Source organism: Equus caballus, chromosome 15 (genome assembly GCF_041296265.1).
Source record: "Equus caballus isolate H_3958 breed thoroughbred chromosome 15, TB-T2T, whole genome shotgun sequence".
Classification (NCBI taxonomy): Eukaryota; Metazoa; Chordata; class Mammalia; order Perissodactyla; family Equidae; genus Equus; species Equus caballus.
In genome coordinates this window covers 28,092,607-28,164,020 of record NC_091698.1, presented here as the reverse complement: position 1 = coordinate 28,164,020, position 71,414 = coordinate 28,092,607, and the positions used below count along the sequence as shown (strand labels likewise).

At 48.3% G+C, this 71,414-nt stretch overlaps 1 protein-coding gene and 1 long non-coding RNA gene across 2 annotated transcripts; both read right to left on the bottom strand.

Annotated features, from left to right (window-relative positions):
* Window positions 1-34,471: 34,471 nt before the first annotated feature.
* LOC100630878 (myelin and lymphocyte protein) lies at window positions 34,472-59,376 on the bottom strand. Its single transcript, XM_003362930.5, has 4 exons — window positions 58,574-59,376; window positions 40,517-40,684; window positions 39,238-39,363; window positions 34,472-35,061 (listed from the first exon to the last, which is right to left on the bottom strand). Exons 1-4 carry the CDS (start codon window positions 58,631-58,633, stop codon window positions 34,939-34,941), a joined length of 477 nt encoding a protein of 158 aa, XP_003362978.1. The 5' UTR covers window positions 58,634-59,376; the 3' UTR covers window positions 34,472-34,938.
* Window positions 59,377-61,804: 2,428 nt separating this feature from the next.
* Window positions 61,805-65,174, bottom strand: LOC111768193 (uncharacterized). The gene is made up of 2 exons (XR_011426290.1): window positions 64,802-65,174; window positions 61,805-64,664 (listed from the first exon to the last, which is right to left on the bottom strand). It is a non-coding gene; the product is annotated as an uncharacterized lncRNA (long non-coding RNA).
* Between the last annotated feature and the right edge of the window lie 6,240 nt (window positions 65,175-71,414).

Here is a 71,414-nt window from a genome sequence, read left to right as displayed (position 1 = left end):
TTACTGCATTTAACATAAAAACATCAAATTACTGTTCCGCATGATTTGTTGATAACACATTCTACAACCTTAACCTCTGGGAGAGCTCAAAGCTGCCCCCTCCACCTCACCTGCCCCTACGACATCCACACCCCAGGGAGCTCTGAAGTGAGTCTTGGCCCAAGTAGACAAGACTTCTAGGGTGGGAGTGAAGTGGCTCTGACAGAATAAGACTAGAAAATTTTGTTCTTCTATGTTTTTTCCAACCTCTCTTTCCTCCTCATGACTGTGGTGTGGTAAAAGGAATCTTCCAGTTAGGAGGCCCCCCTGCTCCTGGAAGGCTGAGCAGGAACCAGGAAGCCAGTGGAAAGGGGGCGCAGGGCGGGCTGCTCAGGCCTGACTCCAGTCCCCCAGCGCTCAGGGAAGGACCCCAGACTGGTGTCTGGGCGTCACTGGATGGTGGAGGAGGAAACTGGAGGGAATCATGTGTTGGGATTCTGGCCACATGCCAAATACTGTGTAGAAGAATACTGATATTTCACAGCTAATCATGACACATGAGACTGTGCACAGAAGCCCACTGGGAAGGGGACTTTTGAAATGGCAGGGGGAATATATTCCACAAGCTTGAGTCCTTGGTAGAGAAAAACCCTGTTTCTAGATTTTACTAGGTTTATTCTGATGGTCAGGTTCAAGTGAAGTCAATGATTCTAAGAACTTCTCCTAACCCATAAGAAAACTAATAAGCCTTACCCTCTTTAAGAAGTCATGTCATTCATGAAGCTTTTCTAGAGTCATTGAAATAAATTTAAAGGCAAGTGATGATTAACAGGCTTAATTGTCCTTCCTTTAGAGTTGTCATTGTTCCTTGAGAAATGTCTGTGCTTCTCTGACTTTGAGATCCATTTCCAGGGACCTACCCAGGTGGTAAATCCCTGGGAGAGGACTCCTGTCTAAGCATGAACTCTACTCGTCCCTGAGCACCGAGCCATCACAGGGCTCTCCCTCTCACTCACTCCACTCCAGCCACATTGGCCTCCTTTCAATTTCAGTCCTTCCAACACAGCCCTGTTTTCTTGCCTTGGGTCTTCAGACATGTGGTCTCTCCATCCTGAAAGGATCGTCCCCACCCACCTCCCCCATACCTCTAACTCCTCTCTCGGGTCTTACGTGAAATACTACTTGCCCAGGGAAGGCTCCCCTCATCCTACACATTAATTCAAGTCTTCCTACTGCATGCTTTCATTGTGTATGTTCCTTCAGAACACTTATCTTTCTAAAAAAATTGACGCAAAGTGATCTATCATATCCATAATTTAGCGCCTTGCTTTTCTTGGTTAGAATTACACCCAGGGATCTTCCTGTAACAGCAGGAAGAGATTCCCCCTTATTCTTTGTACTGATTTGCTTAATGTTCCATTGTGTAAATAAATTTAATTTTTATAACCTTTTCCTTATTGCTGAATATTTGTGTCATTTACAAGTTTTTACTATTTATAAAAAATGGTGAGTTTCTTCTATGTGTAATTTGTTGTACTTTTGCAAGTATATCAATAGGGGAAATTTCCTGCTGAAATTGCTGCCTCAAAGTTCTGTGCATTTTACACGTTGATGAGTATTGGCAGATTGCCCTCCCAGATGTCGCATCAGTTTATCTTCATCTGTAGCATCATATCCTTGGGGCCCGGGATACGATCAAACTTTACTGACTGTCAATATGATGTGGGAAACATATCTCCTAGTTCTGATTTGCATTTCTTTAATTATACAAGTTTGTACACCATTTCACATGTTTATTGGCTGCAATCATTTCCCTTTAGAGATCTGTTAGTTCATGTGTTTTACCCATTTTTCTCTTGGGCGATTGTTCTTCCTTATTGATGGTATAAGCTCTTTGTAAGGTAAGGACATTTGCCCTTTGTCTTTCATATTTGACTTAGTTTTAAATTTTTTTCTACACAAAGTTTTAAATTCACAGAAATTGTAACCCTCTATATAGCAAGTGTATCAGTCTTTCATCACTTCTGGGTTAGTGTCTTGCATAGAAAGCTTTCATTTGAAGATTATAAATAAGTTCACCCATATTTTCCTTCAGGACTTACACGATTTAATTTGTTTTGTTTAAACTGGGAGCTGGAATCCTCAGCCCCTTTTGTCCCAGGTTCTCAGGTGTCTTGTGTATCTCATGGAGCAGTATCCTCTTATGTTACTTTCCTGTGTATAATTTAAACATAAAACACATTCTTCAAAATAAACATTTAATGGTGATAGCAAATAATGGAAGCATTTCTGTTAACTTGTGATAAACCTCATTTCATGGGTTAAGCATTCACAAACTCAGAAACCATCAATTTTATTTCCTGGTTAATTGAATTCTGAATTGCGTGTGAAAGTTCCTGTGAAATTGTGGTTTTACTCTATAATGGTGTATGTTTTTTCCCAATCTTTCTGGTTATTTTAATCTATTTTCAAAAATGTTCAAAACCATCTGCCTTATTAATTTAGAGCATGGTTAGTTTTTTTATTGAGCATACTTCACTTTATCTAGAGATTTATAAAGGTAATCTAACCTGGGATTTCATAGATGCTTCCAAATCTAATGTTTCCCAAATGCCCCAACACAGAGAAGCAGAGCTCCGTAGCCTCCTGCTCTATCATTCGTTTCGCACAGCAGCTTTTCTGTTCTTTGCCCACATGTCCAAGAAATTTGTATATATTATTTGTTTAATCCTTACAACATCTCATTTTAATAAGTGTCATCATGGACGTTTAGTAAGTGGTCAGGGGTCACCCGGCTGGGAGGCAATGAAGCCAGAATGGGAACCAGGGTCTCCTGCACCCAGAGCCTGAAGTGGTGTGAAAGCCAGCAGGGTGACAGACGCGTCTTCTTCCCATTTCTAGGCTACAGCCTCTGTTGCCACCGGGCCATCATCACCATCTGCCCGCTCACTGGCATCAAAGACATGTACGCCAAGGTCTCGGGGTTCATGAACATGCTCAACCTCACCCGGGGCCTCTTCCATGGGCTCTCCCACCAGGTAACCCTTCCCTGGGGGCTGAAACAGAACTTGTAGTTTGTGCCTCACTTGTGTGCGTTGGGACCATGACGTCCTGGGGTCCTCCTGGAGTGGCTCTCCCGGGGCCCCCTGAGGACTCAGGCATTCTCTGCTGTCTGTGGCTGCACTGGGTTAGTTAATCCAACTGAAGAGTCAGTTCATGAAGTCTAGCCTTTAGCAAATGCCTCATGGGTGTTCTGAAGTTTCAAAATTCAGTACTTTTAAGGCCAGTAATTAGAGTCTGTGTTTTGTTGTGAAAAGATCACATAGTTTTTCTAGAACTCCAACAATGTAGACATATAAAGTGAAAAGAAAAGGTCTGTTTCCTAATTTCATCCTTCCGGTTGGGACTGGGGTGACCTGGGGCGTCCCCTCTCAGGAGAGCCGTCGCCAGGAGCAGCTCAGTCAGTCCTCACGTCACCTGCACGGGTCGTTCAGACGGACACCTGAGTAAGTAGCCATGAGCATTAACGTGCTGGGGTATATCTCTGCGTGGATGGAGGCCTGGACCACTGCCCAGCCGGCCCCTCAGCATGGGCTCAGCTCACAGTCAGTCCACTCCACAGCGGAGAGGAAGGCCTGTGACTGCACGGCCCCCTCCTCCTGGGCCGCCCTCCGACTGCTCAGCACGGGTGGCCCGTCCCTTGAAAGGATGAGTGGACCTTAGAGCTGATGAGCAGAAAGACGACCAGGTTCATGAGACTCTGTCTGCTGACCTCCATTTGGTGAGGAATTTGACAGACTTCCTGACACTTAGTGTGTTGGCTGTTTCTGAATAAAATGATCCATGGAATAAGTTTCCATGTCTCTCTCTAAAATAGGAAAATTATTTAAAAGAAAAAGGAAGCTTTGCTTAAAGATCTTTTTTGAACAACTTTCTGTGTGTGTGTATATTTTGGTACTACCTAAAACATCCTTCTAAAGCACTTCTGAATCCAAACTCATTGCCGGAGGTTTAATTGTTTGATGTAACTAAGGTATTGGTTCTAGATAGGTTATATTTATGATCACGTATTATGTGATATTTTGTTTTGCATTAGCACTTTGAATGTTCTGATGTAATTGCCATGTATCATCTCTTCTAAAATGCCATCAGCTACAAAATAGTTGCATTAGTTAATATGCCACTCAGAAAAAAAATGCCACCAATATAAGCAACATGCCATTGATTGTAAGACACATCAATATAAATTCTTTTATTTTTTTTATGAAACAGCTCATCTGTTTTCAAATTTCAAACGTATATAGAGTTAGAATTGTACAAGGTGGCCATAAAATCGGGAAACATGAAATTGAACATATCAGGTATTTTAACATTCTATCAATAAACCATCTCCTACATTTATTTGCCTGTTTCCAGACTTTGTGGCTCCCTTCTCTGTTGACTCCCCACGGCCTTCTCACCAAGTATCAACAGTTAACAGCTCGTGGCCAGTCTTGTTTCTCAATACCACCCTCAGCCAGCCCCCATTGTTTTGAAGCAAATCTCAGACATCATTTTATTTGATCCATAAATATTTCAGTATGTATCTCTAAAAGACAAGAATTAAAAAATACCCCACAATACTCTTATTGTATCTAAAAAATTAACAGTAACCCAGTATACCATCAAATATCTAGTCAGTGTTCACAGAAATGTATCCATTTGTCAGATTTTAAAAATACTTTTTACGTGATTTGTTTGAATCAGGTTGCAGGAAGGGTCAATACATTGTAGGTCTTTGCATGTCTTCTAAGTCACTTGTAGTCTGTGACTCTTCTTTTTCTTGCAACTCTTTTGTTGCAGAAACCAGGTTGTTTGTCTGTAGTTTCCTAGTCTGGTGCTGACTCAGTTCCTGTGGGTCCTCACCGTCTTCTCTCTCTGCGTGTCCTGTAATTGGCAGCTAGAGCTGGCAGTGTGGGGCACAGCATGGCACAGAATTACAAGGGTTTGGAAGGCAGGAGGCCAAGGCCCTTCCGCCATCCCAGGTGGGGGTGGGGGTTGGGGCTGAGGTGATTCACCCACGACAGGTCACCAGAGTTTGCCCACAAAACGTATTGCCCAGAATTACCTGAAATGGTAATTTAAGTCCCCCAAGCGGTCTGGTGTTTCCACTGCTGACTTCCCTCTGGCTGATGGAAGCTCCCGCTCTAAGTTAGAGACGCACCTCAGAGAGCTAACCTGCCGTTCTCACTCGGGTCTTGCGCAGGAAACCCACCAACAGCTGGCTGATAAGAAGAGCCTCCACGTGGTAGAATTCCGGGAGGAATGCGGCCCTCTGCCCATCGTGGTTGCCTCCCCCCAGGGGCCCTTGAGAAAGGATCCGGAGCCAGAAGATGAGGTTCCAGACGTCAGACTGGACTGGGAAGAAGTGAAGGCTGCACAGGGAATGAAGTGCTCAGTGTGGTCTGGTTTAAAGAGAGCCGTCACCTGAGTGCCCCTCTGGCCTTGTGAGGCTGCAGCGTCTGAAGCTGTCCAGCCCCTGGAAGACGTTGAGCCCTTCACCCCTTGGAATTTCACCTTTGGATTTAAAGGAAAGGCCAACCTTATTTACAAATAATAAATAATTACAGCTTTAGGGGCCGCCCCGTGGCTGAGTGGTTGGGTTCGCACACTCCGCTTTGGTGGCCCAGGGTTTTGCTGGTTCGGATCGTGGGTGTGGACATGGCACTGCTCATCAGGCCATGCTGAGGCGGCGTCCCACACAGCAGAGCCAGAAGGACCTACAACTAGAATATACAACTACCTATTGGGGGTCTTTGGGGAGAAGAAGAAGAAGGAAAAAAAAGATTGGCAACAGATGTTAGCTCAGGTGCCAATCTTTAAAAAAAAATTACAGCTTTAATTTATTGAGCACATGTATATTCCCGTCACTGTGATAGGAACTTCAAATACACATCTCAGTTCAAGGTGGCTTTAAATATTCATTTAAACCAAGAAAAATAAATGTATCAGGGAGACAGGGTTTATAGTCTGACCTAATCAAAAATAATATGCAATCAAGTTATAGTTACTTGACTCTGGAAGTTTTTTTTATTAAGCTTGTTTGTATGGACATGTTGGTGGTTGTTCTAGGTATCACATTATACAGACACCACTTACCACCAGGCTGCTGGGGGTGACTTTTCACCAGTTCAAGTCAAGTGTGGAAATCTTACCCCCCTTTACCCTCCCCTGCTTCTATAATATTCGAATATCCTCTACCTGCCTTGAGAACCACATTAGACAATGTTACACTTTTTGCTTCAATCATCAAACATAATATAGAAAACTCGAGAAGAAAAAAAACCCTATTGTATTTACCTAGATTTTTGCTCTTCCAATTGTTCTTCCTTCTTTCCTGATATTCCAAGAGTCCTTCTTTCATTGTTTTGAGTTGGGAAAATCCAGTTCTCCTGTGTTTCTCCTTTACTGTCACACCACCACCACACTCACAACACTTCTGATACCCGACATGGGGGGTTTTCCCAGAGCAAGCAATTCTCTGCAACACCAGCTGGATGTCCTACAACTTAACTCAGTTCTGACACAATCTTCCCGGAGACGGCATCAGATCCCACAGGTGAAGGGCTCAGTCCCACAAGACCACCCCCACCACCCTTCAGATTCCAATCGCAAGTCCAGTTGTCACCTGTGCTGATTTGCTATAAAATCAGAGGTTCCCACGACTCCCTCATTGGTTTAGATTAATTCACTAGAAAAAGTCTTAATTTGCTAAAAAAAAAACAAAAGTTTACATGCTGTTTACCAGTTTATTATGAAAGGACATGATAGAGGATACAATGAACATCCAGGTGGAAGGACGCACAGGGCAGGGTGTGGGGGGAGGGGCGGAGCTTCCACGCCCTCTCCAACTGCTGTTCTCCCAGCACCTCCACCTGGTCACCAACCCGGGAGCTCTCAGAACCTGTACTTTCAGGATTTTATGGCGGCTGCATCACACAGGCGTGACTGATCATTAACTCCATTTCCAGCCCGTCTGCCCTTCCTGGAGAATGGGAGGTGGGGCTGAACATGCCAAGCTTCTCATCACGGCTTGGTCTTTCTGCTGAGCAGCCCCCACCCAGGAGCCCACCCAGAGTCACCTCATTAGAACAAAAGACTCTGCTATCACCCAGGAAATTCCAGGGGATTTAGGAACTCTGCCAGGAACCTGGATCAAAGACCAAATATTAGAACAAGAGATGCTCCTAGTGCTCTTGTCACTTAGGAAATTACAAGGGTTTTAGGAACTCTGTGCCAGGAGCCAGGGGCAGAGACCAATATATACATTTTCTATCATCTCACACGTTTCCTTTCTGCTTTGAGAACTTCTTTAAGGGTATGTCTATTGACAGTGAATTCTATTTTCCTTCATCTGAGAAGGTATTTTCCTTTCCTTCCTAAAGAATAATTTCATGAGGTAGAGAATTCAAGGTTGATAATTCTTTTCTTTCAGCACTTGAAAAATGTGCCACTTCCTTCTGGCCTCCACGTTTTTTGATGACAAATTTGCTTTCATTTGAATTGTTTTCCCCTTACAGACAAGGTATTGTTTTTCTCTCTCTGCTTTCGTGAGTTTTCCTTTGTGTTTAGTTTTCTGAAGTCTGATTATGACGCGTCTTGGTTATTCAGTTTATTCTATTTGGGGCTTGCTCAGCTTCTTGAATCTGTCGGTTTATTAATCTTTTGCCAAACTTAGGAAGTTTTAATTATTTCTTCTTTTACTTTTTCCTAACAATTAAGCAGTTTTTAGTATATTCACAGAGCTGTGCAGCCATTATCACACCAATTTAAGAACATTTCATCACCCAACAAGATGCTTTGTACCCATTAGCAGTCGCTCCTCATTACCCCTCTCCCCAGCCCATAGTAACCACTGATCTACTCTCTGTGGTTTTGGCTATTCTGGACATTTCACTTAGGTGGAATCATACAATGTATGGTCTTTTGTGACTGGCTTCTTTCACTTAGCATAATGTTTTCAAGGTTCATCCATGTAGTAGCATGCATCACTACTTCATTTTAGTTCCAAATAATACTTCATTGTATGGATATACTACATTTTCATTTATCCCTACATCACTTAGACATTTGGGTTGATTCTACTTTTTGACTATTATGAATAATGTTGCTATGAACATTTGTGTACAAGTTTTTGCATGGGCTTATGTTTTCTTCTGAATATATACCTAGGAGCAGAATTGCTGGGTCATGTGATAATTCCATGCTTAACTTTTTGAGGAACTGCCAAACTGTTTTCCAGGTGTCTGCACCATTTTACATTCCCACCGGTGGTGTATAAGTTTTCCTCCACATCTTCCTCAACATTTGTTCTGTCTTTCGGTGACAGCTGTGCTAGCAGGTGTGAAGTGGTACCTCAGTGTGGTTCTGAGTTGCAGTTCCCTGATGGCTGAGGGTATTGACCATCTTTTCTTGTGCTTATTGGCCATTTGCTTATGTTCTTTGGAGAAATGTCTATTCAGATCCTTTGGCCATTTAAAAAATTGGGTTATTTGTGTTTTTAGTGAGTATAATAGTTCTTTATAGATTCTAGATACCAGCCCCCTATGAGATGTATGACTTGCAAAAATTTTCTCCCATTTTGTGGGATATGTTATTATTTTCTTATTTCTTTCAATATTTTTTCACTTCACCCACAACCTCCTTCTGGGACATAGATGACACAAATGTCGGATCTTTTGTTGTAGTTCCACACATCCCTGAGGCTCTGTTTATTTTTTCTAGTCTGTTTCCTCTGTATTGTTCAGATTGGGTAATTTCTATAGTTTCGTCTTCAGCTTCAGGGTCACTGACTATTTTCTCTCTCCTCTCTATTCTGCTCTTGAGCCCATCCATTCAGGGTTTTTATTTTGGCAGGTGTATATTTCAGTTCTAAAATTTCCATTTGCTGCTTCTGTTTTCGTCTATTTCTTTGCCGAGATTTTCTTTTTTTTTTTTTTATTGTTTCAAGAACGTTTGTAATTGTTCACTGAAGCATTTTTTTGGTGGCTCGTTTAAAACTTTTATCATACAGTTCCAACATCTGTGTCATCTCAGTGTTGGCGTCCTTTGACTGTCTTTTCTCATTCAAATTGAAAATTTTATGACTCTTGGTCTGATGAGTGATTTTGGCTGTATCCTGGACATTTTCAGTATATGTTATGAAATCCTGGGTGTTATTAAATCTGTTAGCAGGCCGCCTCTTCACTGCTCCAGGGTGGACTGGGGGTGCTGCCTCCTTTCTGCCAAGTGGGGCTGGAAGTCCAGGTTCCCTACTCAGGCTCCCCTCTTGGCTTCCCTTCTGCCTGGAAGGAGGAGGAGCACCCCAGTGACATACGGGACGGGGGAAGGCCTTGTGAGGCTGGACAGTGCTGAATGTTCTCAGCCTCTGACATCATCACAGGAGGATTCTTATTCTGTGATATTTGATTTGAGTAAGGAAGGTGGTTATTGTCTAAAACTTTTCTGTCTTTTTCTTTTGTTTCCCTTGCCTGAGTAGACACAGTATTGGAAAAGATGCTGCTAAGACCAATGTCAAAGAGCGTACTGCCTATATTTTCTTCCAGGAGTTTTATGGTCTCAGAACTTACATTCAAGTCCTTACCACTTTGAGTTAGTTTTGTGTACGGCGTAAGATAATGGTCTACTTTCATTCTTTTGCACGTGGCTGTCTGGTTTTCCCATTTATTGAAGAGACTTTCCTTTCTCCACAGTATGTTCTTGGCTCTCTTGTTGAAGATTAGCTTGTCCATAAATGTGCCAATTTACTTCTTGGCTTTCAATTCTGTTCCATTGATCTGTGTGTCTGTTTTTGTGCCAGTACCATGCTGTTTTGATTGCTATAGCTGTGTAGTATATTTTGAAGTCAAGGATTGAGATACTTCCAGCTTTGTTCCTTTTTCTCAGGATTGCTTGGCTATTCAGGGTCTTTTGTTGTTCCATATAAATTTTAGGATTCTTTGTTCCATTGCCATGAAGAATGACATTGGGATTCCAATTGGGATTGCACTGAATCTGTAGGTTGCTTATGTAATATGGACACTTTAACTATGTTTGTTCTTCCAATCTATGAGCATGAAATATCTTTCCATTTCTCTCTATCTTCTTCGATTTATTTCAATAATGTCTTATAGTTTTTAATGTATAGGTCTTTCACTTTCTTGGTTAAATTTATTCCTAGATATTTTATTCTTTTTGTTGTGATTGTAAATGGGATTATATTCTTGATTTCTCTTTCTGCTACTTCATTATTACTGTATAGAAATGCAACTGATTTTTGTATGTTGATTTTGTACCCTGCACCATTGCTGTAATTGTTGATTATTTTTAATAGTTTTCTGGTAGATTCTTCAGGGATTTGTACTTATAGAATCATGTCATCCACAAACAGTGAGAGTTTTACTTCCTCTTTTACAATTTGGATCCCTGTTATTTCTTTTTCTTGCCTAATTGCTCTGGCCAAAACTTCCAGTACTATGTTGTGAGAGCAAACACTCTTGTCTTGTTCCTGTTCTCAGAGGGATGGCTTTCTGTTTTTCACCATTAAGTATGATGTTGGCTTAGAGTTTGCTATATAGGGACTTTATTATATTGAGGTTCTTTCCTTCTATACCCATTTTATTGAGAGTTTTTCTTATAAATGGATGTTGAATCTTGTCAAATGCTTTCTCTGCATCTATTGAGATGATCATGTGATTTTTGTTCTTCATTTTGTTAATTTGGTGTATCACGTTGATTGATTTGTGAATGTTGAACCATCCCTGTGTCCCTGGAATAAATCCCACTTGACCATGGTGTATGATCCTTTTAATGTATTGTTGTATTTGATTTGCTAATGTTTTGTTGAGGATTTTTGCATCTATGTTCATCAGTAATATTGGCCTGTAATTTTGCTCCTTTGCATTATCCTTGTCTGTTTTTAATATTGGGGTAATGTTGGCCTCATAGAATGAGTTAGGAAGCATTCTACCTTCTTCAATTTTTCAGAATAGTTTGAGAAGGATAGGTATTAAATCTGCTTTGAACGTTTGGTGGAATTCTCCAGAGAAGCCATCTGGTCCTGGACTTTTTTTTTTTGGAAGGTTTTTTATTACTCTTTCAATCTTTTTGTGATTGGTCTATTCAGATTCTCTATTTATTCTTGATTCAGTTTTGGGAGGTTGTATGAATCTAAGAATTTATCCATTTTTTTCTAGGTTTTCCAATTTGTGGGCATACAGTTTTTCATAGTATTCTCTTGTAATCCTTTGTATTTCTGTAGTATCTGTTGTAATTTCTCCTCTTTTATATCTAATTTCATTTATTTGAGGCTTCTCTCTTCTTTTCTTGGTGAATCTGGCTAAGGATTTGTCAATTTTGTTTATCTTCTCAAAGAACAAGCTCTTAGTTTTGCTAATCCTTTCTACTATGTTTTAGTCTCTGTTTCATTTATTTCTGCTCTGATTTTTTATTATTTCCCTCCTTCTGCTGACTTTGGGCTTTGTTTGTTCTTCTTTTTCTAGTTCTGTTAGGTGTAGTTTAAGATTACTCACTTGAAATTTTTCTCATTTGTTGAGATGGACCTGTATTGGTATGAATTTCCTTCTTATGACTGCTTTTCTGCATCCCATAAGAGTTGGTATGTTGTATTTGCATTTTCATTTGTCTCCAGGTATTTTTTTTATTCAGTTCATAATAGTTTACATCAATGTGAGATTTCAATTGTACATTATTTCTTGACTGTCACCACATAAGTGCTCCCTTTCACCCCCTGTGTCCCCCTACCCTGCTTCCCTTGGTAGCCAATGAACTATTTTCTTTATCCACGTACTTGTTTATATTCCACATATGAGTGAAATCATCTGATGTTTGTCTTTCTCAGACTGCCTTATTTCGTTTAGCATAATTCCCTCCAGGTCCTTCCATGTTACTGCAAATGGGATGAATTTGTCTTTTTTTCTGGCTGAGTAGTAGTCCATTGTATATATATACCACATCTTCTTTATCCAATCATCGGTCGATGGGCAATTAGGTTGCTTCCAAGTCTTGGCTATTGTAAATAGTGCTGCAATGAACATAGGGGTGCGTATGTTACTTTGGATTGTTGACTTCAAATTGTTTGGGTAGATACCCAGTAGTAGGATAGCTGGGTCATATTGTAGGTCTATTTTTAGTTTTTTGAGGAATCTCCATACTGTTTTCCATAGTGGCTGCACCAGTTTGCATTCCCACCAGCAGTATATGAGGCTTCCCTTCTCTCCACACCCTCTCCAACATTTGCTATTTTTAGTCTTAGTGATTACAGCCATTTTAACAGGCGTAAGGTGGTATCTTAGTGTACTTTTGATTTGCGTTTCCCTGATGATTAGTGATATTGAACACCTTTTCACGTGCCTGTTGGCCATCTGTATTTCTTCTTTGGAAAAATGTCTGTTCATCTGCTCTTCCCACTTTTTGATTGGGTTGCTTTCTTTCTTATTGTTCAGCTGTGTGAGTTCCTTATATATTATGGAGATTGGAGATTAACTACTTGTCAGATATATGATTTGCAAATATTTTCTCCCAATTGGTGAGTTGTCTCTTTGTTTTGATCCTAGATTCTTTTGCATTGCAGAAGCTCTATAGTCTGATGAATTCCCACTTGTTTATTTTTTCTTTTGTTTCCCTAGTCTGTGCCTCCAGGTATTTTTTAATTTCTCCAATGATCCAGTGGTTAATCAGTAGCATGTTGCTTAGTCTCCACATATTTCTGACTTTCCCAGTTTTTTTCTTTTTAGTTGATTCCTAGTTTCATAGCATTATGGTCAGAAAAGATGCTTGATATGATTTCAATCTTCTTAAATTTATTGAGGCTTGCTTTCTTTCCCACCATATGTCTATCTTTGAGAATGTTCCATGTGCACTTGAGAATATGTATTCTGTTGATTTTCAATGGAATGCTCTATATCTATATAATATCTATAAAGTCCATCTGATCAAATGTTTCATTTAAATTTACTGTTTCCTTGTTGACTTTTTGTCTGGATGATCTGTCCATTGATTTAAGTGGGATGTTGAGGCCCCCTACTATTATTGTGTTGCTGTTAATTTCTCCCTTTAGGTAGGTTAATAGTTGCTTTACGTATTTTGGTGCCCCTGTGATAAGTGCATATATATTAATAAGTGTTATGTCCTCTTGGTGGAATGTCCCTTTTATCATTCATACTGCCCGTCTTTGTCTCTCATTGTCTTTTTTAACTTGAAGTCTACTTTGTCTGATATAAGTATGGCAACATCTGATTTACTTTGTTTGCCATGAGCTTTGAGTATCATCTTTCATCCCATCACTCTGAGCTTATGTTCATCTTTTGATCTGAGATGTCTTTCCTGGAAGTACCAATTGTTGGGTCTTGTTTTTTAATCCATCCAGCTACTCTAGGTCTTTCTACTGGAGAACTCATTCCATTTACATTTAGAGTGATTATTGATATATGAGGGCTTAATACTGTCATTTTATCTCTTCTTTTCTGGTTGTTCTATGTTTTCATTGTTTCTCTTCCTTTGTATTTCTGACCACCTTTTAATTTTGGTGGTTTTCTGAGGAGATTTTCTCACTTTTCTCTCTTTTTGTGAATTGTGGCTCTGCTCTCTGCTCTGATTTTTTGTTTAGTGGTTACCATGAGGTTTGTATAAAAGAACTTTTAGATGAAGTAGTCCATTTTCTCATAGCCTCTTATCTCTGTTAACCTAAGCAGTTTCCATCTGTCTCCTCTTCCCCTTCTGAGCTATTGCTGTTACAAATTATTCTGTTTTTAATGTTTGAGTTTGTGACTAAGTTGAAGTGTTTATAGTTAGATGCTTTCTTTCCCTTTATCTATTGTTATAATTGAGTATTTGCCTCCATGTTCTGATAGAGAACTGTAGTTTTCTGATTATGTCTGTCTATCTCCTTGCTCAAAGCTTTGTAGATCTTTACCTTTTTGTTTCCGGTGTGAGGGCATCTTTAATTATTTCTTGTAGGGAAGTTCTAGTGGTGATGAACTCCCTTAGCTTTTGTTTATCTGGGAAATCTTTTTTTTCTCCATTATATCAGAAGGAAAGTTTCACTGGATAGAGTATTTTTGGCTGAAAGTTTTTTCTTTCAGTATTTTGAACATATTGTTCCATTCTCTCCTAGCCTGGAGGGTTTCTGCTGAGAAATCCACTGAAAGCCTGTTACAGGTTAATTTGTAGGTTGTTTTCTTCTGTTTTGATGCTCCTGATATGTTTTCTTTGTCATTTGCTTTTGCCAGTTTTACTATTATATGCCTTGGAGAAGGTCTTTTAGCATTGAGGTAATTAAGGGTTCTATTAGCTTCATGTATTTGTAAATCCAGTTTTTCCCCAGGTTTGGGATTTTCTCAGCTATTATTTCTTTGAACAAGCTCTCTGCTCCTTTCTCCCTCTCTTCTCCCTCTGGCATACCTATAATCCTTATGTTCCTTTTCCTAATTGCGTCAGATAATTCTTGAAGAATTCCTTCATTTTTAAAAAAATCTTAGTTCTGTCTCCTCCTCCACTTGAGGCATTTCTATATTTTTATCCTTTAAATCCCTCCATAACATCAGCTCTGTTTCTTAAGGATTCTAGATTATTTTTTATTCCATTGATTGTGTTTTTCATATCCAGAATTTCTGCTTGACTTTTTTAATAGTTTTGACCTCTTTGGTGAAGAGATTCATTTTATTCCTGAGCTCATTGAACTGTCTTTCTATGTTCTTTTGTAATTCATTGAGTTTCTTTATGACAGCTATTTTGAAATCTGTGTTATTTAGATTATAAATTTCTGTGCCTTCAGGGTTGATTTATGGAGGATTGTCATTTTCCTTTTGATCTGAATTGCTGCTGCAGTTTCTCATGGTGTTTGATGAACTAATTTTTTGTCAGTGTATTTTTGGTAGTATCAGGTCACAGATTCCGCCTGCTACCACTAGGGAGAAGCGAGAGCAGTTTCTGGTCCCACCCAGTCTGCTGGAAGTTGTAGGGGTACTATGGGTGCTTGTGCTGGCCTGAAGAGCATTCAGGCACTTGTGTAGACTGTGCTTGGTGGGAAGGGCTTCCTCACGGGAACTGAGCCAGAGCCACCCCTTGGGGCCACAGGGGTGCAGTGGGCTCCCCTACTACCAGGAAAGTGACAACGAGTGGGCTAAGGGCTGCTGCTGCCTCTTCCTACAGCCACCACAGGGTGCATTCCCACTTTTGGGGAGCTTGTGCCAGGCTGGAAAGCATTCATGTGTGTGCACAGGGCTGTCTGGGAGGGCATGGAGTGCTCACATATCTCTACCACTTCCCGGAAGGCAAGTCAATCCACCCTCGGATGTATAGCTGCATGTGTCTTTCAGGCACCCTGTTGTGCTGTGTGGGCTTCCTCCACTGGTCAATGAATGTCCATTTATTTGTAGATCAAAAGGGAGAGAGATAAAAGGAACATCTCACTCTGTTATGTTGCTGACATCACTCCCTATTTTGGTCTCATCTTATCCCTGGAGATCAATTCAATTCATGTCCAGTAAACATAAACCAGGAGACTCTCTCTTTAAAAATATTGGACATAAAACTTAAAAACCAAGATAAGATTTTCATCTTACAAAAGCAGCTACTGCTACGGTAGCTGGTGCTGACCCCAGACCTACGGGGACTCAACTCACGAAGACTCATGTCAACAAACCCTCTAAAAGCACATCATCCTCATGGCAAAAGAGAGAGGCTCAGCACATGTCTTCTCTGCCTCCTGAGGCCAGAACTGGGAGAAGTCTCTTGGGACAGATGCCAGGGGGTGGGTCCCATCAGCGTGGCCAAGGTTATTCCTTGAAGGCAAACAGAAGCCCAGGAGCAGGGTTCTCTGTGGCCCTCAGGAAACCCTTCGATGCCTCTGTCCTTTGAAAGGGGCATTGAACCTCACTCAGGCCCTTTGCTAATGCTGGGGCCATAGCCGTCTTCAGAGGAGACTTCACAGTTGCAACCTTCCTTATGTCCCCTTGGTGACCAGCTGTCCCGCCACCAGCCGCCTCCTCCTGCCTGATGCTGTCCTGCCCTTTCCAGAGGCCCATAGAGATCTGAGTGGGGCTGCCCTGCTGGGTCCCAGCCTTCTCCTAGGGAGCAAGTCTCCCCCTCCAGCCCCCAGCTGTCCTCACCCACCGCCCTGAGGGCCTTATCCCTGTTTACCCCAAGCCCATAGTGTGACCAGGCCACAACAGCCCCCACCCTCTGCTCCATATTGTGACCAGGCCACAACAGCCCCCACCCTCTGCTCCCAGGGTTGGGGAGGGCCTCTCTCCTTCCAGAGCCATACTGGCAGCCCTCAGACTGGCAGCCCCACCCCAAAGCTGGCAGCCTCCACAGAGCAAGAAACCGCTCCCCCCACCGGGTCTGTCCGGCCCCTCGTTCCCTCTGCTGAAATCAACATGACCTGGAGGAACTCCTTGTTGTGACCCTGACGGCAGGGATGACAGCTGCCAGAGGGACTGCATCAAAGTGCCAGAGCAGCAAAGGCCTTCACAGGATTGGGGCTGCAGGCCCTCTGAGCACCAGGGAAGAACTTCTGAGAATGGAAACAGGAGCAGAGTCCTAAGCATTCTGTCAGGCAGGTTCTAGCAAAACAGGACAATGGTTGACAGGAGCCAGAACAAAAGGACCCTGAAGTTTCCTCCAGAAAGTAGGAGTGATTATTTCTCAGAAACTCTGCATTGACTCAGGACCAAATAGGGTTTCCAGCTGGGTGAATGGGGCTTGGGGAAAAGGCTGTGAGAACAAGAGTTCGAGAGAGTTCAGAACACAGGCTTTACCTCACACCCATGCCTCCGGTGTCCTGTGTGCTCTGGAGATGGCGGCACTGTCAGGGCTTCTTGTGTCCTGGGATTCACAGGAACAAAGTCTGATCTCTCAGCAGGGAGCCTGTGGGACTTTCAGTGGCCATCTGATTGAGCCTGCAAATCAGACACTCCCCAGGTCCACCTAAATCCATAGCTTGCTCACACCTGGGGAAGGGCCATGAAGTTGCTTAGGGAAGGAGGGCTTGCTCATGGTGTCTTCATGGGCCTTACAGAAGCCTTTGAGACCATTAACACATAGAGCCTCCACTCAAAGTTGGCCAGGCTGAGAAATCCCCTAAGGATCCAAGAGTCAGCCTGAAAGGTGGGGGCAGGATGGGGGAGTCCACTTGGATCTGTTCCGTGATCATACAGCCCACTCCATACCCGAGCCTCCTCTCTAATGGAGCCCTCACTGTCAGATGAGGATGACTCAAGTCCTAGAAAGCATCCGGGCCAGTTAGTCACTGGAGTGAGGTGGGAGTGGGGAGTGACTGACTGCACAGTGGCCAGGGCAGCAGCCACCCAACTGCTCATTAACTCAAAGGCCACTGTTGGCTCCAGGGAGGCCCCCTCCCAGGACTTCTCAGCCTTTCCCTGGATGAAGGTCTCTGTTTAAAATTTAAAACAAAAAAATAAAAGATAAAAATCATGGATTAGGTCCCTACCCAAGACATATATAATGGTAGGTGCACTTCTAGTAACTGTTGATCGAGAAAAAGAAAACCTACAGAGAGCTGCTCTGAGGTCATAGTGTTTTTAAATGATGTTCTATTGCGGGCATCACAAACACATCTACACAGATTGGAAAAATAGCACTGACGAGTGCATGGGTGCTTGGCCACAGATGGACGCTCAGGTCCAGTCCCCAGGGCCTCAGGGTGGGAGCCTCAGGTGTATGAAGTCCGAGTCCCCTGACTCCCCAGGGGAATGGGTTGGGCAGTGTGCAACAGACACACACCCTTGCTTCCAGCTGGAACGGGCACAGAGGACCCGGCTGTACGGTCTGTGGGGTCCATGTGATCTCTGAGACCTTCTGTGTACCCCTAGATCTCAGTGGTGATGAGACTGAAGCCAGGAGCTTCCAGTAACTTCTGAGTCAGTGGTTCCCAAACTTGGCGGTCCTTAGAACCCTCTAAACAGCTTCTTAAAGATGCAGATTCTTGTGTCCACCCCAGGACAACTGGATCAGAATCTCCAGGGCTTGGGCCCAGGGCTGTATTTTTTAAAACTCCCCAAGTCCAGGCAGCACCGGAAAAGAAAAAGACATCAATCCCACATATGCATCCAGACGCCCAAATCCCGAATTAATGATGGCACACGTAAAGAACATCCCACCACTACTATGTTGGATGCTAGTGAAATGAGAAATGATTCCCCTTTCTGGGTGAAGCTTTACTTTGATTCCTTTGGTCTCAGGGAGATAAAGTTTCAAGACACCAAGAGATGGAGACCAGCTAAAGGGCTGCTCATACTCAGCCACCTCTATACCAAAGGTGCAATTTTTCCCAAGCCTGAATGTCCTGGATTCCAGAGCTTGTGGCTCACTTGGTCCCAGGCATGGACACAGAGGGGTTTGACTGTAACCCATAGCCAGGCCCTGAGAGCATGACCAGGTGGGGGGGGGGCATATTCTGAGTACTGGCTTCTATCCTTTAAAGCAGTCTGGATCACAGCCTGGCTCAGCCCTCTCCCCCTTCAGGACCTGAAGTGTGCAACTCTTCACCGAACAATACGCAAGATATTTGCACCCCTATGTTCATCACAGCATTATTCACGATGGCCAAGGCTTGGAAACAAGCTCGGGGCCCATCAACATATGAATGGATAAAGAAGATGTGATATATATATACAATGGAATATTTCTCAGCCATAAAAATGATGAAATCTTTCCATTTGAGACAATATGGATGGACCTTGAGGGTATTATGCTAAGTGAAATAAGTTAGATGGAAAAAGCGAAAAGCCATATGGTGTAAGATAAAGCAACAACAACAGCAACAAACAAATACATCAATACAGAGATTAGATTGGTGGTTACCAGAAGGGAAGGGGGAAGGGAAGGGTGAAAGGAGTAAAAGGGCACAGGAGTACAGTGACAGATGGCAGTTATCTTTGGGTGATGAACACCATGTAGTCTACACAGAAACCAAAATACAATGATGTACACCTAAAATTTATATGATGTTACAAACCAACATTACCCCAACAAAAATAAATAAATAAAAATAAAACAAAATGAAAAAAAGCAAGCCCAATCTCTGAAGACTGATCAGACAGGGAAGGTGTGCAGACCTACATGATGCTGCTCCCTGAGCTTATCTTCCAGGAAGGGGGCTCATAGATGCTGGTGAAACTTGCCTGAGACCATGGGCCCTGAGTTATTCTCTCTGTCTGCTCCCCTGAGAAGGAGAAATCATAGGTGATGGAGTCAGAGTGTGCATAAAGCTGCCAGAACAGTGGCTGCAGGATTGGTTCAACAATAGTCAATCAATGTATTCAGTAGAGCAGCAGTTTAAAAGGGGAAAACCTTGGGATCTCTCCAAGAGAGGGCAGAAAAACTGATCAAAGTCACATCCACTCTTGATAAAATCTCTTGGCAAACTAGGAGTAGAAGGGAACTTCCTTCCTGTGATAAACAGTACTGACCAGAGTAAACCTGGAATTTAATGGTGAAACCTTAGCAACATTCCTTCCATTCCAGGACAGAACAGGACATGCATGCCTGCTCCTCCAGCATTCGGTTCTGTCCTGGGGGTTGACCCAGCAAAGTAAGACAAGAGGGGGAACAGGAAGGAACAAAGCAGACTTCCTTTACAGGGGACATGATTGTCCACCTAGATAGTCCAAGAAGATCAATGGACAGACTCTTAGAGTGAGCACAAGGGAGGGTCAAGGTGGTCAGATGCAGGTGACCTTATGGGAAATCATCAGGTGACCAGTGCTCCAGACCAGTCAGTTAGAAAAAGTAGCACAACTCTTTTCCAGCCATGATAGCAAGACAAATTATAAAGAACATAGGAACACACATAACAAAAAACGTGCAAGATTTTTAAGGGGAAAACAATAAATCTTTAGTGAAGGATGAAAACATCTTGATCAAATGGAGACACGTGACGTTCATGGATGGGAGCACTCAGTAGGCAGTTGGGTACATGGATCTGGAGCTTGGGAGACAGGTAGGTGATAAATGGACTTGTGGGTCACTGGTATGGGTCCCAATGATTTCTCCAAGGAGGAATGTGGACATAGGGGGAAGAGAAAATGGCCCCAGATGGAGTGCTGAAGGTCACCAAGACAGAGAACTAGGTGGGAGACCAGGACAGTGTGAAGTCAGTGAAGCGCAGGAAGGGAGCAGTGTCAGGGAGGGAGGCCCGATGGCATCAGATGCTGGTGAGAGGTCAGGAAGACAATGGTGGATTGGGGCTCACTGTACTCGGTAAAGAGAAGTTAATTAGTGACCTGGAAAGGAGCAGTATTTTGCAGAATAGTGGGATCAGAAACCAGATTGCAGTGGATTGAAAATAAAAAAGGAGTTCTTTGAGGGAGGTAAATATGGTAGATTAAACATACATGTCTAATTTAGTGCTTTCTTGAAACTACATTCAAAAGATAGTAAAGGTTGTTTTTAAAAAGCATAAACCTACAAGACAGGAATAATGGGAGGAAAAAGACAATATGTTGAAAGTTGACCAGACGGAGGACTGTAACTGGTTTTCCAGACTAAAATCCCCCTGGATACTGAAGAGGCAACAGGGAAAGTCTAGAATCAACCCAGTCTGTAATACAGAATCCTCAAAAGGCTCAGGAATTGTGGACACCACAGAGATCTAGAGGTGGGGCTGAAGAAGGAGTTTGAAATAAGAATGGTTGGAAGATGTTTAAAAAGGAGTAAGATCCCCCACATTCTTCCTCCACCCTGTATAGCTGGGAGATTTCTCTGGAGATAGTGAATCAAGTCCCGCTCCCCAAGCCAGGCCCCAGCTCCAACCCTCTCTGTGGACTGAGGGACGCCTGAGGCTGGACCAGGTGAGGAGGCGCAGGGCACACCACTTACACAGGGGCGTCCAAGAACGTCCCTGCTGGATGCTCTCCTCCTGGGCTCCCACAAGGCAGGCTGCCAGCCTTTCCCCGTCAGGCTGCTCTGGGGAATCTGACCAGACGAGAGGACAGACTCACAGAGAGTGATATTAGAGATTCCTTCAGTGAACAGCCAGTCCGATTGCCCTACAGTGATGCTCCAGGAAAGCCCTGCCTCGCACTCAGGATACCAAGCAGCCTTTAGACCCCACTTCAAATATGCGTGTCACACAGAGAAAACTCCAGGTCCAGATTAATTAAACCAAACATTTAAAGAATAAAATAATACCAATCCTACACAAACACAGAAAATAGAAAAGGAGGGAAAATTTTCCAACTCATTTTATGGGGCCAGCATTACCCTAATACCAAAACTAGGTGAATACATAACAAGACAAGAAAACTAAAGACCAATACCCTATGAACAACACGATGACAATCTTTGGCAAAATTTCAGAAAGTTGAATCCAGGAAAATGTATTTTTATATAAAGATGGTAGAAATACTCCATGACTAAGTAGAATTCTTTCTAGGAATACAAAGTTGGTTTAACATTAAAAAATCAAGTGATGTAATTCACTGTATTATCAGAATAAAGAAAACCCATGTGATCATCACAACAGATATGGAAAAAGCCTTTATCAGAATCTGGCAAAATTCAACAACTGTTCTTGGTAAAATCTCTCAGAAAATTAAAAATACAAGGAAATTTCTTCAGCCTGATAAAGACCATCTGTGAAAAACTTGCAACAATTATCATATTTAATGGTGAAAGACAGAATGCTTTCTCTGTGAGATTGGAAACAAAGCAAAAATCTCCACTCTCACCACATCTATTCAAGTGGTCCTAGCCAGTGCAATAAGGCAAGAAAAAGAAATAAAGGACATCCAGATTGAAAGGAAAAAATGAAACCATTTTTATTCACAGATGATTTGATTGTATACATATAAAATCCTAAGGAATCTATGAAAAACTACTAGAACTAATAAGTGAGTTTAACAAGATCATACAAGATCAATACACAAAAATCAATTATATTTCTATATAGCACCAAACATTTAAAAATTAAAACCCATACCATTTGCAATAGTATAAAAAAGGAAGAAATTTAACAATATGTGCAAGATATGTATCTAGAAAACAAAACATTGGTAAGAGAAATTAAAGAGATTAAATAAAGAGATATACCACATTTAAAGATTAGAAAACTCAATATTGTTAAGACGTCAGTTCTCTCCAGATAGATCTATAGATTCAGTGCAATCCTGATCATAGACCCATCAGGCATTTTTGCTGAAATTGACAAAAAATTTGTATGGAAATGTAAAGGACCTGGACTAGTGAAAAAAACTTTGCAGAAGAAGAAAAAAGAGGCTTACAATGCCTGATTTCAAGACTTATTATAAAAGCACAATAATGAAAAACAGTGTGGTATTGGCAAAAGGGTAGACACAGAGATCAATGGTACACATAGGAGATCCAGAAATAGACCTACATACACTTGGTCAACTGATTTTTGACAAAGTCTCCAAGGTAATTCTATGAAGAGAAGGATAGTCTTTTCAACACGCAGTGCTGGAACCCTTGGATATTCATATAAAAAAATAAATCTTGACCTTACTTTAGGCTACATACCAAAATTTTAAAAAAACAGGTCATAACCCTAAATATAAAAATCAGTGTTTGTGGTGACTTCATAGAACATTACTGCAAATAATGAGAATCAAATATATATCTGATACACATGCACACACACACACACAAATGTATAGAGAGAGAGCTCAATAGAAAATATGCAAAAGATTTCAACACACACTTCACAAAAGAAGGTATACAAATGGCCAATAAGGACATGAAAAGTTTTCTGACATCATTAATTATTAGGGGAAGTGCATATTAAAATTTCCGTGGGATACCCCTACACACCCACGAGAATGGCTAAAATTTTAAAAGGCTGACAATATCAAGTATTAGTGAGGATGTGGAGGAACTGGAACTCTCATACATTTCTGTGGGAGTGTAAAATGGTAGAACTAGGTTAGAAAACAAAATGGTTTCCCTATAAACTTAAATACTCACTGACCACAGGACCCAGCCATTCAACATCTAGGTTTTTACCAAAGAGTAAAGAAAACAGATGTCCACACAAAGACAAAGCTTTATTCATAATATCTCAAGCTGAATCAACCCAAATGTCCATTTACAGATGAATGGATAAACAAACGATGACATATTCATACAATGGGATACTAGGAGAAAAGAGCAATAAGAGGAATGAACTGCTGAGAACTCAGCACCAGGGATGAATTCCATACACATCATGCTGAGAAGAAGAAGCCAGGAACAAAAGAGTACATTCTGTCAGCTTCCTTTTATATGAACCTTTAGAAATAACAAATTTTATCTTTAGTGACAAAAAGCAGATTACCAGTTGCCTGGGACTGATGGGTGGAAGCGGTAGGGACTGACTGGAAGGGGCCCAAGGGACCTTTGCAAAGTGATGAAAATGTTCTATATTTTGATCATGGTGGTTGTTACATGGGTGTATATATTGGCCAAACTTATCAAAACATATGTGCAAAATGGAGGCGTTTTATTATATGTGAATTATACCTCAAAAAGGTTGGTTTAAAAATATAAGACAACAGGGGCTGGCCCCGTGGCCGAGTGGTTAAGTTCGCGCGCTCTGCTGCAGGCAGCCCAGTGTTTCGTTGGTTCGAATCCTGGGCACGGACATGGCACTGCTCATCAAACCACACTGAGGCAGCATCCCACATGCCACAACTAGAAGAACCCACAACGAAGAATACACAACTATGTACCGGGGGGCTTTGGGGAGAAAAAGGAAAAATAAAATCTTTAAAAAAAAATTAAAATTAAAAAAAAATAAATAAATAAGACAACAACTGAAGATTAACAAGCATCTCAAGAGTGTCCCTAATATGAAGTAGAGAGCCACACAAACAGAAAAGGCAACTTAGAAGACAAAGAGATTATAAAGGGAGAAGAAAGCATCCACAGAATTATTAATATCCTCAGAGAACAAAAGAGGATAACAGATCCATGAAGCAAGAGAAGGTCACCTCCAAAAGGAAAATCCGAGCACAAAAGAGAGCTCTTGAAAATTAAAAAAAAGCAAAAGTCAAAATTAAAAATGCAATAGAAAGGTTGAATGATAAATGTGAGGTTCCTCCCAGAAACTAGAGCAAAATGACCGAGATGGAAAATGGAAAAGCAAAGAAGCTTAGAGAACTAGCTCAGAAATTCTAATAGCCAAATAGGAGAGACTCTGAAAAAGTACAGAAAAAAAGAAAGGGGAGGAAATCACAAAAAAAAAGCAACTCTAGAATCTTCACAACAGAGCAATGCTTCCTACACATATCGAAGGGAAATTATTTTTAACCCAAATTCTATACCCAGCTAAACTATTAATTGAGTGTAAAGATAGAATGAAACGTTTTCACACAGGAATAATCTAAAAAGCAATCACCTCAATTCCCCTTACACTATTTCCTAGGAAGTTACTAGAGCACGTGCTCTCCTGAATGAAGCCACGAACCAAACAAGGGGCAAGGACTGTAGGGACTACAGGAAACCACAGAGCAATAAGAGAGAGACAGACGATGGAGCACGAAGGGGATGTTGAGGGGATGGCTGGACACCAGGTGTCGAGGGCGACCTACGCAGACTGGAAGGCGGTGGGAGAGACTTCTTCAGGAAGAGGAAACTGATAGAACATGTGACGCATCTGACAATCTTGAGAGAGACTGAGGAAACCGCCACAGTATTTGGGTTGAATTAGTGACAAGTAGAAAAAATAAACTCCTCCCCCTTAAAAATAAACACAAAACAAAAAACCACTGACAATTATTAACCATAAGGAAAATAAAACAACAACAAACCTAAAGAAAGGAAAGGCGCCATGGCACACTGGCGGCTCATCTCCAAGCGGGCGTGGAGCCGACTTGAAAGTCTGGCTGTGAGGGAGAAGAGCAGGATTCATGGAGGGGCTTCCCTTTGGTTTGATTTGATTTGAGTTATTGTTGATTTCTTGTGTTTGGGTTTTACTACCTCTTTGTTGATCTGTTTTGGTTGGAGTTGGTGTTGGGTTGTCTCAAGGAGGCAGGCATTTGAGAACATGCTGTGGTGGGAGCCCCAGCGGGGAGCAGGGCAGCCACTGAGGACTGGGGCTGGGGGAGTGTTGGAAGGAGCCCGGGGTCCAGGAGTGTGGAGAGCAGCGGCCTCGGGCAGGGGGAGGGCTCCAGGTGACCAGGAGGACGGAGGTAGGTTTGTATGGAGGGAGGGACGAGCGGGAAGAGGAGCCCAGGAAGGACAAGGCATGAGGTCTTCTTCTTCATCTCCTTCTTCTTCTCCTTCTTCTTTAGGAGCAGAATGTGAGGTCACTGGCTGTGCTGGAGGGGGTGACCAACAGGGGCTTGAGGGGAGACGTGAGTCTCAAATCAGGTGATGGCTGGGCCTCCACTGCTGGCTAAGGGCCTGCTGAAGTGGGAGGCAGGGAGGGCGGTGGCAGACGCACCAGCTCTGCAAGTCACAGTGTTCTCAGTACCCTGGGTGGGAGGACAGAGAGAGAGAGAGCCATCTCTCCTTGACCAGGGAGGAAGGAAGGGTCCAGGTGCCAACCCTCTGGATAGGTGACAGGAGAGTGGTCTTGCCATTGTCTTGGTCCTAATCCTGATATGGAGCTCCCAAGGGAGCCAGAAATCAGGCCACAAACACCCATCTGCTGGTGTGGTGGTACCCAGGAAAGGAAGGGGTCTCTATCCATCCTGGCGCTGTCACCTATCCCAGCCACCCGCCACCTCACAGGCCCTGACAGCCTCTGCAGCCACATCTGCTCTTCCTCACAGCTGTCTGGGAAACAGCTTCTCTAGACCTGAAGAGACAGAGTTTGCTTAAGCAAGCTGGGGGCTTCCTCCTGCTCCTCACAGACCGGGGGATCCATTCCCTGTGGGCTGTTCTCTCCCCCCACCCCAGCAGGAAGAACGTGCTCACTGAGAAGAAAGGTTCAGGGCACAAAAGAGCGGGGTCCTGGGGCCTGAAACACACTGTGAGAGCCTTCCTTGAGGTTCTCCAGAGTCTCCTGCTAAACTGCCAGCATCTTCGGGACCAGCAGCCCTTTTAGCCCCAAAGGTGATGGGGGCAGCTGAGAACCTGCATCCAGCCAGGCCTGGGGACGGGGAAGTGGGGAGACCAGTGGTCAAGGGAGGAGGGAACATGGGGGACACATTAGTCTATGGGACACTTCTGCAGGGACGGCTCCAGCCCCGCCTGGGCTCCAGGTCCGCCTGCCCTGGTTCAGGCCTGGCTCACCACTTAGCAGGGTTCTCAGACGGGCATCATTCAGTGTCCAAGAACCTGCTTCCTCATGTGCACAGTGGAAATGATAACAGGACTGTTTAGGATGGTTGTGAGGTGACAGCAGAGAACATCTGTGGAGCTCTTAGTTTCAGTCACACAGAGAAGGTACACCGGCCCCTGGGGACCCTCATGTGTAACAGGGGAGGGAGCAAAGCTGAGCAGATGGGGAGGGGCTTTCTCTATCCCTTCATCACCCTCTCCCCCACCTTCCTGCCCAGTGAGGCCAGAACCCCTGCCCCTTCCATTCCAGCCCAGGCTGTGCCAGAGCACAGAAGGTGCCCTATGGGGAGACCCCAAAAAGTTTCAAGCATCCTTTTCCTGTTAGATCAGGAGCCAGAAAACCGCTGGACTCAGGTAAGTGGGGTGAGGGGCAGAGTGGGCCTGGCGGAGCATCTGGCCAACAAGGCCGATGTGCTGGGCATGCTGTCTCGGGTACATTCCTGTCATTGTTTGCCCAAGATAGGACACAGCCTGAGAGTGGGGGCCCCAGCCATGCTTATAGAGTGAGAGGTCCGTGGAAATATGAGATTTGTCCACCTGCACATCCCCTGCTAACTGACCCTTCCTGGCCTGGGTGACAGGATGAGTCCTAGGAGGGGCCCTCAGAGCCATTCACTTCCTCCTTCCTCTGGCATAGCCCATGCTGGGGGCTGCATAGAGCACCTCAGTCCTACTAACCTCAATCTATCCATTAGGGGTGGGTATGGGCGAGCATCTGCAGAGAACCGGTCAGAGCATGTGCCTGGGAGGTGGCAAGTGAGAGGGGGTGCTTGCAGTTCTAAGGAGCAGAGCCTGGGGGTGTGGAGAGCCAGGATACCCAAGAGCTGGAGCTGGCTGGGGATGGGACAGCTCCCTGGAGGATGCAGCATACCAGTTGGGTAGGGCTGGTGGATGACATTGTCATCATAATCCACATTCATGGTACACTGTATGTAAAGTGTGCTGGGTGATTCGTGCATGATGCTCAGGGACAGCCATGCCCCTCACTGTAGCTGCTGGTGGATGCATGTCCTGTGTGAGCCACCAGACTGTCATCAGGTCTAACCTCAACAGTGGGGACACATGGGCCACAGAGTCTAGGCACTGTATACTCACACTTACAGGGTGGCTCTTTCGGCCCCAGCCACGTCCTCAGTGCAGGTCGCTAATTCAGCCCCTCTCTCTGTTCATCCTGAGTGCAAGTGCAGAAAGCAGGGGGGGTATCTTCAAACAGGAGGACACAACACCCTAGAGGTCCAGCCATGTTTCTGCAAATGGCAGTATGTCCTTTTTATAGCTGAACAGTATTCCACTGTGTATATACCACATTTTCTTTATCCATTCCTCTGTCAATGGACACTTAGGTTGTTTCCGGGTCTCGGCTGTTGTGAAAAATGAGGCAATGAGCGTGGGGTGCAGAAGTCTCTTCGGGATAGTGATTTCCTTATGCTGAGTGAGATGTGTCAGACAGAGAGACAAATACTGTGTGATCTCAATTATGTGTGGAATCAAAAAAACAAACAAACTCATGGAAACAGAGATCAGATCTGTAGTTGCAAAATGCGGGAGTGGGAGAAGTGGGTGAAGGGGCTCAAAAGGTACAAACTTCCAGTTATAAAGATAAGATGCTGAGAGCCGTGGCTACATCATTTGATCGGCTGTTTGACAGGGTCCAGCTGACTAACGCCGAGGGGTGCCGGGTCGCCCCTTGGTGAAGAATAACCGGCCGGCCCCTCACATAGTTCTGAAACCTGTGCTGCTTCTAATTGCCCTTCATTCCTTTTCCTTTCTTAACCTCCAGTTTTCACTCCTTTGGGTGGCTGCTTGGGAGGCACTACCTCCCGGGAAAATTAGATATAGTAAGAGAATGTGACCACCTGCAGGTAACTTTCAAGATATTTTTCAGTTAATTAATGGAGGAGCACACAGTCCCATTTGAGACAAGCAGAAAGGAATCCTGCCCAGATAAGATGTCGAGTTAGGTTTATGGCCTCCATCTGGTTAATGTTTCCTTCTCCCTCCAGTTCTTTGTCTAAATATACATATGCATCGTCCTTCTAAGTTTGCTGGTTAATTGGATGATCAAGAAGTATCTATATATTATTCTTGACCTTCTGCTTTCTGTTAAAATGTTATAGAGGTTTTCTCCTAAAAGCAATAAATAATAAATAATTGAAGAGTAGAAGGGCCGAGGGGTGCAGGGATGCCCCTTGGTGAAGAATGGCTGGCCGACACCCCTGATATTTTCTGAATTATGTGCACGCTTTCTATCAAGGTTATGTCTATACTTATTTCTGTTTTTTATTCTTGAAGATATATAGTTTAGCTTAGCTTTTCAGCCCTTTACTTTACTAACAAAATGATATTTTCTCTGGGCAGTGTGCTTAAGGGACTGTTAGCTCTACGATCTAAAAGACAAAGGAATGCTTTCACCTCCTAAAGGGCGCGAAAATGTAAAGATGTTTAACTGCCCGCTGAGAATGCAGATAGCCCTGGGGATAAGATACCCTGGTGTCGCCTTTTGTTCCCATTAACCATCTACACTAATGGCGTAAATGATTGAGGGAGGCAGGGATGGCTCCCCCAGGATGTAACCAGACGGACTGCTGTCCTGTCCGGAGGCCTGGACCTTCTCTCTTTGATTTAACTTTACCATGAATTACAACAGATGCCTAGGTACCTATCTCCTTTAGCTTAGAGACAACAAACACTAGTTAATTGCGGAGAAGACTACCATTAACCTTATGCTCTATAGAACAGAATGCTAATAAACAGTCTTGTGCTTGTTTTTTACTTCCTTATCTCTCTGAGAATATTTGTAGAACTATTTCTGTACTAATCCTGAAAAATATATAAACGACACTTGTGCACAGTAAAGTTGGACTTGCTAACACCAACCCAAGTCTCACGTCCCCTTTATTTTCCCCTCATTGCACTGACGCCGTCCATCCCTCAGGAACCTGGACTCAGCCGGGGCGGGACTCCGGCAATAAACACGTTCAGGGATGAAATGTGCAGCATGATGACTACAGCTGACAACACTGATCTGTGTATTTGAAAGTTGCTAAGAGAGTAGATCTTAAAAGTTCTCACCACAAAGAAAAAAAACTAGTAACTACGTGACGGGATGGATGTTAACTAGACCTATTGTGGTGATCATTTTGCAGTATATACAGACACCAAATCAGTAATGTTGCCCACCTCAACCTTATACAATGTTATCTGACAATTATATCTCAATAAACCTGGGGAAAGAGGAGGACAGCAGGGGCAGGAAGCCGAGTGGGCGGTGCTGGCAGAGGAGGGTACCTGAGGCAGAGGCCCAGCTCCAGCACTAACCTGCTGGGTGCTCTGCAGGAGTCTCTGGGCCTCTGGGGTCCCCTGTTCTTCATCGGTAACGTCCCTGCTCCCTCCCAGCACTGCTGTCCCCGAGGGGTGAGGCTGCTCCAGGCTGGCTGCTCAGGCCCAGGTGACAGAGGGGCCGAAGGGCCTGGTTGGATGACCCTGACCCTCTGGAGCCCTCACGGTGCACTTCACTGAGTGGTCAGAGGGCTCTGGCAGAAATGATCTCCTTCCCAAGGGACTGAAGTTGGTTTACCAGATGGGGCCATTTTAACCTCTGACATGGCTGATTAAACTGTCAGTTCTGTGAGGAAAAGCAAAACTATCGACCCAAGTTTATGACAATGACAGGGACGTGGTTGATGAATCCTGAACACAGAGTGAATAACCATCGTCTGCCCAGGGTAGAAACTTCAGGATCATTCTAGACCTTTCCCTGCTTCGTTCCCATAATGGTGACCACAGCTGGCACGTCCTTGGCCTTCCTCGGTCCGGGGCTGACCTGAACCAAGTCCTCGAATCCTCCAACAGCCCACAAGGCAAGATGGCTGTTCCCGCTCTGCAGGCAAGGGAGCTGAGCCAAGAGAGGCGCTCACTCGGGCGGCTCAGGGGTCCACGGAGTCCCCGTCCACTGGCTCTCAGTTCCCCAGCACCTGGTCAAGTCTGTCCCCTCCCCAGCCCAGCCTGTCTGCCTGTCCTGCTGCTGCTGCCCAGACCCACAGCGTCTCTCACCTGGCCAGCTGCCACTGTCCCACAGGCAGTCCCCGCAGGTGCCCCTGGGTACACGCCAGGCCGCAGCCTCGCCTTCAGGGCACCTGGGCCTCGTAGCCTCCTGAGCCCTCCCCTTCCCAGCTGCCTGGCTGGGTCACTCCCCGCTCTGCCTAGGAAAGCCCTCCTGCCTTCTCTGCCTGGTAAAACCCTCATCCCGGACACTCCCAGGAGGGTGGGCTCCTGGCTGGGTTTCCCCGACACTCCTCGTGTGCCCTTTGGAAACTTCATTATCATATGTCAGTGTCGTCAGTGTTGTGGGTGTGAAGGACTGGTTGGGCATGTCTGTGGCCCCTGCTCCCAGGGGGACAGGGACCCTGTCACAGTGAGATGTGGCACATGACAGGTAACTTTGTGGCTCTGGAGCCAGAACCCTGGAAATCACCCTTACTTGCTGTGTGACCTTGGGTAAATCATTTAACTTCTCTGTGCCTCAGATTCCTCATCTGAATGCTACCCACCCCGCATGGCTGTCACAGGGGTTGAGTGAAGAAGTACAGCACCTCCAGCAGCCCCGGGCACCCAGTGCTGTTGGGGGTCCCGTCCCCGGGTGTCGGCCTCCTCGTGGGCTCTCACTGACAGTGTGTGGGCTGAAGGAAGTCCTGGAAGCTGAGAGCTCTGCGTGGACCTCACCTCTCAGGGCCATCTGTAGAGCCTGCACTGGGACTGTCCCCACGTTACTGTGAGGGACAAAAGTGGTCCCAGCCGGGAGCTCCGGGTCTGCCTGCAGCGCCCCTGCTCTTAGAGGCTGCCGTGACCGGGGACGATGCGGACAGAACACAGGCCTCTGAGTCACAGAGAGTGGGGAAATCACTGTGAATCTGTTTTTCCAAATCACGTTATTTTAACTGCTCTGGGCTGATCCCCACGTGAGCAAGGACAGTAGACGGGGCCAGGGGCACTTTGTCTCCTGAAAGGCCCCATTGTGACCCCGAACTGGTCCCAAGTGATTCCCGGAACAGCAGGCCCTTGTGTGGGCCCCGCAGGCCTGCTCACTCCGCCCCCGGCTGGCGTGAGGACCCTCTGCTCCTCTGTAAGGTCAGCACAGGAGCCTTAAAGCCCCCATTTGGCTGCTGCTGGGTTCTGATCAGAGATGCTTTCTTGAGTTTGGTTCTAGGATGTCAATGAAGCTCAGCTCCTGTAAACTGCATCCTCTCCAGGAGAAGGGCAGGTCCAGTGGGACCGACTGTGAGCAGAACAGGGGCCAGGGGCCTGGTCCCAGAGGAGGACTGCATGTGGATGAAGCCCCTCCCAGGCCACCCTGCCCTGCCCTGGGAAGGCCACCAGGAGAATGCCCCCAGGAGGTGCCCCAGAGCCCCATGAACAAGGGGGCCCCAGGCACTGCAGTCACAGACGACAGCCTCCAACACGTCCTGGGTGGACGTGACCCACAGCTGCCTCTTGCTGTGGGCGCTCTCCTGACACACACCCTCAGCACATGTTTGTGGGGACCGTGGTTTCTTCTGTCCTGCAAGCTTTGGCTCCTGGTCACATCGGAGACATCAGCTTCTTCCTGATCCTTTCTCAGGCCCATGCAGGCATTCAGCTCTTTGTCCCAGGAGCTTAAAAAGCCCCATTTCCTCACCTTCTTTACAAAGCATCAGCTGGTCTGGGTGGGCCTTTGGCTTTGTGGAAGCTGCAAAGTGGAATTCGGCAGCTGCCTGAACTGGCATTGTCGTGACTTTGCAGCTCACAGCAGCCAGCCCCTTTCAACAAGGATCTCACTCAGCCACGTGGTCTGGGGCTGCCCCTGCCCGTGGTCTGGGGCTGTCCCGAATGCCTGGCTTAATCCTCCTCTGAAGGCCCCTGCCCCCTGGCATCAGGTCCACTGCAAGGTCTCGTCTCACTGTCACTTCCTGAGAGGCTGGAGGACAGATCCGCATGGGTACAAGTCTGGGTTCCCTAGGGCTGTAAGCAAGCACAGGGCCCCAGGGACAGAAGGAGCAGGCCCGAAATCCAGCTCCAGTTCTCCCCAGCTGAGTGAGTCTGCTTCCTCACCTGTAAAGGACAGGCGGGGCATGTCCTGTGGTCACGGGGAGGATGACAGGAAGCTATACAGATGCAAGGTCCTTACCTAGTGCCTGGGCCAGGCAAGAGCTCCTAGAGTGGTAGGCAGGGTGGTTATGCAGGTGTGGATGTGGGTTCTTTGGGCTGCTTCAGTGTTGATGCTTCCTGCCCTTTGGTCCAAGTCAGGGCCACCAAGCAGGCAACATCTCAGGAATGTGCCACCTGTCCCTGGGGTGCCACCAAGCTATGCCCCAGAGGAGGCTCCCTCCTGCCCAAGACCCAGAGGCAGAGAGGTGAGGCATGCCGGCCGCAAGAAGCTTTGGGGGTCAGATACCATCCTGCATCTCCAGGGACCAATGTCCCCAGCACATAGTAGATGCTCAGTCGATGCCCCTTCTCTGCAGTCTGACACCTTTGAGCTATTGCTCAGCAGGCTCCTTAAATGCCCCTTCCCCAGCCCCTTCCTCCCCAGGCACGAGGGCTTCCAGGGGGCAGTGCCCTAGCAGGACCCTGCCCATCAGCCAGCACTTTTACTTGCAAACACTCCCCAAGGAGCTGGATGCAGAGCTGAGCAATGAGATGCATGAGCAACAGATCTGGACCAGGGCGGGTTCGGGGAGAAGGGTGGTCTGGGGGAAGGAAAAGCAAGACCAGGAAAGAGCATCGTTTGAAGCTGACCATCCCATAATATTCAAGGAGAATAGGATGCAAATCAAACACCGAATGAAACTGCGGATTTCACTCTGACTTGGGTTGAGAGGAAGGAGAGAGACTTGTATCAGAGCATCATCTGCAAAGGCTTGGACTAATAAGGGTTTTATCCTGAGACCAATTTGCAACCGAAAAAGAGAAAATAAAGAAGGACTATATTAAGGCTTCTTTCAAGAGAATAATTAAAATTTCAAAACATTGAGAAACCCTTGGGAAATTCAACTAAGCCTTTGCCTTTGGTTTCTTTTGCATGAGGGTCAACAGTGCGCCTCTGTCAGCATCATGGAGCTGGTGGCTCACAGGAATGCGATCAGAAGGTCTTGTAAAAAAAATGAGACTTCTCTCAATCAACACTTGATTGCAAATTTTGTTAAACACGTGACAAACTTCCCGTCATTTCTTAATTTGTACTTTAATTTTTCCAGGATAAAGCCCCAATCAAACCTTTTTCTCCTAATTTACAAGGGGGTTTTTTACTTAAATTTCATTTGAGTGGACTCACTAAAAGTGGCCCTTTTCTGGAATAATTATCCTGGGATAACAAAGGACATCCTGGAGATGCCACTGAGACCCAATTTAGTCATGGGGTCCCCAAGGTGGAAGGGAAGGAAAATGTCAACTAGTTAAACCTCCGCCTGAGGCTGGAAGCTTTGCCCTCATGGCCACTAGCCAGAGGTCAGCCAGCCCTGCCCGTCCGCCTCCACGGTTAGGGGCTGACCAGTTTCTGAGGCTCCTGGTCTAGGGCCCCAGCTCTGGGACATCATGGATTCTTCGAGTGAAGGGATGAAGGAGCACTTCATGCCAGGAGCTGACTCTCAGGATTCCTCACTGAGCGCCCCCTTCCTATTATCTCCTCTCCTTTCAACCCGGGCATCTCATCCCAAGAATGTGGCACTCAGCACTTGTCGCCTCAATTCCTGTCACTCTGCAGTCTGGTCCCATTCCTCCCCTATGGAGTGGCCCAAGAAAATTGTAAACACAGCTTATTATCCACATCACTAACTGGAACAGAACACACAGCCCACTGCCCAGAACATCTCTGATCAGCTTCACAGAGTGAGAGGACACTTCTGCACCTGGTTTCTTGTGGCTTGAGGACTTTCTAATTGAGCACAGACCCCTTTGTCCTGTAGGAAAAAGAAGGGGACCCCCCAGGCTGGTACTTGGTGAGTTTCCAGAGAGGGTGAAGCCATCTGAGGCCCCTGGTAGCTAGGGAGCGTGGGAGACCAAGCACCGGACTCCCTGAGCGCAGTGGCCGAGCACACACAGCTATCATCTGAACTGCCACTGGATGCCGCCTCTAGAGATTCAGTCTAAGCCCAGGATTCCTCAGAAAGAAAGCTGGAATGATGGTCCTGATACTGGGGAGTCAAAACAAAACCACAAACACCCAACAAAAGGATTAAACATAAGGCACTTTATAAAGTATTTCAAAGCTTTATCATCTTCCCCCGTGGACATCTGCAAGGACTTGTTGGGTGAGTTTTTATCCTTATGACAGGGAGAATCTCCATGAAGACTTAGAAACACGCCACCAGATGGGGGCTCAAAAGAGCCTGTGGAAGATTCCAGCAGAGAGTTCGCAAGATCCGGTCCAGGGCTCAGCAGGGGATCTTTGTTCCATGGTCTCTCAGATCACAGACCCCACACTCCACCCCACCGCCCCCTTTCCAAATAGGAGATGACCCTGAAAGAAAGACGGCTCAGTAGTTGGAGGTTAAACATGGCAAGTCCCAACCCTGACAGGAGGGGACATGGAGAGTCAGCATAACACCCACAAAACACACAGCGTTGCTCTTGTTTTGGTTTCTTTTTTCCACCATGGAGAGCATTTCTGCATGCTAAAAAGTTATGCTGGAAGGCGGCCAATCAGTTAACACCGTCTGGGTTTTCAGATGAAGTTTTTTTCCTCCTTAAGGAAAACCACTTCCATCTGATTAAAGAAAACCATGCATGTTCCACGTACAGCAGAGTGGCTATGGATGAAAACACCTGAAACCAAGATAAATAACCATTAATGGGTATGAGGGGGGAGAGGGCAAGGCATGGGTCATCCACACTGGGCCAGCTGCTCACATGGCACTTGGATGACAGACCTGAAGTGTGTGGACCACTGCTTCCCATCACCCACACAGACATCCTTTCTTGCTGAGCACAGATGTGGCCCTCAATGCTTTCGGCACAGAGCTCCAGGAAACCTAACGATCCCCTGGATGTGGCGTGCAAGGTCCACTGTCTCCATTTCACATCATGATGCTGGTGCCAACAACTGGAAATGGGCATCCACAGAGACCCCTCAAATGATACTCACAGATGAGTACCAACTGCTCTCCGTGGGAAACTTGCTTCCTCCACACCAGGAAGAGCCGGGTCCACCAGCTGTGAGCCCAGCGGCCTCGGTTGGAGAACACGAACACAGGGATTGCTGGCTCTGGTGAAGGTCTCGATGCTGCCAGGACACCCTCAGACCCACCAGAATGTTATTCTAGGATCATAATCTCACAGACACGGGCGAGGAGCCAGGCTCACAGGACTGAGGGACAGGGACAGGGAGGTGGGATTGTGAGATGCTGCAAAGGAGGGGCTTCCTGAGAAAGCTGCTGGGAAGATGCAGTCGGCTGTTTTGACGCTGCGAACAAAGGCCCTGGAAAAGTGGCAAACGGTCACCTGTGGCCTGTCAGGCTCCTGACGTGCTGTGCTCACTGGGCACCATCTACTCCTAAAGGCCCGCTGCCCCCGAGTCCCATATCTGCTCCTGGATCTGTGACCTGGGGCGTGGGGTCAGGAGTGTCCAACCAGGCACAACACTTAGGGCGGCTATGCGTCCGTGACCCGTGAAAATGACCACAGACACCAGCCGTCACCGGGCCTGCCCTCTCCCACCCCACACAGGGTGAACCCTTCACCCTCGTTTCCAGAAACGATGAGTAGGCTGAGTATTTGATCACACGTCTGAGAAAGCTCATCCGGGAACTCTGAGGCAGCCTGGCTGAAAGGAGCAGTCACCATGGGTGAGCAGCCCCCCAAAACACCTCAGCCCGTCAGGCGGGAGCAGGTTACTGTCCGGGCAACTCCAGACCCAGCGAGAACCCTTGGCAGAGGCTCCTCAGAAGCCCCCACAGGAACAGGACACAGAGCTTAGTTTCCAAGTGAGGGCAAGAAATGGCAGCTTGGGGACACGGACAGCAGGGACATGAAAGGATATCCTTACACTTTCATAAACCCCTTTCCCTCAATGGCTGCCATTATTGCCCCCCACTGTTAGGATCCAGAAGCCTCCAGATCTCTGCAGAAATTTCCAGCTCCCCTCAGTCAGCTCCCACCAACCCCAGGGATCCCTTTGGTGCACACACTCTGCTGTCAGCAAACGGGGGAGAAGCTCAGCTTCTGAGGCAGGTCCCAGTTAGGAGTCACAGAGGGCGAGAGGCAGGCCAGATGCTCCCAAAGGCCAGGGGTGTGTGGAGAAGGTCTTGAGACACCTCCCACAGCCTGGACGGGCCTCCCCGAGACCATGGGAGGCCGTGTGATGGCTGGGCAGGGTCTGGGGTTGAACCCTGAGTGACCAGGACTCCTTCCCCCTGTGTATGGACACAGCTGATATTCTGAACAGAAAGGCGGGACTTCACATTGAACCGGGCTCATAATTCACCTTGATGGTTTCAGCCCAGCGCCCCTGCCTGCTGAGGACATCGTGATTTCTGGTTCTGGCACTCCTGACTCTGTCTGGGCGTGCTCACGTTTCTCCAACTCAGCTAACAGAAAGGGGGACACATCAATTGTGGACTGGATAAAGAGACACTGGGATAGTCATGAATGGAATACCCTACAGCAACGAGAAGAAACACACTGCATCTCCACCCAACAGTGGGACGAGCCTCACAAACCTAAGGCGGAGAAAAAGAAGCCAGAGAGAAAAGACACACACTGTGCAATTCCATTCACATGAAGTTCAAAATCAGGCAAAATCAAGCTAGGCAGCTAGGAATCAGGTCCATGGTCATCCTTGGTGTGGGTGCACAGTGATGGCGGCAGCACAGGAAAGGGGTTTCTGGGAGCTGTTTATGATGCTCTATTTCTTAATCTGGATGCTTGTTACACAGAGGGGTTCACTTTATGGAAAGTCATCAAGCTGTGCACTTGCATCCTGCTCACTTCTCCGGATGTGTGTTGCATTTCGATAAAACGTAAAGAGAAGTTGGAATACGGTAGAGCCCAGTCGTTCTCAGCTAGAGATCTGTCCAGCGGGCAGGGGCATTAATCCACCCTATCTGTGTTGTTCCGTCAAGTGGACCCAGTAGCCAAATTCCTTCTACGTGTCATTACTGCTGTCCACAATAACTTTACAGAGGTTGTTGTCAAAGGCCTTGCTGATGTCTGTTTGGAGAGAAGGCTTCTGGGGTTGGGATGGGGGAGGTATAAGGCTCTCTAGATGAGGGGGAGATGAAACAGAGTCATTTGAAGGATGGAGGAGGAAGTGGATGACCAGCCTCCCAACAGAAGGAAGAGCATCCTAGGGGCTGCCTGGCTGTGCTACTGTTTAGAAACCAGCCATCTTGGGAGATGAGCCAATATGGGAGACATTCCCACACTGTGGGACATTTGAGGGGTGCAGGTACCATGAGGTGGCCATGTTGATGGACCTGGGGAGTAGGCTGGGAGCTTAAGAGGAGCATGTGGCTTCCCCAGGGCAGGGGACAGGCCTATAGGGACCAGCAGACAAGGCTTTGAGGAACCTTTCCCAGAGCCCAACAGTGCCCACCCTGTGGGATTCTCTCAGCCTCTGCTCTGTCCTCTCCAAACTGGGGGGATGGCACAGCTTTGGCTCCTGGAGCTGACATCCTGTGATCTGTCACTACGTTTGACCTTGGGATTTCCATAATTCGGAGGTTGACCTCTAGAAATCTGAGGAGCACTATTTCTGAAACTTTTTCTTATTTTTTAAATAATACCCTTGGCTAGAAATACATTTGGAATGATGAGTCAGCACACGTGTGCAAGCCCACCATGCACGGCTCTGGAAAAAAGTTCTATGAAACAATATATTCTCTTACTCCTGTCATTCTGATCCATTCCATAAAAAGAAAATCCAGGTCATCACTTCACATTACCTCCCCCACCAGTGGGTCTGGCCCCGCAGTGGAGAACGTTCCTTTTAGAGCTCAGATACCTGCACACACCATGCCCCCAGTCACACACAGTCGGCCCCCACGTTTGTTCTGCTGACGGGGTGAACGAGGCTCAAGCCCTGCTCCCCCTCAGGACTCCTGTGAGGCCTCAGCAGGAAGCTGTTCAATATCCACAGTCCTCGAGGGGAAGGGACAGGAATTGCCATCCCATTTCACAGAGGAGCAGGCTGAGGCTCAGGGAGCACAGGGGACGTGCACGGGGAGCTGGAGGAGACATGACCTCTGGCCCCTCCTCCTCCCACAGGTGCTCAGAGCTGTGGGGCAGGAGACACCGTCACGAGGAGCCGAGGCCTGATCGCACAGCAAACACCCACAGCTTGGGGTCTGGACTCGCTGGGCCCAGAAGGACCACCCCACAGCCCCAGTCCAGAGCCAGGGCCTGGGGAGACCCCGGACACTCGATTTTCACCCCAGGCCTCAGTCTCGCGCCCCTAACTGTGCTTCCGTGGAAGACCGCTCAGGGGGCCAGGACACCCAGGGGCCAGACTCACTGCTCCAAGCTGGTGCTGAGGGTGCTGACAGGGCACCTGGCCTGACACCAGCCCCGCCCATTCCCAGTGACCCTGGAGCACGTTATCCTGCTCGTGGTGCCCTGGCTCTCCATCTGTGAAATGGGGATGACACAGCGCCCACACACCAGGGCTGCTGTGAGGGTTCAATCGATCATTCACGGAGAGCTTGGACGGTGCCGGGCATCAGCGGTCATGTCCTCACACACCTGCCCTCTGCAAAGCCCACCCAGGCCAGGACCCTAGGCCAGCCCATGCCTGGGCAATGCAGCCCTGAGTGGGTGACAAAGGGAGTCTTGGGCACGTCTCCCCCCTTCTCTGGGACTTTGTGTCTTCATGATGAGGAGATGGTCTATTTCATTCAAAAGTCAGTGAACTAAAAACAGAGGGGAGGGCTCGGGCAGCCTTCCGCTCAGACCCCGTCAGTGGGCGGTGGGAGCTGTGAATATGGGCAGGTTGACTGGGGCACTCACCGTAGCAAAAACATTCTCAAGGTAATGTTCGTACGCGAAGCCATCATGTATAACGATAGTAGCCAAACCTTCCAGGATGGAGACGCTGAGATAAAACACGGAGGCAATACAGTGGTAGGCTGCCTCCTGCAGGGTTAAAAAGGGCCGTCAGAGAGGTAGGGAGCCCATATGTGGGAATGTGGGGCATCTGTGGTCCCAGCAGGGCCCATCCACCCCACCTGTCCCTGCCCAGCATGGCTCAGTTCCCTTGGTCATCTTCTGCTACTTCCTTTGACTCCTCCCACCCCATTCACCCATCACCACCCCCTCCAAACCACCCCCCACAGAGGTCGTTTGTCAGCTGAGTTTTATCTTGCTGGTCTGGGGGCAGAGTAAGGACTTCAGTGGAGAAGGGACACTGCTCTCCCTTGAGGGGGGATCAAGTGAGGGGGCAGCTTGCGACTGAATAGGCAGAAGTTGGTTCTGGACCTGAGAAGTGTCATACATGGTCACAGTCCTGGTTCCGATGTGGCCTCAGTGACCAGTGCAGGGAAGAGAGGCCCACGCCATTTCCATTGTAGTTTTGTTGTTCCTTTTCTCGGGGGGAGAGTCAGGGGGCTCCAGGTGTGTTTACAAGCAAAAAAGTACTGGAATGGGGTTCTGAGTAGTTGTAATTTGGAGGTGGTTTCACAAGTGCAAGTAGGAGACCTTTTGAGAGACCAAATGGCCCCAGCCCTTCTATGTGTAAGTTTTGCCCTCTTCATGGGCCTCAAGGCAGAATTTATGCAGAAAGGAGACCACAGGCCATCTCTCTCCCCCATCAGCTCCCTCTCTGGTGACCTGGCTTTAGAAGCTGTGATATGGAGCTGAGCAGTAAGCATGGCCTCACACCGGGCAGCCAAGACCAGCCCCTAGGACCCTGCTCCCAGGAGATGGAAACCAGTCCCCCTGGATGATGGAAGGTGCCAACAGGGCCCTGGCAGGTGCAGGTGGGATGGGAGGGGGGTTGGGCTGCTGGTTATCCATGAAAAAGGCAGTCACACAGGAGGAAGCAGAGCAGCCCCAATGAGAGGAGATGGTGACAGTCAACCTCTGCCATCACCTTTTCCTGCCCTCCTGGCTGCAGGGAGCCCCGGGCTGCTGTGCACAGCTCAGAGCTGAAGGCCGGGCCAGCTCAGCCTTGGAACATGGGTGGGAGATGTCTACAGGGCAGCCTCAGCCAGTACTGGAAAAGCCAGCCTCCCAGGGGAGATTGTCCAATACTACCCACCCTCCTCAAACATGCACTGCTAGGACTCACCAGGAAGACCCAGGAAGTCTCCTCATAGTTGCCACTAATTACGTACAAGAAGAACAGGACAGTGGTGTTTATGAAGCAGAACACGGACACGAACATCACCCAGCCCTGGGTCAGGGGGAGGGGCACCAGGGACGAGGCGATCAGGATCCACACGAGGCCCCCAAAGACCTGCAGAGGGAAGGGGGGCAGGGTGAGCATCGGGCCAGGAGAGCCCACGCCCAGGAAGGGCCAGACCCAGAGGTCACGCTGGGGCACGAGGGGCAGAAAAACAGGATGGAGGCAGAGAACAGCGGGGGGCATTTTCCTCACCAAGAATGAATCCTTCAGCCCCCAAGGCTCTAGCCTGATCTCCAGTCTCACTCTTGCCCAATGTTCTGCATGCCTGCCTTTATTCACTTTTAAATATAATTTAATTTTTTATTTAATGAGCACTTACATCACATTTATATGCCAAGCACTTTCCTAATCACTTTACAAATATTAACTCAGTTAGGGCTCATACAATCATCCTATGAGCAAGGTACTGACCCATTTGTCAGATGGGAAAACTGAGGAACATGGAAGGTAAGTAATTCATCATCCCAAGAAAGGACTTACACCATCCAGTGTTATCATTAGAAGGGGTAATTCTGAGATTATATCCTTCCTAGTATTTTTGATATAAAAATATCCTTTCTGTTATGAAAAGGTAGTGATGCGAAGATTCTTTAGGTCTTTATTGGCAAAATAAATTGGGCACACAACGTCACTAGCATTTTTTTTAAAAATTGGCCGCTTAAATCCCTACCTCCAGGAAGTACTCTGAGTCACGGAGTTAGGTCTGGAGAGAGAACCCAGGTCAGCCTGGGCTTCTTGGGAGACTGAGGATGGCATGAGAGCAGCACTCCCCTGGCATTACCCAGAAGACACTCCAATTGATGTTCACATGGTCAGTGAGCCCCAAAGAGGAGCGTAAGGACAGATGAGGGGGTCACAACACCCCTCAGTGCCACAGTCCCGCTCCCCCTGTGGACAAGCACACCCCAAGCAGGGACTCTCTGTACTTCTCTTCCGCTCTTCATCCCAGTGACGTCAGCTCAGCCTCATCCACGATCCTCATGCAGATAAGCCCTGTGTTGGGAGTGGGCTGGGACACAGGGGAGATGGCTTTGCAGTCAGAGATTCCAAGGTACCGTGATACTTGCACCATCCTCCTGAGCATCTGGGGGCTGAGGACAGGCTGCTTCCCAGGCCTATGTCCCCTGTGGTGTGAACTCAAGTGGTACCTTGACCTCGCCTCCCTGACCCGCTACCCACCTGCTGGGTAAGAGACACCACTATCCTCACAGGGGTTCTCCGAGCCTCTTAGCTGAGAAGCATCAGGAGAGAATCACATTTGGTAGAAAAATCAGTGCAATGAAGAATCTGGAGGGATCAAAACCAAACTGGGCTTAATGAATCAGATCTGGGCATCTCTGCCCAGAAGACTTCCTCTACTGATGAACCTGAGATGGCCTGGAGGAAGGCACGTGACAGAGGCAGTGGGACACACTTTACAACTTAAAGTCACTGGAGCAAAATCAGTTAAATGCAAATCCTCAGACTGCCACAGATAAGATATGTGTGTCGCTTTCATCCACAGTTGCCTTTAAGATCAAACAGGTTACTTGGCCTTTTCCATCACGGGCACTGACACAGGAACATGAGCATGCTGATGGCTGAGATGGATTAGGATTCAGGAGGCATGAGAGTGTGGCATGGAGAGGAGGGAGGATCGGGCATGCCCATCCCGTGGGCAGAGGCAAGGGCCTGGGACACGCTTCTCCTAGGCATCCTTTTCCTGGTCAACAGGTGACCATCCAAAAAATACCAATCTAAGTTAGGTCCCTGTTCACGTGCTTTCAGTGAGCCCTGCACTGCCCCTTTGCAGCATCTAGCACAAGACAGGTGGATCTGGTTAGTCACAAAGTGGCACTGTCCCTACCAGGTGAGGGGGGGGGTGAGGTCCCCCTTGCTCAGGTTTGACTCTTGGGTGTGGGACACAGGGAAAACCCGTCCAGCCATGTGTCAGTGTCCGAGTTGGTTCCCTGACCTTCAGGGCCTCCTGGGAGAAGGGTGTGCCCAAACAAGTGGCTGATGGACCAAATCCCAGAGGAGCAGCTGGCGCTGCATGTGGAAGGGAGAGCCCTCCATGATGGAATCCCACTTGGGACCAGCGGGCCCGAGGTGCTTGTATGTTGCCAGTGGACATGGCATTGAGGGATGCTGAATACCATGTGGGGGAAACAGTTCTCTTTATCTCTCTTCAGTTTTTTGACTAAGGCAAGGAGAAGGGCTCAGGGGGCAGCCAGGGATTTGGAGCTCCCCCACAGCCTGAGCAGAGGTGACCTGGAGAAGGACATGGCTTTTATTTTTAAGCTAGTGACATAGCTATTCTGGACAAATTAACTGTAAAATACATAGGAGGTAAATTAAGGCACAGGGGTACCCTGGTCTCAGGCTCAGTGCCCTGGCCCTCGTTCAGCTCGATTCCTCCCCGTGTGGCTCGGTCAGGAATCAAAGGCAGGAAGAGTGAGGGGAAGTCAGAGCGCAGTCCCCACACTGACTGCTCATCACAGAGTCCTGAGTGAGCGCCAGCGAGACGGGGCCACAGCTCTGGGCTGAGCTCCCGGCCCCCAGTGTAGAGGGAAGCTTCAAGGTTACCCCGACTCTCCACCTGCTTTGGGTGTGCGCTTCCACCAGTGTGAGGAAGAGTATGTCCCAGCTCCCTAGGAATGCTCTCTCTCACACACACTCACACACTCACACGCACTCACTCTCACACACTCACACACACCCTTATGCAGATCCCCGGGGTCTATGGTAAGAATTCCATCCACAGGAACAAAGCCCACCCTGTGCTCCATCCCAGTCCTAACCCCTGGGACCAGAGGACCCTGTCCCGCCTCTGGGTGCACCACCTTACAAAGGGCCTTTAAAAATCACGCTGACTTTTTCTTTGTTTGGTTTCTCTGTAGCACTGAGTTTCATGGTAAGATGGCGGGGAGAAGTTTTGGACAGCTTTAATGAGAGAGAATTCACACACTATACAGCTCATCCATTTAAAGCAGCAATTCAATGGTTTAGGATATTTACAGACATGTGCAGCCATCATCTCCAGATACAATTTTAGCACATTTTCACCACCTCAAAGAAACCCTGTGCCCTTTAGCTACGGCTCCCTCCACCCCTCCCATCCCTAAGCGACCACTGACCCACTTCCCGTCTCTATGGATTCCCCTATTCTGAACCTTCACAATAGCTGAATCATCTAATAAAAGGTGGACTTTTGTGATGAGCTTCTTTCATTTGGCATAAATGTCTTTCCAGGTTAGAAATTCTCCCTTGAGGGGACCTTTACGAAATATCTCCACCATCACAGCACAGCCCACCGGCCATTCTGACCCACCATGTGGGGACACTGAGTGAATGTGGCTCATCTCTCTGGAGACTCCAACTGGGAAGAGCAGAGGAGCCTCTGGTTCCCAGGGACGTTCTCATAGTACACACGCCACCAGGCCCTGTCTGTCCCAGAAACATATTCTAAGTGACACGTCATGTGAAGGGAATGTCCTCACACAGAGGAAATGATTAACCCCTGGGGGTTTTGCTCCCAGGAGATGGGCTGTGGGCCTACCCTGTACCCCTCACAGCCCTGCCCAGCAGGTGCCCAGGGGAGAAATGCAGGGCGACCTGCACAGGGGACCACCTGGGAGGGGGTTGAGGTGGGTGCAGAACACCCCTGAGAGAGGATGGGAGGAGCAAGGAAAAGAGACAAAGCTGAGGACAGAGGGTCTATTCCAGCTGGATGTCTGTGAGCAGCGCCCTGGACACAGACACGGCTGCTGTGAGAGCTCCAGTGCGGATGCGTGCTGGAAGGGTCACAGCTGGAACAGCTGTGCAGCTGTGAAGGCCCGGCTCCTCCAGGGCACATGCCAGCTCCCGCAGCATCTGCACCACGCAGCGTCTACATGGGCAGGGGCACACGTGAGCCCTGGAGAGGGGCTCTCTCCCCGCATGTGTAGGAGGAGGCTGGAGCATGTGACTCAGCCTCCTGGGCCTCGGCTTCCTCGTCTGTAATGGCATTTTGCAGCTGTCTCCCCACACTGCGGGCTGGTGCAAACTGGCTGAAACCATGGAGGTGAGTCTGAAGCTGCTGGCGCTGTGCCAGCACCACCCAACAACTGGGGTAGGACACTGCTCACCAAGGAGGCCCACAGCCCGGTGGAGACAGATGCAGAGGCAGCCCGGTACAATGCAGGATGATGCCCCACCTGAGTAGGCCAAGCAGCCTGGACTGGGGCGTGGAGTTTTGAAGGGAGAGATGGATGTAACTGGCTGACCTGGCCACAGGGTCACCAAGCAGCTCTCCACGGGGAGGGACAAGTACACGCCGAGTGCAGAGGATGCTGGAGCACCAGTGAGGGCTTCAGAAGGCCGGGGAGCCATGCACGAGGTGGGGGACAAGAAGCGGCAGGAGAGGGGGCTCGAGGGAGGGTGAGCCTGAGACAGAACTGATCGCTGGGCCAGTGTGGAGACCTCCAGGCCCCACTCAGTGCAAAGCTGGGATTTGGCGGGAATCATGGACACAGCTAGCACCTGCCGCCCTCCACCTACTCAGTGTGCAGAGAGCAACAGAGAGAGCGGACACTGCGCCCACACCCAGGGAGACCAGGCCTCCTGGGCAGGGAGCAGCCCACCCCATCCTGACATCAGGACCCCGCTGGACAAATACTTCTCAAGAGCAAAGGGGTAGGCGAGGGTTCAAGCATTTCCCTTCATAGAGAAAACTAAGCAGCTCCCAGCCTCCAGGCGGCAAAATGCTCAGAGGCGATCACCTTGAAACATCAGGCACACAAGTGGAGGCAGGGCCTCAGTTTCCCTTCGTCTCTGTCTACAGTACAGGCCAGACTTCCCCCACCCCCGCCTGCCCCTGGGTCACCGTCCTCCACACCAGAGAGGGTGCAGCTGGCTGGTGTGCTCTCAGACGAAGGTCTCTAAGTCAGGTGGCCGACAGTCACCTGGTGGAGCTCTCTCTCTGGGCCCCAGGTCCCCAAGCTGGAAAATGGGGGCGGGGCCTGGGTTAACGCTCTGTGGTTCTCAGCCCTCAGTCTACACTAGAGTCACTGACACACCTGGAAAAACACCGACGCCCAGGTCTGGGGCCCAAGGTCTGACTAGACTGCAGAGAAGCAGAGTTACAGGGCAGGGAACAGACACCCGGGCTCTTTGTCAAAGGCCTGGGGATGTGTCTACACCACACGAGCCTGTGGACGATGCTCTGGTGACGCCCTCAGACAGAAGAAGAAGCGCCTGCTGTTGGCATGCCCTGCCCGGCTCAGCGACACCGGCCCAGATGCCCTGCAGTTCCCGCCTGGACATGGGCAAACTTCCCTCTCCCCTCCTCCCCTCTCCTCTCCTATTTTCCCCTCCCCTCCCCTCCCGTCTCCTCTCCTTAAGCTTCAGTCCCTGTCTTGCCTTGAACGTGACACTAGCTCGACCTTGGGTGTCCTCTAGATGCTGGGACCCAGCCTCAGCGTCTGTGAATGGGGTTGACCTGGTGATCTGAGGACCCACCCACCCTGGTGTTTCAGGACTGGAAACCACCCATCTTTAATTCAGTCCAGTTTAGGATGCTGAGCAGAGCTGAGGTTCTCTAAGAACCAAGGATAATGCACAAAACGAGACAAAAATTTCCAAAGGCTTAATAGAGTTTACATCCGTGGTCTGCCCGATCAAATGACTTTTGTGAAAAAAATTCCCTCAGGAGCTAGTCATGGGGGGAGCTCTTGTGTAATCTTACAGAAGGTTCTCTCTTTTTCCTTCTGAATTAATCCACAGGAGGCAGAGAAGGATGGTTAAGGGTGTAGACTTTAGAGCCAGAGTTACCGAGTTTGAATCAGCTCTGTCACTTACTAGCTGGGTGGCCTGTTGTCCCTGGGCGAGTCACTTAACCTCTCTGTTCCCTCTCTGAAAAACAGTGATAACAGCAGTGCCCGCATCATGGGGTTGGGCCCAGGAGCCTGGCACGTGGGGAGCACTTGAAGTGCTCACTGTCACAGCTGTCACACGATGAGGCAGAGCCTCCCCTGTAACCACGTGACATCTCAGGAGGGCTAGGATCTCACCGTGCACTGGGACCCCCTCCTCATCCGGGTGCAACGCAGGGTTTAAAGGTAACTTCAAAATCACCAAAAAGAGAAAAACCTATGATCTCCCTGAAATTGAAAGTTGAGGAAAAGGTCTCCCTTTGATGAAGGAAACACAAACAACGTAAAAATATGAGCAAGTCCTCCTGCAAACAGTGAGCCTCCGTCACAAAGGGGAAGGGATACCCCGGCACGTTCTTGAGATCCGTGTGGCATCCCCCTGCTCGTGCGGGGCTGAAGGAGCTCCACGTGCACAACCGTCCAGTGTTCTTGCTGTGGGACGTGGACACCTGAAGTCAGTGCAGAGGAATTGCTCAAATTCTCTAGAATTTTCTCAGGGGCTCTATTTTACTGTGTCAGGGTCTCCACAAGCGACCCTCTTCCAATAACAAGTCAAGACGTGAACCACAGAGCACTTCCCACACACACGTCTGCTCGTGTGGCCCCTCGGAGCCCAGCGTCAGAACTCCCACCAGCTCCGAGGGCATGGGGTGCGTGTGACAGGAGTTAGTGCCTTGGACTCGAGAAGTAAAGGACTCTGAGCACAGAACACAGGCTGTGCACCCAACACTCAGCCATCTTGTCACTTAGGTCAGGTGGGCAAAAGTCATCCTCCAGGAAGGAACAGAAAAGCTGGCCACACTGGATGAGGCTCGTCCCAGGTGCTGTGCGCTCTGGGCCCTGGGTACTCTCCCAAGGCCTTAGGATCAGCAGCCCCGATTCTGCTGCTGGAAGCGTTTGTCCCCACCGAGCTCTGTCAGAAGTCAGGGACCACGCAATGCCAGGAGGGGTGCTGTGGAGGGGACTGACCAGCACAGTGAATGTGTGCCCAAGGAGAGGCTCACGGTCCCAACTCTAAGGGTTGCTGACTCAAAAGTGAACCACTCTGTGAGTTAGAGTAGAGGGCATGTCCCGTGTGTGAGTGTGTGTGTGAGTGTGTGTGTGTGAGTGTGTGTGGAGGCTGGTTAAGGATGAGATCCTGCAGGGAAGGGCAATGGCATCAAGGTGAAGTCAAGGGGACCCTACCCCAGGGGGCATGAGAAGCACAGAGAGGAGGTCAGAGGAGAAAGACCAAGCCCCCGACACACTGGGGCCTCCCAGACCCCAGAGAACAGGGCTGAGGGCGGCCGGGGGCTGAGAGGCAGGGAGAGCAGGAGGCAAACACGGAGGGGCTTCTGCCAGCCCCCCGAGTTCTGTGTGAGCCCCACCCCCTCATGTGGAGGACCTCAGCTCAGCAAGTCCACGGAGGGGCTTCCTTCACTTGCTACTCGCTCATCCACTCATTCATTCATTCATTCATTCATGCATTCATGCGTTTAACAGATGCACAGAGTGACCACGACCACGGTCAGCACTGAGGGCAGGTCCATCGAGGGAGACAGAGTTTATTCAAAGACGCACACGAATAAATGGAGCCTACCTCTCCCTTCCTGTCTTCTCTCTTCCAGTCCTGCTACCAGGTCCAGTGGAGCAGCTCTGGGTCCAGCAAGGGCAGAGTCAGGTCCTGGTGACAGTGTCGGGGACCCAGTGAGGGTGAACACAGCTCAGCACCTCTGCCCAGCAAAGGGGACCCAGAAATCTGCTCAGGACCCCCCACTCTGAACCCAGGGGAGGTGTCTGGGGGGAGTCAGAAGACTCTTGTGTGGGGACCCCCTACCTTTCTGCCAATTATTGGGAGTCTGACCTCTGAGGCTGCTCCCAAGGTGAACATGGGGAGTGACATTAAGGCCACCTGACTCAGTTTACCTGCTCCAGTTGCTCTGCCCTCCCAGACCCTTCATCAGCAGGCTCCCTCCTTCAGGGGACCTATCGTGCCACCATCCCTCCCAAGGCAGCTTAGATCTTGTCCTTTCATCTACACTGAAGGCAAACCCAGGACTCAGGGGCGTTGAGTCTGTTTGTAGAGAGAGGGACAGAGATTTGGGATTCACAGAGAGAGGAGGGCGTCCAGGTCTGTAGCTGATGTTACCAGGGCGAGGGTGACCTGGGAAAGGCCCTGCTCAGCCCTCCCCCTGCTTCCCGAAGTCCCCGGGCAGTCTGCTCTCCGCAGCACCCGCTACCCCTCTGCTCCCCAGCACCGGCCGTGAGCATGACGGACGATCGCTGACCAGTGTTGGCCTCCCGCCCGAGGCAGAGGACAGTCACCAGCTCCTGAGGGAAGGACACTCTGCTAGACCACAAAGCTGGGGCTCTCACACAGGCCTGTCCTCACCTGGGTGGAAATGTTTCCCACCACGACTATACCACTGAATTTACCCTCAGGATGAACAGAAACAAGAAGATTCTGTGAAAAATACAGTAAGCCACCCCTAAGAGACAAAATCTATGGAAATGTAGACCGGACGGGAGAGGCTTCAGTGCAAGACAAACAAAGGGTATTGATGGGAGTCACCAAATAGGTGATCAATGTGGTCAGCCAACAAAACAGGTGTGCACCTGCCGACAGTGAGAAGAAACCCCCATCAATGGCCCAGCACTTCTCTGGGGTCTCCCTGGGGAGTGGTGGTGACTGTCAGTTTCACCCTCTCTCTGCCCTTGGAGTCAAGGACTCTCTTGTGATTCATAAACATTAGCCAGGTGGGAGCTGGCTTTCCTACCAGTGCACGCTGAGAACAAGTGTCTCAGAGGCCACGGTCTGGGCCAGGACAGGGGCAGACTCGGGGTCCAGATGGGAGACAGACCACAAGCAAAGGCCTCCAGGACAGTAAAAGTGTGCCTTCAGGGTAGGCTTCCAGGTGGAGGTGTTGGGCAAGCCAGGCCCGAAGGACAGAGGACTTAGCCCCACCATGCCACCTGCACCAAAGGAGCATCACAAATGGAGAGCAGCGAGGACTGTGGGGCTGGTTCTGGAAAGAGTCCTAAGATGTAAAAGCTGGGTGGTTCCTTCCCGCCAGGGCCCTCAGTCCAACCGTCCCTGGCTTATCACCAAGCAGCCACATGGCGGGATGGAGGTTGGAGGAGGTGGGCACAATTATGCACCAGAGGCTGCTGCCTTCCTAAACCAACATCTTCCCAGATGGTGATGCGCTGATACCAATGACAAATCAGTTTTGAAAGGTTTAATCCTGGGCCCACTGGTAACTGGTTCCTTTGACCCCTGTTCCCTTTGGCCTCCCCATCAGGCTGACCAGGGGCAGCTCTGAGCAGAGGATTGACTACTTAGAGTCACTCTGCAGGGAAAACCCACAGTACTTGGGGTTCCCAAGGACACGTCACGTGTGCCCTCCACAGCCCCACTCACCCCCAAATCTCACTCCCCCCCTGCCTTGCGCACCCTGCCCAGGAAGGGTTTCCCTTCTTTTATTTATCTTTTTAATTTATATTTTAATATCCCCATTTCATTGATGCAGAAACTGAGGCGCAGTGGCCCGCTCACACTCCCATAGCTGCTGAGGGCCAGCTCTGACAGGCTGGTTGTGGAGCCAGGTCAGGACGGCCCTGCGTATGGCAGTTACTCAAGGTCACCCACAGGCAGTTCACCATGAAACCTCCTGTGTGTAGGGCCAGCTTTGGAAATGGCCATGAGAACAGTAACACGGAGGGAGAGGAGACTGCCCGGTAGCCTTCGTCCTGCTCGCAGCCACCCCAGGTCTAGAGGAGCAGAGAACCCAAAGGAGGCGGCCATGGGAGGCAGCCTCCCCTCCCCCACCCCCCACTGGCTAACAGGCTCTGTCCCTTCTGAGGAAAGAACACCAAGGTGTGTGTTTAAGACCAAAAACAAGCAAAAGATCCGAACCCTGAAGGACATCGCTCCCTCTTCAGCAGGCACAGGCCTGTGGTCCTCACCCCCGGGTCCATCAACACGACCTTTGTCATCCCACCCCCACCCCCACTACCAGGGTCAGGATGTGGCCTTCATCTCCAGTCCTTCCTCCTTTCCTCTTTTCCTGGAGTGTCTGCCCCCAAAGCCTGTGCCCTGAGCCCTCCAAGGGCCTCCTTCAAAGGTGGATCCAGGAGTTTCGGGGTCCTCCCCCTCCTCCTCCTCTTCCTGCCCCCTCCCCTCCAGCCCAACTGCCTTCTAACAGGAGGGAGGCTCTGGGGTGCAATTTCAGGTCAGCTGAGAGGGGCTGGGTGGCCCTGGGCCTTCCTCTTCCACTGCCTGTGCAGATCAAGGTGTGATGGCTGGTGACAAGGCTTTTCTTCTGGCTCCTGCATATTTTTCTCAGGCCCGAGGGCCTTGGTGCCACAAAATGATTCACCACAGGGGTGGTTGCCCCAGTGTGGACAGAATGGCAGCTATTAATGAGCTGGGAGTGCTAGAGAGCCTGGAGCAGAGACTCAAGGCCAGGCCATCCCCCTAGGAAGTCATTATGCTGCTGGGGCCCAGCAGGAGCCAACCAGGAACCAAACCTTCCACCAGAATGCAGAGGGCAAGTCACGGCCCAGGATGCAGAGAACCCAGGGAGCTGCTCCTGCTCCTGGGACAGTCTGCAACCTGTGAGGAGTCGGCCACACTTCCCTATGGCATCACTGCTCCAGGGACGAGGGGCCCACCCACTGTCCTCATCCATCAGCACCCGAGGAGGACACCTGCTGGGGTATCTCATAGGGCCTGCCCTTGGTGGCCTTTGGTCCAAAACACTATTTCTCAGTCTCTGGTGACAAGAAATGTTCACATATTGAGGCATATAGGGTAACTATTCGAGTTCAAAAATGACTCAGCTTGAACTAAAAAGCCTGACTTATGGCCTATCAAACATGCACTGTACATCTGTTTAACCATTTAAGTAAAGAATGTACTCTCTTAAGATAAGAATGCAGACTTCCCCTCCTATGCTCTATTGGTAATGCCAGCCCAAATTAGTCCCTTTTCCTGACATCAGAGTCACGTTGACCTGCTAATTTGCGACTGAATACCTCTTTGAAATTTTGGTGGAAATGTATCCTGGGTGTGTTTAATGTATGTTCTTCATTCTAAAAAGACATAAGACTGTACTGAAACCCATGCTTCTCCGGAGTGTGTTCTAAGGCCTTCCCAGGTTATAATCCTCACTCTGGCTCATAATAAACTCACTCCAATTTTGATTTCATTAGGTTGGTCATGGATTATTTGCATCAACAAGACTATCCTCTCCCCCATAACAACATCAAGGGGGTGGGCTGGCCTACCAATGACCACTCCAAACCTCGCTGAATCCATGGGGGCTGTCAGTGCTTATCAAACGCACATTCCTGGGCCTGCCCCGGACCTAGTGACACAGAACCTCCAGGGTGTGTATGTGACAAGCAGGCCTGAGGGGGCGTGGCCTTCTCAATGGAGCCAGAACGTGGACCACTCACCAGAGAGCTGCTCTGTCACCCTGCCCGCCACCCCACTGCCCAGTCCTGGCCTGGCGGCCACTGTTCCCCACACAAATAAAAATCTAGGGCTGGTCCCAGGACTTGTTCAGTCACTCTCAAATGACAAAAAGTCTCCAGTCACCTTGGGTCACAGACACAGGCTCATGTTAGTAACTACTGTGTCCACTTCACTGTAAGAATGGAAACTGCAAACCAACTCCAGGTGGCTCCCCCACCCCACCCCACCCCCAAAAGTGCACCCTACAAGCGCTGCCTCCCACCAGGTGACCCTGCTCCTGAGTCCCCAAGCTCCTGAGGGGCATGCGAGGAGGGGGCGCCCACCCTGGAGAGGGGGTGGCACTCCAGCAGGCTCTGTCCACAGAAAAGTTCTCTCCATTCCAGCCGTTCTTTCAGGGGCTGCACTGCACACAGGCTGGGGGGAGGGAGCTGGGTTAATGACTTCACTACCCCTTTCCAGGCATTTCCTCCCCAAATTCTGAAAGTGGGGGGTACCTCCTGGTGCTTTGTGAGAGAAGTTTCCTCTTGGGGCCTGGCCAGAGCTGAGACAAACAGCATCCTATATTAACATCCTGTGCTATGAATGGGGGCCCAGTGTCAGGATGCCCCTGGTTTAGAAGGGGGGAGGAGGAGGAAGAAACAGAGACTGTGGTTCCAAAAGGAATGTCCCCCTTGGGTGGGGACAGGGAACAGGCCAGAAGCAGAGCCCTGGGTGCAGCTGTTGGGGAGGGGAGACCATGGATGTTCCACTGGGGCCTGTGTGGGGTGCACTGGGACCCCACTGCCTGCAACAGCAGCGTGGCCTGTGGGCTCTGGGGGCTCAGAGAGGCAGGATCACAGCCCTGGCTGGGCTGCCTTCCACCTCCCGTGAGGACCCTGAGCTTTCAGAGGGCAGGAGCTCTGGTGTGGGGTGCTGGGCAGGGCAAGGTTGCCATGCCCCACCCTGAGCCATCGCCCTTCCCTGCTCTGGTGGGCAGTGTCCCTGCCTTGGGAGGGGAGGGGAGCCCCATCCTGTTGCTCCTGGAGGCCGAGGGTTTCACATCTGCCCCTCCCAGGCTATTGGGAGCTCAGGCATGGAAATAGGAACTGTGAGTAATCAACTCACTGGACGACAGATTTAAAAAGTAATCAACTATTCTGATACCAGCTCAGCACAAGGCTGACATAAAGGAAGCCATATTGTAGAAAAGAAACCATATTGTAACTTTGAATGACCTATAGCCATCATCAAGGACAACTGAAAGATCAGGGTATAGGGCGTTGCTCCAGTCTCTGACGCATATCCAGTAACATAAAAGACTATCAGGAACTGAGACCAGATGTCTGCCCCCACCTGGAGATCAGATGGAGGCCCCACTGGGATTAGGTCTGTTTTTCAGAGACTGTTAAAATTTGGGTTGTCTATACTTCTTATCCTTCTGGTCGGATACTTGATCATAAAATGTACCTTTAGATGTTGCTCCAAAACTGTTAAGCAAGGTACAAAATTCTAATAACGCAAAGTGTCAACCTGAAGCCAGGAACAAGAGAATATTTCCAAATGAGTGCTAAACAGTTTCATTCCTCTAACCCAGCTCTATGCCTCAATTCAGCAGGAAGTAGCTAGGTCAGTCGTCACCCCAAATCCCTCAAGAATGAGGAATGACCAAAGAATAGGGGGATTGAAACCGGCAAACAGATAGTCATTGATTATTAAGTAGCTAGGAACTAAAGGTTTTTATCCTTTTTGCAATTACTGATTATAGCTTTTAGCTGTTTAGACCACCCATTGTTAACTGTGCTGCTTAGACACTATGCTATCTGACTCCCACTAGGCCCCTGTAGATAACATCTCCCTGGACCCTGGGTCACCATGGTAAGCGGTGTGCTCCTTCAGGTGAATTGGTGAGCTGTTCTTCAGGAATTAGAACCCCTTTGTCCACTCCAGGCCAGTTGAGACCACCAACTCAGCAACTGGGCCCCCACAGACATTCAATAAGCAACCTTTTGATGGCAAGAGACTAAAAATTCCACAGTCAGATCATGCTCACACCGCCGTTTTGTGAGCATGCCTCCTGTGAAGAGGCATGGAGTCTGGCTACGTTTGCACAGATAATCAATTACCTCACCTTTTCTCACTTCCAATCACCTAGCTCCACATTTCAGAGCACTTTGCCCCCCTAATCCATAAATATCCATGAGCCCCAATTTTCAGGGAAGCAGACTTGAGACTCATGCTCTTGCTTCCTCACATGGCTGCTTTGTGATTAAACCCCCTCTCTGCTGCAATCTCATTGTCTTGGTGTTTGGCTTTCCAGGCGGCGGGGAAAAACAAGCTTGGTGCAGTAACAATTTCACACTCTTTAGACTAGCAGAAAATTACTAAGTCTGATGGTGCCAAGTGTGGCCATGATGAGGAACAATGGGGACTTTCACCTGCTGCCGGTGGGAGTCGGGAAGGTCCAGGGTTAGCCTGAAGCTTATAAAATTTGGGGGCTTTCTTTATAAAAGGATAAAAAAGGAGTCTGGGTCTTGGAAGGGGCCTGAGCAAGTGGGGGTCCTGAGCTCAATTAAGCTTCATAAGCTTCCCAGTGACTCTGCTCCTGGGCTGTGTAAATTGGAATAACTCTTTTGGACAGCAATGTGGTAACAGCTGGGAAGATGAAGATGTGCATTCCCTATTACCCAGTGAGTCCAATCCTCTGTGTGTCCCCCAAGAAATTCCCAATATGTAACCACAGAGGCCAATACAAGAATGTGCTTTAGCAATGCCGTCTGCAACAGCAAAAAGCCACACCTGGAAATAGGAAAAATGTCCATCATCAGAAGAATGGACAAACAGCATCAATGTATATAAACCTCCACACCATTGCATGGAAAGCTCGCTGCAGAAGGACATGACAGGACGACACTATTTCCATGAAGTGTGAAAACACAGAAAACAGAGCCTCGTGGAGCTCACAGGCAGCCAGGGTGCAGGGAAGGGCTGACCCTGCCTGGGTGTCAGGACCACCATGTCCAGCCTGGGGCTCCTGAGGATAGAGGGAGGGGAGTAAGACAGTGGCACATCCAGGGCTTAGAAGCCACCTGAAAAGATTATTTCCCTCGTACTAAAAGTCAATAAAGCAAAATACTAAGATTTGACAAAGCTGAGTGATAATTACATGGGTGCCTATTAAAGTATTATACATACTTTTCTGTAACATTTGGAATATTTGTTATTGTTTTCTAAAATATTAGTGAAGTCCGCATAACATAAAATAAACCATTTTACACTGACCAGTTCAATGGCACTTAATACGTTTTTGATGGTGTGCAACCACCAGCTCCATGTAATCTCAAACATTTTCATACCCCAAAAAGAAATCCCATACCCATTAAGCAGTTGTTCCCCATTTCCTCTCCCCTCAGCCCCTGGCAAACCACCAGTTTGTGTTCTATCTCTGTGGATTTACCCATTCAGGATATTTTATATAAAGGGAATCAATATGTGACCCTCATGTCAGGCTTCTTTTTCTTTTTTTTGCATGGGAAGATTCACCCCAAGCTAACATCTGTTGCCAATCTTCCTCCTTTTTTTTTCCTTCCTTTTCTCCCCACTCCCCTACCACTCCAAAAGCCCTAGTACATAGCTGTGTATAGCTGTAAGTTCTGGTTCTTCTATATGAGCCACCACCACAGCATGGCTACTGACAGACAAGTGGTGTGGTTCCACACCCAGGAACTGAACTCAAGCCGCTGGAGCAGAGCACATCGAACTTTAACTGGTAGGCCATCAGGGCTGGCTCTGTGTCTGGCTTCCTTTACTCAGCACAGTGTTTCCAACGTTGTGGAATGTCTTAGTACTTCATCCCTTTCTATGGCTGCATAGTATTCCATTGGGTGAATATATCACAGTTCGTCCATTCATCTGCTGATGGGACATTTTGGTTGTTTCCACCTGTCAGTTACTGTGAATAGAGCTGCTATGAACACACATGTGCATGCCCCTATTCAGGTCCCTGTTTTCAATTCTTCTGGTTATAAATCTAGGTGTGGAATTGCTGGGTCATATGGTGCTTGTTTTGAGAAACCTCCAAACTGATTTCAACAGTGGATGAACCATTTCACATTCCCACCAGCAATGTGTGAGGGTTCCAACTGCTCCACATCCTAGCCCACACTTGCTATTTTCCAGTTTTTTGATAACAGTCATTCTAATTTCATTTGAAATGGTACCTCACTGTGGTTTTGATTTCATCTTGCTAATGACTAATGATATTGAGTATCTTTTCTTATGCTTATTGGCCATTAATATATCTTCTTTGGAAAAATGTCTATTCAAGTCCTTTGCCCATTTTCTAACTGGCTTCTTTATCTTTTTGTTGTTGTGTTGTAATGGTCCATAATTAAAAAACCTCTCCCAGGGCGGCCAGCACCTCCTTGGGCCCTTTCATTCTCTGCTCTTTCATACAACAAACCACATCCAGCTTCGTATGTACAAAGTGTGCAGAGGAAACTTAAAGGACTGGTGTCTGCCTTCTTTCCTGTTCTCCCTGCTCCCTGGGAGCCACCTGCAATCTAGAGAGGAAGAGAGAGTTTGGAGGTGACAGCTGAGGTGCCCAGCATCTCTCAGGAAGTGGAGGTGGGGTCAGCATCTGGGGAGCAGGGACTGCGGTAGAGGAGTAAAAACAACTTCTAAGACAGCAGAGAGGGAAATGGTCTGGACAAGGCAAAATTATCTCTTCTAAAAGCCCCTGCTATGATAGGTCACAAAACCACCCTGGAGGAGAAAGTTTCCACTAACCCAGGGCTCTGAGATTTCCCACCCCCTGCTGTCTCCTTTCACTTAGTGGGATTTTGGGGATCCTCCTGTTCCCTCCCCAACAGACCACCGTGCCTGGCTGGGCTGTCCCTCCACCAGGGGCAATCCTTCCTCTGGGCTGGGACACTCTTCTGTGAAGCCAGGTCCCCCCCACCCGCCATCTCCTGCTGCCACCTGAGCCAGCTCTTGTGAAGGCAAGAGAAGGAGGTGCCCCAGAGTCTTCTGCATGAAGCCCAGCTAACACCCTCTCTTGACTCTTGTCACAGTGCTCCCCAAACAGCTGCAAAGGCAGGGGAAGCCCCTCATTAGGACACCTGAAGAGACACTAGGAGGACCTTTTGTTGCTTAAAAATCCCTCTGCCCATCACACCTCACCATCAGCCACCATCTCTTTGGTCATGAATCTGCCTTTGTAAACACAGTGGCCTCTGAAGGAACCACCACCACTCATGCTGGGCGCTGTGTGCTCATCTTCAGACGTCCAGCCTCAGGCAAGCACAGGCCAAGCCCTGAACAGATGCACCCAGAGGAGCCAGTTGGGGAAAGGATGTGCCAGTGGGTGCAAGCCCCTCCCCACTCTGGCCTGAGTGTCCCTATCTATAAATGCGGGGGGCAGTGGTGTCCAGGGTTTCTTCTAGATGCCACCTCCTTGACCCTGGCTGGCCCCAGGACTTGACATCACTCTGGATACACCCAGGTGTGGGCTCAACTCAACCCTCACAAATGCAGTGAAACGGTGACACCAGGTGACCTAGGTCCCCTTAGCCCTTTCCCCAAACCCTCCATGGATGACAGAGCCTGCTCCCTTTCCTGGTCACACCCTCCCACCTCCAATCAGGCAAGAAGGAGCTGGGGTCCTGTTTTTAAACAGTCAGGTTTAAAGACAAACTTCCAACCAACTCTTGTGTGGTGGGGGTGCAAGAAAAAGAGCCTCCCCGGCTGCATCTCCGGGCGCCCACAGAACACACAAGCAGCCTTTCCCAGGTAAGGGCCTGTGGCCCTTGGGGAGTTTAGGCTGAGCGTGGTCTGAAGTTCCTGACACAGTGAGCACTGTACCAGGAGTCCAGGGTAGGAAGTGCTTTCCAGCAGCTAACAGCTGACCTGTGTGGCTGCAGCCTAAGAAGGAACCAACCACAGGTAGGGGGGCCTTTGGATGGCTCAAGGTCAGCCAAGGCAGGGTACTGTTTGGGCCAGCCTCTCCCCTCCCCCTACTCCACACACAGGGCAGAATGACTGTGGATCAAACGGTCGTCTGTTTTATTATTTCCAGATCAAAGTTGTCGGAAATACATTCTCTTGTCAGCAAGTTTCAAAGGCCAGAAGAGAATCATCCGGATTCAGTTCCTCCTACACCAGCCCAATCCCCAAACCTCGGTTGGTGATGCTCAGGCTTCTTTTGCACATTTTTATAAAGGAAATCCTAATCCTGGACAAAGCTGGACACCTCTACAAGAATGTCCCTCTCCAATAAGGGCTTCCTCTCCCTCCATGTTAATGGGGTCAGGAGCACAGCTATGGAACCAGGGCGAAACGAAAGACCCTGGCCGGCTCCCAACATCTGACCCATGTTGCCCGCGAATGTGGTTTTTCCACCTAGTTCTGGAGACTGCTTCCCACTTTGTCGTTGGTCTAGAAGGGGCCAAACGACTGGGGTCGGGGGAGACTCTCCTCGCTCCGGCTCCGCCATCCTGATGCTCCCGGACCCAGCAAGTTGTGGATCCGGTCCAGACGGCTGTGCGGAGCCCCCTTGACAGCGCGAGGTTCGACCCATCCCGCCCCCTCCTCGGCTCGGGCGCGCCAGCTACTCACAAACTCGAAGATGAAGAGCAGGTAGGGGAAGGTGGTGAAGACTTTGATGTTGTCATCCATGTTGGCATGCTGGTGTCCGGCTCCGCGCTGACCGCTCGTTTGCTCCAGGGAGCCCAGTGGCTCGGGCGCCCCCGGTTTCCGCGCGCGGGTTAAGAGCAGCGAGGCCAGGGGCTGACGAGGGAGGAGCCCGGGCCGCCGCCCGCCCCGCTCCCAAGGGACCCGCCAGACTACCTCGGGCGCCGCCCTGAACCACGCGGAGGGCTCACGGCGGGCTTGCCCAGCTGGAGCGCGGGCCTGACTCCTGCGTCCCACCCCCGGGTGCCATCTCCCGTGGGGAGCAGGAAAAGCCGCTTTGACGAAGGGCTTCGCACGCTTTCCCTCTTCGCAGGGGATCAGGATCCCTTAAGAATGAGAACCATCACTAACTAGGCTCCAAACTCCCCACTGCGGCACCGCTCGGGTCACCATTACTTTAACTGTTCTTAAGCTGGGTCTCCCTCGTCTTTCCACTGGGTGCGTTAATATGGGCGACCTCCGCGTCCGGGATCGCGCTGAGACGAGATCCTCGTCCTGCCCGCAGCTGCAGGCTGGGGGTCTGCAGGGGCGTCGTTCAGACTAGCTCTGGCCACCACCCCTTCTCTTCCTGCCTTCAGAGCCAGCACCACGCCAGGAACCTTGCACACATAGTCTGCTCCACTCGGTGCTGGAGCTTCAGTCTGCCCCTGTGAGGGGAGGAGGCCTCTCTCAGCCCTGCCAGCCCCAGAGGAGGGCGGTGGAGGCGGCGCTGGGGCCGATCTGCATTGAATCCAAGGGACAGGAAGGGCCGCCTGGAGCAGATCCCTGCCCTTCTCTCAGAGTGGGGGGCCCTGCGTCTCTGCGGTGGGAGGACTCCCTCTCCCCGTGTCTTTCCACTACCCTCTGCTGTTTTTTTGTTTTCTGGACCACAATTTCTTTATTTTTTTACTTTATTTTTTAAACAAGTATCACACTCCAGGAGTTTGCCTTTTTAGTTTTTCTCCTACAGTCCTAAAGCTGAAAATCTGCCTGCAGTCCAGGGCAGCCCCAGCTCAGACTCCCCAGCACTTCTGAGGCTGCACCCACAGCCTCAGCAGGCACAGCCCCCTCTCCCCTGTGGGACCCTCACCCCTTCCCTCTGCACAGCTCTGTTTCCTTCCCAGTCCCTATGGAGAGAAGTAAGTTCCTGGACACATTTTCAAAAAAAGACCCATGCCATGAGCTGTCCATTCTGACCACGTACGGAGAGGGACCAAGCATTTGAAATGAGACCATCCCACTGCGCCTCTGTGAGCCTCCTCAGGGCTGCAGGTGTGGTGGCTGGAGACCCAGGGTGCTATTGTGCCAGGGCCCATTGGCCCCAACAGCTCCCCAGGGCAGGACCTGATGCCTGGATGAGACTTCCTGGGCACAAAGGGCTGTGAGATTGTCAGGGGCCCTCCCCGCAGCTCCTCATCCTCTGAGGGCATCATACACCATGTCAGCAGAGCCTGCTGGCCCTGGGAGGACATCTTCGTCCCGAGGAGACTCTTGTGGGGACAAGCCACAAGCCGCCCTCAAGCAAATCCATCCAAAGCTGTTTGGCAATTTCTCTGTCAGTATTCACCAATTAAAACACACAAAGATCTTCTCAACTCTTAATGACCTCTTCAGCTGGTCTTGGAGTTTTTCGTTTGTTTTTGGTTGGGTTTTTCTGCTGGCTGTTTCACACCTTTGATGCTAAATTCCTCAGCCTTGGGCCTGTGACTCTGGGGAGAAGGCGCAGCTCCCTGGTGCAGCCCAGTCAGGCTGATGGGCTCCAGCCTCCTTTGATGAGGCCCAAGAGCCACACAGGATTTAGGAGGGGCCCTTTCTCTGTGACCCTCATCTCACCTGCCATCTTTGCTTGATGGTCCTCTTCCTGACCACACTCTACCCTCTGCAGGGCAGCCCCACCCCGTCCCCATCCGCCTGTCTCCTTCCTGCCATATCACGTTCTCAGTGCCCACCAAGACCCCAGCCCATGCACGGTGCTCAGTAAGTACCCACCCTCTGCCGGGATGGACCCAGCCTTGTTGGTGCTTGACTGCCCGAGGAGGAAGCACAATGACTCTGTTTCAACGTAGAGTGTGGTCAGTAGAGACGGTCTGTCTGCATGTCACAGAGCTGCCCCAGGGTGCTCTGGGCCACGAGCCTATGATGCAGGGGGTTCATGTCCATAAGAAGACAGGACCACACTTTGGTCTCCAGCAGGACATGAGAAAACACGCTCAGCCCATAATGACTCACTGCAGGGTCCTCGGTCCTCCTAGCAGCCAAGTGGGTGTGAGCGTGGGGTCAGTCTGGGAGGATCTGGGGCTTCTGTCAAAATAACAACATGGCCCGGGGTGGGTTTCTACAAAGTAGGAACTAGAAAGTGACGATTGCTGTGCTAGCCTGAGGGTGGAAGAGGTCACCTCCAGCTGGTGTGTTGGGGGAGGGAATTGGGTGTGGGAGAAGGGACTAGGGGACCGGGACGTGTTCAAGGAAAGATTCATGGGGCAGGACTTGCCAGGAAATCATAGTAGGTGGGATTTACTTTTGGGGTCTGTGGAATGACCCCCATTTTACTGATGAGGTGATGGAGGCTCAGAAAGGTTAAGTCGCTGCCCAAGGCCACACAGCAGGTGAGTGGTGGAGCTCAGCCTTGAACCTGAGTGATGCTGCGCCTCCACAGGTGCAAGCCCCTGATCAAGACCGTACTTAATGGATGGATGGATGGAGGAGGAAGTCGTGGTATATACAGACAATGGAACATTATTCAGCCATAGAAAACAAGTAAATTCTATCATTTCTGACAATATGTATGGATCTTAAAGGCATTGTTACTATTATTATATTATATATACTATATTATATTATATTGTTATGTTATATTATATTATATTATTTTTATTATATTATTATCAAATGTCAGGCAGAGAAACACAAATACTCTATGATCTCATTTATATGTGGAATCTAAAAAAAAAACCAACAAAAATCCTACCAAACTCATAGAAAAAGAGATCAGACAGAGATGGGTGCTGGGAGGTGGGGGGATTGGAAGAAGGTCAAAAGGTACAAACTTCCAGTTCTAAGATGAATAAGTACCAGGGACGTAGTGTCCAGCACGGTGACTACAGCGAACACAGCTGTGTGAGATGCAGGAAAGTTGTTAAGAGAGTAGAGCCTAAGAGTTCTCATCACAAGGAGAACTTTCTTTTTCTTTTCTTTTTATTGTATCTGTATCAGATGATGGATGTTCAGTAACCTATTGTGGTAATCACTTCACATTTATATGTAAATCAAACCATCATGCTGTATGCCTGAGACATACAGTGATGTCGATTATTTCTCAGTAAAACTTGGAAAAATTCAAACAAAACAGAAATAAAAAAAAGAACTATGCTTAAGATGAATAATTGTGAATCAAATGCCATGTTGCAAGCAGACCATGGGCAGCCACCAAATCCAGTCTTCGTGCTCATCTCAAACGTGGCCCTGAGCATTGGCTCCCTGAGGCATCTCTGCCCAGCTCACAGGGCTCTGGACTTTTCCTCCCTGACTGGGAACACAAGGTTGGAGGTCATCACCCTCATTATGGACGGGGAGGCTGGATGAAGGCTGAGTTCAGAGAGCTGCCCTGGGCCAGCATTGACCCCAAGGGATTGTGTCTGTTTCACAGTCACCCGCAGCCCTGGATTCCCACTCCTAGCAGAAGCAACAAGGGCACCTGCTGGCCCAATGGACTAATGGAGTCCCAGCGGCGTTGACCCCAGGAGGTCAGAGAGGAGACAGCACTGCTGAGGGCCTACTAAGTGCCCGGCCCCACCATAGGCACTTTGCCCACATGACCTCATTAATTCCATGGAGCCTTTCTGACAGCTGTCACCCCACCCTGCAGGCTCAGATGGGGAGGGAACGTACCCAGGCCACATGGAGGACACCTGGCCCGCTGGACTCCAGAAGGTGGACTGTGGCCACTGCCTCGTTGCCTACTGCATAAAGTCCATACACTTGAAAACCAGGGTGGTGAGTGCTCGCTCACCAGAGAGCTGTGCTGTGATGGGCCGACGGGGCACCTGTGCCCTGTGGCCTCCAGTGACAATGAGCCACCACATGTAATCTTTTTCACTTGTTCCCACCCTCTTCCAGGCTCGTGTTTCCTAGTTCCAGGGAGATTGGCACTCCCCCACCGCCTGAGAGTCATCACCAAGCTCCAGATTCTGAGCACACAGCAGGGGCTGGCATTGTCTACGTGTCTCAGGGATAGGAACAGAGGGCGGAGGGTCTGCGAGTAGGGAAGACAGAGTCCCTGCTCCCTAGGTGAGTTCCCTCCCAAAGGGACAGCACACTCAGAGTCAATAGACCCCTGGGCTGGGGGCTGGCCCCGTGGCCGAGTGGTTAAGTTCGCGCGCTCCGCTGCAGGCGGCCCAGTGTTTCTTTGGTTCGAATCCTGGGCGTGGACATGGCACTGCTCGTCAGACCACGCTGAGGCAGCGTCCCACATGCCACAACTAGAAGAACCCACAACGAAGAATACACAACTATGTACCGGGGGGCTTTGGGGAGAAAAAGGAAAAAATAAAATCTTTAAAAAAAAAAAAAAAAAAATAGACCCCTGGGCTGGGCCTACACTGGGCACTTTCCCCGTCTCTGCAGGCCAGACGGTGAGAGGAGGCACACGGGCCAGTCATTCTGCAATCAGGCTGGGGTGGGGACAGACCCCTATTTCTGAGCACGTCTTGGGTGCTCTGAAGATGCAGCAGTAATAGAGGCCCTGCTCTCAGCGCCGCATCAGCACCAGGTCAGTGAGTGCCGGGCAGTAGGAGCAGGGTGGACGTGCTCCCTGCCTTTGTGAAGCTTCTCATGGGGGCAGGAGATGGGCACCATTCACACACCTGCGTCATAAATGTGTAACGAGGTTGCTGCTGGAAGGGAGCCCCAAGAGCATCCACCAGCACAGCCGGGCTTGGCCTGGGGGTTGGGGAGCTTGTGGGAGGAAGGGCCCCTTGAGTGAGTGAGCAGTTGTTAACCGGGGGGAGGGGGAGAGAGCTTCCCTACAGAGGAACAGCCTGTGCCAGGCCCCAGGCCATCTCCTGGAGGAGCATCAGGCACTGCTCCCCACACTGCAGGGCAACAATAATAAATAAGGAAATCCATCAGGAGAATCGGGGGCACATGGCGGGGCGGGGGTGGGGGGCGCAGGATGTAGAACGTGGACAGCCACGGGGGTCCAGGGCAGAAGGAAGCAGGCATAGGCAGCGAGTTCTGGGAGAAGATGACAGGACTGATGCCCACAGGGCAGTGTGAGGAGGGCCTGTGCAGAGAAGAGGGAGGAGGGATGTGCCAGGCCAGGGAGCAGCATGGGTGAGTCCCAGAGGCCAGAGAGCCTTTGATCTCCGTGGGGAGCAGGGTGGCTCCTGGGGCAGAGCTGGAAAGGCCAAGGGCAGGCTGGGCTAAGGAGAAAGAGGCAAAATTCAAAGAACATAAGGCATCCATCAAGTTCAGTCATGTCCCGTGTTTGGCCCTGAGAGTGACGGAGCTCATTCTCTCTGCCCAGAGAGGGGTCAGACCCTGCACCTCTGAGTGAGAACTCACGACCTACCCAGTGAGTTTCACTGGGAATTTGGCCCAAGTTGCGGGAAACATCAAACCCACAGAACAGGGCTGGGCCAGTGGGTCCTCAGAATGCAGCCTCAGCAGGTTGGGGCTGGGCTGCCTGCTCCCCAGTTCAGCGCTTTCCTCCCAGGTTTCACCTACAGCCCCTGCAGAGCGCCTTTGCCACACAGCGAGCTTCTTAGACAGGGAAGCGGCCCCTGAGGGAGGATCAGAATCTAGCAGATGCCTCTTGGGACAGCCCTGGCCCCCACCTTTCACTCTCACACTCATCCTGCTACCTGGGCTTCCTCCAAAGGCCTCCCCATGGGAATGGACCCTCAGGATGACCAGGAACACACCTTCTAGAGAAACCACCTGCCCTGCAGTCACTGAGAGAGTGAGGGAACCTCTAACCTCCCACCTACCGTACCAGTGGGCCCTGTCAGCTATCTGTTCTTCTTGGCATTTCTGCTTTCTGTTGGAAAAAATACACTTACACTTAGAAAACAGAGCAAAGGAAATGGTACTGATGCCCGGATTCTTCCAAATCAAGGCAACTGTTTTCATCTCTGCCTATTATCTACTAGAACTCATGGAGAGGAGACTTGTTACCTCTCTGAGCTTCTATTTCCATGTAGTGACTTGTCCATTCATCCAGCTTCAAAGGCACCCTCTGAGTACCACGTCCAAGCTGTCTGAGCACAGGTAACCAGGCTGGAAAAGAAGGTGCATGTGGGATCCTCAGTGGTGGGGGTGAGGCCACTGTCCCTGCAAGCATTCCAAGGTGGGGGCCGTCAAGGCCCTTGCCAAGGCCAGTGTGAGGGCCTCTCTGGAGGAAAAGAGGGGAGTCCAGCAGGTGCCCATCTGTCTTAGTCCTCAGAATGCTTGGTCAGTGCCAAGAGCTTGGAACAACACCAAAAGAAACAGAAGTCCAAGCTCCAGCCCAGAGGTCTCTGAATTGATCTAGGGAGCAAGGAGACCTTGAACAGCCTGAGATCAGAGAATACAATGAAATCATAGAACTCAGCCAAGTAGAGGATGAAACTTGGTGCAGAGAAGAGCAGCATGTTCTCAGGGAGAGCAGGAGGGACTTTCAGATTCACCTCTCAGTGCCCAGTGCTTAGCACAGCGCCTGGTCCATGGGAGGGACATGAGTGTTTGCTGAAGGACAAGGAGAGAGAGTGGAGGAAGGGAGAGAAGGAAAGAAGGAAGGGAAATGAAGCATGCAGACAGGCTTCTGGAAAGCCAAGGAACCCTCAGACTCCACAGGGACTGCGTTCCATTGGTTCCTAAACTTGTGTGTCCTAAAGGAAGTGTGTCCTAAAGGAAGTGTGTCCTAAAGGAAAAGGCAGGAAAAGCTTTTGGCAGCTCTAGGTCTTGGTCTATGACTCAGAGCAGCCAAGCCCTTGGAAGGAAGAGAGGGGACCCGTGGCTGCCTCACCTGGATGACAGAGGAAGAAGCTCCAGAGAGGTCACCCCAGAGGTGGGCAGGAAACAGCCTGTCTGAAGAGGGTGGATGAAAACCACAGCCTGTGGGGAGGAGGGATGAATGCTCCTCTGACCAATTCAGCTGGTCTGGGACCAGTCCTGACTGTGTAGAGCTGCCCGTTGCATCATGGGAAATGATTCAGATCCCATCACCTCCCAAACCCAAGACTTCCCAGACCCCATCATTCTCCCAAACCATCACTTCCTAGACCTCATCACCTCTCAGATCCAACAACTCCCCTCAACCCCTTAATCCTCAGAGAGACCAGAATCCCGGCACTGTCAGGTTCTCTGAGACACGACATCCTCTCCCACCTCCCCCACCTCTGGTCAGTCACTCAGAGCAAGCAGGTCTGTGAGAAAAGACAGCTCATTCTCTAGAAAGCCTTGTGACCACATCCACTCAGGACAGAACAAGTCACCCAGACACACAAGGTCTGTGTCCATACTGTGGGATAGCACGTTAGTGCTCGAAAAGGGACAGTGGACATCTGTGTGCTGACACAGGAGGAGGGCCAGGAGAGCATCTTTTGGAAGTGAAAAGAGGAAGTTGCAGAGTAATACATAAAGCATAACCCATGTTTCTCTGTTAAGAAAATATACTTATAAATTCATAGGTGATTATCTAGAAGGACAGAAGCCACACTTTTCACAGTGGTTCCCTCTGGGGATGCAGATCTGTGGGTGACAGAGAGGTAGGGCTGAGGGTAGAAGAGAGACGTCACTTTCCCTTAAAGAGTAGACATAGAAGACAGAACTTGTAACTGGAAAACCCATTAAGGAAGGCACATCGGGCTCCACCTGCTGACCTGTGGACATCCCTCCGTTCTGCCATGCCAGCACTCCTGCATGCAGCAGAGCCGGCTGACTGGGGCAGTAGACCTTGGATCCCTGAGCTTCCCACATCTGGAAATGTCATTCTTCTTCCCCCTCCCCTCAATGGCCCCAACCTCTAAGATCCAGGCTAGAGGTGTGACTGTCAGAGCTGGTTGCACATCTGAGACCAGGGACAAGGGGGCCTGCCTCCCGGCCCCTGGAGGCCTAGCTGATGAACACCCCTAGCTCTTCGCTTGCTTGGGCTCCCTCAGTCATGGGCTGCTTCCCTCAGGAAGGAGCTCAGCATTCGGGCATCTTGTCATTCTGAACGTTCACTTCTGGCTTTCTCTTGTGAATATCACCTTCCAGAGAGACAGCTACACACAGGTCAGGGCTGCACCTCTAATGCTGTCACAGTTGTCACCCTCCCTCTGGCCCCATGTTGAATACACATCAGAGAGCTTGGACAGCCTCAGACCACAGAGAGTGAACTCAGGACCTGGGTTAAAAATCTCCCTTCTGCTGTTTACTCGCTGTGCAACTTCAGACAGATTACTTGATTTCTGTGCGTTGGTTTTCTCGTCTATAAAGTGGTAACAGCCGTCTCTCTCCCACAGGGCTGTTCAGGGGTCAAATGAGACAATGTGTGTCCAATGCCCTTTGCAGTGCCTGCTAGGAGGTAAACTTCAAATCGTGGAAGCTGGTGTTAACAAATGCTCACAAAATTCCCCCAGGACTCATCACTGTCACACCTGTCTGTGCCCTTTCACATATCTTCACTCTCAGAAGAAAAGTTTTCTCCCCTACTTAGATGCAGAATTCCATTACAGAACATTCTGGCTCTTGCTCACACACCTGTGTCCCACCTCATTTCCTGGTGGTCACCTCCCTGGCCCGAGGCTGTTGCTGTCCTTTCCTCTTTCAGCAAGTGGCAGTTTCTGTTCTGGTCACCACAGGAGCCACCAACCATGAATGCCTGTAACTCAGAAGATGGGAAGGCCATGGAGCCAGTCCTGCAGTCAGCAGCTGAGAGCTGAACCAGAGAATGACCTGTGTGAGAGGCCCCCCTGGAGCTCTTACACGGGGTCCTCATGGCCTCACAATACTAGGGAAGGAAAACCAATTCTAAAGGATCCAGGAACTTTCACAAGCAAATAGAATCTCAGCCCCAGTAGAAACCCACCCTTGGTTCCATGGTTCACCCCCATTACTCTCACTGTGCCATCAGCTGGTACCACATCATGACTTAGACAAGTTCTTTATGACAGGGGCCATGTCATTTAGGGCATCCTGTCTGAGAAGATATTGTTTAACATTTGGGCACTTGTGCCCAGGTTTTAGTTCGACAATCATGGGGTCCACTCAGATGGCTCAGGGATTTACCTCTGGTAATTCTATTATTTCCCTTTAAGTCTTTTGACTCAGTCCCTTTTGTCAGGAGTATCATCAGCTGGTGACCAAATGCTGTGGCGATATTTACCTTCACTTACCCTTTCAAATAAATGGAGGCTCCTAATTTATGCAGTAGGTCCCAACCCAGCAAAGGAATAGGGCATTTCAGCACATATAGAAAGGAATGGGTTAACTGTTTTTCACCTAATTTGTAGCTTGGACATTCAATAACCCACTTGTCCTCTGGGGCCTCTAGTACCCCAACTATATTACATCTCTGGCTAATAACTTTGGAGATGCATAGAAAGATATTTGTGGAAACTAGAAGAATTTAAGATCCAGTCCAGTTTACAGGTAGAAAACAAAAATCTAAAAGATAATTAACAGAACTAAAATCTAATATCCACATTTATGTATTATAGCTTCTACTGAAACATAATTTTTCTCTCTAAAATCCCTTAATTTTTACTAAAGATAGCCAAATTAGGACTAATTGGTGAGCAAAATGAGGCTAGTTTCAATAAACTTGGCCCAGTTATTCACATAAGTAAAGCAAGAATAGTATTTGATCATATAGGCTCTTTTAAATCTACTTTGCTGGAACTTCTCATAAGGAATCTCAAATTGAACTTTAAAGGCCTCTCAATGCCAACAAAGCCAAGGACTTGTCATCAGACTCTGCCTGTAAAGCCTATAGGTTTGGGTGAGTTCCTCTCTTCTGTTGAGGTTCCTCAAAATATCCTAAGGTTCCCTGCACCTGCCAGAGAAATGACCTTCTTTACTCACCTACTAAGTATGCTGAGAACCCTGTAAACAGGGTACCAGGCAAATATTTCCAGGTAGTTTCATTCCATAAAGTCAACTTTGTTCCTCAAAAATTGTCTTGTCATATCTGAGTCTGCATGTTTTTCTCAAATATGACATTCCAGTGAAAGTCTTGGCAATATAACCAATATTTCCAATTGTGTCCTGCTATAAGGAGAATAGATTCTTATTAAACATATGCAAATAACTATATTACCATGAAACAAGAATATTCACTCACTAAGAGTTTCCAAATTCTGGAGGGATCAGGTAGGGAGAAAAAGACAAATGTTTCAATTCTGCTTACAAAGGTATAATTTATCAAATTGCTATCAGTCATAGTTAGCTTAAGAGAAAAGAGAAAAATTTTCCTTAGACCTGAAAAAACAAAACATTTAAAAAGTCAGCAATATTTCAAACAAAAAGTCATAAAAATTATAATCATCCTCATCAGTTCACTCAGTCCCATATAATCAAGTCTTGACCTTAATCTTTTGTTAGTAATTTCATCAAGTCATCAGTTTCTCAGAGTTCTGTAATTTTTTTACCCAGCTCACTTTTATGATATGAAAGTTTACCAGAAATCTGTATTCTAGAGTAAGTGTCAGAGTCTTTTCCATGAACCTCTCTAAAGATAAAAACATTTATAAAAGCAGAGCAAGACAAAACTGTCTGTAAATGACAAAAGACTTAAAAATGGCAATTGATGGGGCCAGCCCCATGGTTGAGTGGTTAAAGTTTTGTGCACTTCCCTTTGGCAGCCCAGGTTCATGGGTTCAGATCCTGGGTGTGGATCTGCTCCATTCATCAGCCATGCTGGGGAGGCATCCCACGTACAAAGTAGAGGAGGATTGGCACAGATGTTAGCTTAGGGCTAATCTTCCTCAAACAAAAAAAAAAAAAGAGGAAGATTGGCAATGGATGTTAGCTCAGGGAAAATATTCCTCACACACACACACAAATGGCAATTAACATAGAAATTTGGTTATTTCTGTAACATAGAACACTTTAAAATAATAACTAGAATTATGACTGATAATCAGGACAGATCAGAATTTTAAGAATGTTATATAATCTTTAAAACACTTATTACATCAATAATATTACCCACATAATATCATAGGCAGCTGTAAGAAAAACCGTAGCACCTGTGATTAAAGACCTGACAAAAACAATATAGGAAATTTATTTTGATGAAACATAAAATCCCTACCCTTCTGGTAGACTACTCAAAGAAAAAACCTTTTCTAATCTCTTTATCAAGAGCAGACTAAAAGTTCAAGAAAATTATCCTTTTGAGAAGGAAAAAAACAAATTCTAATTTTGCACGAGCTTACTTTTGATATTAAAACTTGTTTACTTAATTAAATTCATTTCAGTCTTAGCTAACTTAACCATGTACAAAACTCTTTTTTCAGAATTCCTCCTTCACAAGCCTTCTATAACTTTCTTTTTACATTCATAATTTGCCCCATGCCTTCTTTTTTACCTTCTAGTGATTTGGGACAAATTTATCTTTCTTAACAGAACAAAAACATTTTCATCCTTTATACCTTCTTTACTGAAAACATAAATTTTACTTTCCTTAAATACAAGAATGTTTCCCTTATTAACTTTAGTACCCTTAATCACATGTATTAACTAAAATTTTTAGTCTTTATAGACCTTAATTTTTAGTGAAAACTAAGAAGTAAGCAATTATGAACTGTCTCTTACATTAGCATTCTCTGGCTTGACAGATTTATAAATACTTTTTATAATTTCTAGAAACGTTACTTTATAGTACAATCTTTTAGTAAAGCACACCATGTTTTCTAATAGACCCAAAAACTTCTTAGTTTCTCTGTAATAGGACAAAAGTAGGTAAACTTAGATATGTTTAGCAATTACTGTTTCAGTATTTTATCTTATTTGGAAATGATCTAGATATTCAATGAACTTTTATCATTTAAATTAACCTAGAAAAACTTTAAAGTTTCAAGTTCCAAAGAGATTTTGGAAGTTATTTTAAATACACATGTCATAAATTATAATTATTGCTAAAAGTTTATCTATAAACTCTTATCTCCCTTACATCTAGACAATCTGTTTGTAAAAATCATATTTAGGTTACTCACAAAAACTTTGTGTGATGCTAAAGCAGTTAGCCATCATTTTAAGTTGTTTTAAATATATACATCGCAACACATAATCATTGTTAAAAAGTTTCCCCAAAAACTTTTACTTTTTTTACATTTATTTAGTTTACCTGTTTCCAATAATTATTTAGATTGCCTATAAAACTTCATGAGACATTAGACAAAATTAGCTATCATTTTAAGTTATTATTATTGCTACCCAGATTTGCAATGAAGATAACATCAGCTTATTTGACCTATAAAGAATAAAGGCTGCATGTCTACATTGTATCCAATGCTGATAACTCTAAGGACATGTCCATTTTAATCAAACCAACAATCTTAAATAAGCTTTCATTTACCAAAGTTCAATTTTATCATGTTAACTTAAAAAACATTTGGGTTAGTTTCTATTACATTTAGAAATAATTCATGTAAGTGCTTACTTTAATCCAATTAAACAGAGCTCTTAATTTTGGCCATGCCATCCAGAGGTAGAAAAATATCTCACATAACACAAACACATACACATGAACAGACAGATGCAACAAAGATTTTATAGGCTGTTTTAAAATTTTTCCCCAGATTTTTGGTCAAGGGTGCTTTCA

Bases quoted from the DNA above. Each gene is read 5' to 3' on its own strand.
- LOC100630878 (XM_003362930.5), bottom strand. From the start codon at position 58,633: ATGGATGACAACATCAAAGTCTTCACCACCTTCCCCTACCTGCTCTTC. The intron at 40,685-58,573 runs GTGAGTAGCTGG...TTCCCTCTGCAG, and splicing joins TGCTCTTCATCTTCGAGTTT to GTCTTTGGGGGCCTCGTGTG. The intron at 35,062-39,237 runs GTGAGTGCCCCA...TCTTGGTTTCAG, and splicing joins TTGAGAATGTTTTTGCTACG to GTGTTTTCATCCATAGCCAC.